Raw genomic sequence first — 72,089 nt, forward strand, 5'->3', positions numbered from 1 at the left:
TGAAGAAATTCAGAAACTCCAGCGCATGGCACAGGGGTAAACTAAGGGAAAAGCCATAAAACAAAGGAAATAAATGTATTTATTCTGTATAATGAATGGTGTTTTAGTGCAATCATGTGTCAAAGTTCTTTCAGATAATTCGGAAATCAAAATCGTAATGAAGTAATGTGCCATAATCCATTATACCAGTATCAGTAATTTTCCCACGGTTTGCTTATTATTTTAACAGATAGGGTGTGATTGCACTTAGTGATGGTGAAATAACACCGTCCTTTCTTCAACACTGCAAGATAGGGCATTTGGCATTTCTCTGAGTGCCAATCTAGGTTTGTTATGGTTCACTTGATATTTAACCTGATAGGGTATGACTACACTTAACTGTTATCTTCCATAACCTGAATGATTCCATTCTCAGTTGAGTAAAGCTCCTAGCCACGCCATACTTTATTGGTGCTAGCAAAGTTTAATGTCTTTTGCCACATGGGCATATATAACTCTGTACTAGCTAATTAAGTAAGCGCTGGGTACCTCAGTACGTGCTACTTAATATGTTTTAGGCCTGGTTATTTAGGCCTAGATGTGTGTGTGTGTGTTTTTTTTTTTTTTTTTAAATATAGCCAGTCACTAAGAGCATTAGAAACTGCTGGATATTGTCTGAAAAGGCAACTTAACAGGTACAACAGCTGGTGATTTGTTAAACATCAAAAATAAACACAAATTTGGGCAGTCTAATGATATGTACTTAAAAGCATTTTGAATATTTGAATATTTGCAGAGTGTAAATTATTATATTTAGTCATTTAGCAGGCGCTTTTATCCAAAGCGATGTTCAAAGGAGAAAACAATCAAGCTACGAGCAACAGAGACCTAGTGTTACAGTAAATACTACTTTACATAATAAATACTACTTTAAATTATTCTTAATCAGCCTTCACATAATGCAAAATGTTCACCTGACCGACTGACACATATTGTGCCCTTGTCACTATGAAGCCCACTCAGCTGAGGGTTCTTTACTGTGACACTTATTAAAGTAATACCTAGGGCTGAAAAAGGATTTAGCATAAAGGATACAAAGTACATGTCTAGAGGCCAATAATGCAAATCATAATAATTATCAATTGTGTTTAATGGTGCCTTTCACGGAACTCAAGGTCTTAGCTCAGTAATACAATACAGAATAAGAAACAAAGCACCCAGTAAAACATCAGCACAAAACATTGAGACATGCCTTATACAACAGAGAAGAGCTCGCAATGAGTTAAATTAGTGTGAAGTAAAATAAGATGCAGGTGATGCAAACCTAGTTTTAAAAGATGAGTTTTAAGAGCAGCTTTGAAGACTGTGGTGGTTTTAGGCTAGATAACTACGAAAGCCGTCATTTTTTTCTACACTTTTACCAACTTGGGAAAACAGAGATGTTGGTTAAAGTGTACAGGAGCACACTATTTGTGGAGTCTGTGCACAGCTGTCTTTCTCAAGACTGAAGGGCTGGGCTTGATTGATGTCTGTGCCCCTCCTCTGAAATCCCACAGAAATTTCAGAGGAAGGTTATACCCCTCAAGTTCAATGACTTGGCGATCACACCCATGGAGTCAACCCCAACCTCTTCAACAGAGGTGTGTGCCTGGAATCCTAGTTTGAGCCCAAGTACACACAGTGTTGGTTTAATTTCTCTGGGTTGTTTGTGTGCTGAGTTTCCTATTTCACGCAGATAACAGAACATAAGACAGGATTGGTTAAATACTGTACGTACTGTACATCATTTATACGTAATGCTGATGAAGAAGCGCTGATTAAATTGAAAACTCATCATTTTTGAACAAACATATAGGAACAGATTACTCTCACTGACTCATGCTGACTGTGAACAAATCACACTCACCCTTGGACTTCAACTGTCTCTTCACCTGTTTTCTACTGACACCTACTGTTGTAAAAGTGAAATAACAACTAGGTTCTCCAAGGCAACAGCCAAAACTCAATTGTGGTTGAAAGATGTCTGTATACTGGCACATAAGAAAAACAGCAGCTGATTCCAAATGAATGAACAATAAATTAAGTGAGAGGTTTTAATATTTTGAAGCATGTGCTTTCAGAAATGTTGACTTCCCTAAATCGTCAGTGCCCTAACAGTTGTTAGATCACAAATGTTACTCTTCTCCTTTTCAGATATTTTTTTAAGTAACTGAACCAGTGAGTCCACATAAAGCTTTTAGGCCTGGTTTCGTCCCATCCCCTTGTCCCATGCCAAATAAAGTCTACCTTCCTTTACTTTCACAGAAGATTGACTTCCCAAAACATTGGTGAAGTGGATAATAGAATCTAACAATAAACGTGGATCAAGGCAACTACAATACCACACTACACAGAAAGTGCTACACATGTTTCAGGTAAGGATGGATTTCAAGTAATTCTGTTGTAAACGTTTCAAAAGAGTTTATGAATCATGAACATGCATGTCAATGGTACAGCACAGATGGTGAGCAGTGCAGTTACGCTTAGCATGGAAAACAACACTGCATGAGACCATGCAACAAGCGAGAAGTCTCAAAGTCTCCATGACAGCTACTTCATGCTTCTTAGAATGTCCCACATGTTCTGCACATACAGTATATATATTCTTGTCTTAACTAAGCATGCCCTCCAAAAGTCCATATGTCGTAAAAACTATTGGAGTTATAACTAGTGGAGAAGAAAAGTAAAGACTTAATTTCCTGTCGTGCTCAGTTTAATGTTTCAGAGGATAATGTTAATTTTCAGGTAATGCATGACGACCTTTAAGTCTTTAATAGCAAAAGCATAACAGGTTATGGAGCTAAAGGTTTATTTATCCTCCTCCAGCTTCTTAACCCACTCAGTGACGTTCTTAACAGGACGTCTCCAGACCCAGAGGAAAGAACCTGAATCCCTCTCTGGACCTGGTGATGCAGCTCTCTTATATATATGAAAGCAACCGAGGGGAGCAGTATTGGTGAGTACCCTGGCACTGAAAGTAAGTATTTAAGCAACTGCTCAAGTGGTAGGCTAGGTCACAAGTGTCTCCGTCCTGTTTCTGTTTTGATGTTTGTAGATAGGCCAGTTGGACCTCCATTTGACCTCTTCAGCTTATCTTTCAAAGGCCTCTGTGTTAGTAGTGGTTCTTTCTGGAATAAAGCAGGATTTCATGGCATGTACATAAACCCCTCAGGCACCCACCATGCCTGTTTTCATTCTTGAATGTGAACTGAAGGTATTCAATGAACATGCTCTCAGGAAATAATCAATGCTATTAACTGTGAAACAAACAATCATAAATGTAAATGACACACTAGCTATTACTGCAAGCCACAGTTGAACAAAAGTAGAGGAGATCAAAAAAGCTTAGGTAATATGGTTCAATGACAATGAGGATCAGAATATAGCAGGAATCCAGTGGGTTTTAACCAGTGGCCTAGCCTAGGCTTACCTCTGTGACACATAGTCTAATACTTAGTCTTGTATTAAATCCAATACTTATATACAACTTGTCATAAGTTATCATGCTTCAACTTAGTTGTCCCAAGTGTGAGACAAACATATACGGTACGTGGTAGCTAATTTGCTTCACCCTATTCATTGCATATTAAGATAACTACGTGTTTGAAGCGGAGCTACATCAGCACAAAAAGAAGAGAAAAGCTACATGTTTGGGGGTATGCCAAATTTGAACTGAACCCTATAGGAAACATAGGGTTCTTAAAGAATGCATATCTATCTAAGTGGGCTTTATTACCGCCATCGTTGGGCCTGTGAATGTCCACAATAGGTAAGCAGCTGAGATGGCCTGTAAGATCTATGATGTATTGTGGGTCAGTGCAGTTAACTAATGACCACATGGATAAAGTGTGCAAGACTGACATGTACTTTTCTTTGGCTTATTTGAGAAAAGAAATGGGACACATCTCTGTAACTAGGCTTAAGGAACTAGTCAGAGTTATGTGCACTTCAACGGGAATGGGTATTGTGTAATACTGTATAATACACTGTCTGTATGACCCACTTTGTACAACATAAAAATGCACTTGAAAGCATTATATAAATAATCAACTGCTCAAAAGTTTTATTAATGGCACCAATATTAGATAGGAAACAATACAATATAGCAATGTAAATATTGCATATCACAACGCATGAGGGGAGTCTACGAGAACTAAGAGAAGTTAAAGAAAACACATGATCAGGTTTTTCAGTCTTCTCGCATTCTCACTCTAACTGAAATTAAATGAATTTAATGAATGTAGGTGCAGGTGCATTTTATGAATAGAACATTCTTAAGGACACAAAATTGTAAAAAAGAAAAAAATCCACATTTGAGATAATATGTACAAAATGTCAACCATTAATGTATTTCAGACTGTGACAGTTCATTGGTAGTTTCAAATGCTAATGCTGTTGGGGTCTACTCCAGATTACACTCTTACTTTAGTGAAAAAAAAATAGGATTAGAAGGACCACTCGTAAACAAATCAAAACGTCAGTGAAACTCTTTAAGAACAGGTTATAACAGCTTACCATAGTAGACAAATGTGATACTGTACAACGACCCTCTGCATTTTAGTAAAGATATTTTACAGCATTGTTAGTTAGGCATGACACAGAGAAAGTATGCTCCATGACATCATCAATGTAAAAGCTTGTGCACTGCAGGAATCAAATGGCAAAAGAATAAGAGGTCTCAGCAGCGATAAATGTCTCTGCTGTCCGCTCACTGCGTGTGAGCCACCAAGTGTTAACTGGAAGAGCCTTGTGTGTCCGTTCCATACACCAGAAACCAACAAACAAAAACAAAAAAGACAAAGAATGTTGTTATTGTGAAACTTTCTTAAGTCCTTCCCGGAATTTAAGGGATCTTAGCGTGTTATTCTGGGATCAACCAAACAAAGTCCTCAATCACTGGACTACTACATAAAAATAAAATGCTGGTGCAGTCCATTCAAGTTCATATCCAGTGGCTTGAATCATGAAGCACTCAAATCCCATCCTCAGAATGGTGGGGAGGATATCCATCACTCCTTTCCAAACGGAAGCATACGCAAAACCTCACGGACTGGGGTCACATGATCACGCAATATTCCAATTCCAGTAGATTGCTGTTAAATGCATGACACTTCTTGACAGGAAACGCTCTCACGCAACACACATCTGTCGTGTCCATGTCATAAGTCTGACTTAAATAGCCGCGCACAGCCTCCAGTGAGGGGAATTAGTGTTTTAGAAGACAGTGGACAGTATGTGCTAGAGTCTTGAATCTTCCTTGTGAGAAGAATATGGGACAGTGATCACACATTTAGCAGGGAACGCAGAGGAGATGCACCATGTCCATTTCTGGTACACGTTTGGGTTATCAACTGAACCCAATCAACCAATAGACGCAGATCAAAAGTCAAGAGGAAAACTGCCGCAGCAGTTCGCCGGGGTACTTGGCGTGTTTGGGGATTTTACAATTGAACACTAACTGGATGAGTCATTTTTGTGTGTGTGTGCAGTTCAGTGATGCCACACTTTCAAGGGAAAAATAAGAGTTCATTTTTATTTGGTGGTCTCCAACAGTGTCCTTACTATATTAGTGTGTGTTTGTGCATGGGAAGGTGGTTCACTTTAAGAATCCATTCTTCACATGATGCTGCACTTTGTCTTTTTTGTCTTCTTTTTCTTCTTGCCCTCTTTGCTCTGTTTCTCTTTGTGCTTTCGGATTTCTCGCACTAGTGTGTAGAAGGCGTCGTCAACACCCTGGTGAAGAACATACAACAGCAAAACCAACATTAAGAGCAATCCGACATTGAGGTGATAGAACTTAAATGTAAAATAGAACCATAGTTCTCTCGTTGTCTATCATCCTGCTTCATACCTGTCTGGTTTTGGCTGAGGTTTCTATGAAGGGGATCCGGTAGCTCCAGGCTAGGTCCAGAGCCTGTTTGGAGTCAACAGTCCGGGATGGCAGATCACACTTATTACCCACCAGGACCATGGGGACATCCTCCGAGTCCTTTACTCGCTTGATCTGCTCTCTGGGTGCAGAGTATAAAAATATCATCAACAACTGAGGATTACACTGCTTCATGCATTAACTTCCCTGAAACTGTGAACATGACATATCTTAAGCTAACAGATTCAAGGTAACAGATCCAAGCTAACAAATTCAGGCTCACAGATGAACAGATGTTCAGGCTAACAGAAATGTTATGTACTCAGGACCTGATCTACAAAACCCCAGACTACCTGTAGTGGTGGATATCCTCAAATGACTTGCTGTTGTTGATTGCGAAGACACAGAGAAACCCCTCTCCTGTCCTCATGTACTGGTCCCTCATAGCACTGTACTCCTCCTGTCCTGCTGTGTCCAAGATGTCCAGCAGACATGTCTCCCCATCAATCACCACCTGTTTCCTGTAGGAGTCCTGCGAGGGGAGAAGACCAGGAGATGTTTGATTAGGCATACTGCAGTGGTTTAGCGATGGCTAGTAGCTACTAGACACAGCTGCTTTATTACCATTAATGAAATTTGTTGAAAGTGTTTCATTCACCTCAATTGTAGGGTCATATTCATCAACAAAATGGTTCTGGATTAGCTGGATTGTCAAGGCGCTTTTACCCACGCCTCCAGCCCCCACCACCACCAGCTTGTACTCCGTCATTCTTCACCTAGGGAACATAAGTGCACGAGTCATAATTGATACCTGTCCCTCGGACCTCCAGGGGGATTCCCAAACTGATATAAATCATACACATGTTTATTGAGCTTTTTCAAAGTACATTCCAGTTCAATTTAGAGGATTCTCTAAAAGTGACTTGCCATACAGAGAAAGCACACTGTCACAGAAATGGCATTTGGGTGTGTCCTAATTAGAAGAATCTAAAAAAGTTCTCATCCTTTCTGGTCCGATTTTTTTGTAGATTTCATTTGGAACGCTTTTGGCAAAATGCTTTAGTTCTTCAGAGCCCTCTTCAGTCCAGAAGAACCATTTTTGACCAGATAAGGATTGTGATAGAATAACATGTACAAACTTCCTTGAAGAACTGTAACAACTCGTAAAATCATAACATTCCCAGAAGTTTGTATTTCAGAAATACCGGTACTTCCTGGAAATTCTACCCAGTGGTAATCAAGGAGTACTGCTAGCCTATTTCAACCAGTTGAGCGACAGAAGTACATACCAAGACGCATTACTTTGTGATTACTGCTAAGTATTGCCCTATTCTAGACAAGTTGACCATAGAGTACTGTTACAAAGCTGTGAATGAATCAGAACAAGTACTACATGAAACTTTCCTTTTTCCATTGATATATGTGTACACGTGTTGAAAACCCATTATTTCATCATCATCAATGACATCAGGCCTAAGAAAATGACTCTGTAGTTCCACAATACCCTCAGCTTGGAAAGTTTTTTTTCTTTTCTTTTTTAGATGATGAAAGTTTCATAAATGACAACAACTCAAGGCAGATGCTGTGTTGCAACTTGTGACCTCAACAAACTATGCTGAGTCACTCATCATGATCTGACAGGTGAAGAGAGATGTCTCTACCACATTACCGGCCGCCATTGTGCACCTGTGCACCTAAGCATCATCCTGATGTTTAACTTGGACTGTTCCTAGAGGTTATTTCAATTTAAAAATATAGTAGTAACATTGGAACAAGAATGACCTCAGCTGTAACGTGGAGAAGGGACAAAAAAGGAGACATATATGCCAAACCAGACAGCAGTTCAAAAAATCAATAAAGCAATCAATACGATTTTTTCAGGTCCACCAAATTTGCCACTGTGGAACCAAATAAAATGGTGTCCCTCTTAACCGCGAGTACCTACAACTTCCTAAATGAGTTAAAGCTGGTGCTGATGTTGAGTGTAGCTGAGGTAATTTCTGAAGTACAACTTGGATCTTTCCAATTGATTTTAAAATGTAATCTCTCTCTCTCTCCCACTTTCTCTCTGGCCACACATGAAGACTTGGCAAATGGTAATCAATTATTTGTATTGTTGGTAGTTATCAGTAGGCCTACATTTTTCATAGACAGCCCTGCTCTTTCTTTTTTACATTAAGTTATAAATAAAATCAAGTGAGCTTGACAGGCCTTCATCAACTACTGGGAAAATTATTTAGTCGGCAGTTAAAAAACAGCTGAGGTAATTTCTGAAGTACAACTTGGATCTTTCCAATTGATTTTAAAATGTAATCTCTCTCTCTCTCTCCCACTTTCTCTCTGGCCACACATGAAGACTTGGCAAATGGTAATCAATTATTTGTATTGTTGGTAGTTATCAGTAGGCCTACATTTTTCATAGACAGCCCTGCTCTTTCTTTTTTACATTAAGTTATAAATAAAATCAAGTGAGCTTGACAGGCCTTCATCAACTACTGGGAAAATTATTTAGTCGGCAGTTAAAAAAAAAAAAAAAAAAAAAAACATGAAAACCTGTATAATTCGGCCAATTTGGTCTATAGTTGGAGATATATGAGGAATGACACATTCAATATATTATAATATAAAGACTCATTCATTGGACACCTCCTGCGTTCAGCTACATAGTAGCCAATGCCGACCATAGTAGCATTCTGGTAGGTTAAATAAAACAAACATTTTCTTATATGCGCTTTAAAGGCAACAGTTCAATTCGGTTAAAAATGTACCACTAGAACATGTCAAATGCCCAATATCTGAATATTTTCATTAGTAACTCTAAACCTTTCTTACAGTAGGCTAAAGTGAATCGCCATGCATGTCTACATTTGCTGCTCGGCCGCGCAAAATGTTTAATCATTGGGTGTGTTATAGGATTCATTCGTCAGCAAATCTAAACTCCAAAACTCAATAACAGCCATAAACATAGGCGACAAAACACATCACACCGTATTTACTTCCATTGTTGCACAATTCGACATTCATAGTTTCTTACCTTGTGAGTTTTCCTTTTACAGTGTAAAACAGGTTAATTCAAACTCCCCTTAAAAGATATCCTAACATTTTTCAGTTAAAATGTTCATTGTCGGTTGAAGGGAAGAGACCATTTCACTGTTTGCAAGGTTACTACTATAAAAGCAGCGACATAAAAGTGAAACGCTGTCCTGACGGCTGGTTAGTTGGCCGTCAGAGAAAACAGGGCGGAAACTGAGAATCGGAAAGCTGATTTTGAAAGACCACTTACCCAGACAGCGTTGAAAAGGAAGCGGCCGGTTCGGTGGTTCCCCAAATGTTTCCACATATGAACTGAAAATGCTAGGGATTACCCTGACTTCAAGGTGTTGAATCAGACCACGAATCAGTTAACACCCCGACGGTCATGGGCAAAATTGTATAAAATTGAAGTAGGCTAACCAAAATAGGTTATAATGCTCAGACCGCTATACTTCTGCGTAAAGCTGGCGTTTTACTTATCTCAGACTGTGTAGTGATCATGCGCAGCCTTCCTTATGTGGAGCAATTTGTTTATCATACCTTAGGTCAATAACTCTGACTATGGTAAGAGTTCAGTTCAGTTTTATTTCAGTCCTCAAAGCTTCATGATTTCTCATTAGTGTTCTCCTGTACAGCTCAATTGTAACACAAATCTGTGAATAGAACAGAAAAACAAGGCTGCATGCAGAAAAACTGCCACAGTTACACGTACGAGAGACAATAGCAAATTGCCGGCCGTACAGAAGCAGGGAAACGATTGAGGAATTCCGTTTCAGTCCTCGGCGTTTAAATAGGATCTATAAATACACACAGCGTCGTTCACATACTACGTCAGAGCAGAGCTCTACTCTGATTTGTAAATTCCCTGTCAGTTAACTTGGTATGCAGAAAACAAAGGGAGTGTTCAAAATTCTCCGGAACCAGGAAGGCGAGAAGTCATTCAGCGGTTTGTGGGGAGTGTCACAAGAATGTATAAAATTAGTATACAGAGGTCAGTTATTTAATTGTTTTTAAGTCACATTCGCTTTCCCTATAGATTAAGTTGCTACATTGCTTTTCTTCAAATGCAGATGCCTTCAATAGATTTATGTGACCATCCTCCAGACAGAGATGGGCAAAAATACATCAAAATGTATTTTGATACAAAATACAAAATACCCTTCAAATAAATGTATCAAAATAAAATACAAAATACTGTTGCCAGAAAATGTAACAAAATACAATACATGTATTTTGTATTTTTAAAATACAGGAAATACTTTTTCTGAATTTTCAGTTTTCTCTCAATTTGGTATAGCAGAACATTCAGGTTTAGGCTATTCAGTGGCGTAACGTAGTTATCACGGGCCCAGGTGAAGGCTATTATGAAGGGCCCTTGTCAGTGCTGTAAGGCAGTGGTTCCCAAACATTAGAGTCCCGTATCCTTTTTTTCATGTTTGTAACCGCTGCCACCACGCCCCTGCCCCCGTACACATATTCCGCCTATTACACCTGTCAGTGTAATTTTTTCGCTGAATATAGGTATACATCAGTATTTTTGGCAATGTGACTTGGCTATTCAGACTATTCAGATTGACATAAATATGTCTATGGGCCCTGGCTACGGGGCTCTATAATGTAGGGCCTACACAAAGCTCTGGTGAACCCCTTAAAAAAGGAAGAAAAGTCACAGAATGTCAGTGTAACTAAGCAAAGCTATTAAAAGACAACAACTTGATTGATTTTGTATATATATATTTTTGCAGGCAGCAGCTGTGTGACTTTCATGTTTTCACAAAACAGGGCTCTCATTGCAATCTCTATGACTTCCGGGAGGGCTACCCCCACCATGCTTTCGTCATACGTAATTGCATATAAGGACATCATACGGCTTTGATCAAGTCACATTCTGTCAAGATGGCTAACCTTCAGTGCAACAACTCGATTCGCTCTTTGAAAGAACCTCCTTTTAGTCTTGAAGATAAATTGACAAGGATCATGACAGCTATCTAAGTTTTCAACCTGAGCCCTGTTTTGTGAAAAAATGGATTTAACATGAGAGTCAATGAGAGAGATCTGGGGTGATTTCCTTTTCGCCCCAAAAAGGGGCGGGCCATAAGAAGCACCACTTTTGGCAAATTGACTGATGCCTGATTCGACAATGACATTCAGAGGCAGATCAGATGGTCTAGTGGTAGAATCCGACAGAAAGATCTCGTTCTGCCGAAACACTGGAGAAAGTATTTTGAGTATTTTAAATACAAAATTACTCCACTCTAAAGTATTTTGTTACAAATTACATTTGATTTTTTTATCGGCCCTATCAAATACAAATTACAAAATATTCAAAAGTAAATGAACTAGTATTTCAAATACATGTAATTGAAATACTGCCCATCTCTGCCTCCAGACTTAGAGGGACTATTATCTGATCAGATCTAATGACTTAAGAGTCAAAGGTTGAGTAAATGTGTTTGTTATCGTATGTTTTGGAAATGAAAACAAACCAAAATAACATTTACATATAATAACAAACAAGAACCTTTAGAGATTCCTTTAGAAATTGCTTTCCACTTGTAAATAAAGAGCTATTCTCGTATGTTGAAAGAAGAAATACTGCAAAGGAAATGGTTGTGGAAGAATGTAGAGTAATCTTTCCATATTATTTGAGTTATACACTGGAAAATATGCTAAATTCCCTGTTAGTTGGGGACTTCCCACAGCAGCCAATCCTCTCACTGTCACATGCATGCACTCATACCCAACAACCGAATCTTACCAACGTAACAACTGCCAAACCATAGATCCAGAGCAGCAGGATACAACAGTATCACACATCTGGCTTGTGAGAGCCACAAGGCACGCAACCTGCCGCAGGCCCTTCTTCACATTACAACATGCGCCGTCTGTAGCCCAGAACTGCTAAACATGATTGCCCCACCATAGAACCAGGGCAGCAGGATACAACAACAAATACAAAGCTGCCCTTGTGAGCATATCACAGGGGTTTTCAAGCAGGCACCTTCATCAGTGATTCGTTGAGTTAGGCCTACAACACCTCCAGAAGGCTTAACAGTGGTGTCTAGCCCCAGACACACCCCTCTCCATACTCATGATGGGGCAGAACACTTGCAACTACCAAAGACAACAGATACACCTCAAGATACACCTCGACAAGATTTCTCATAGTGTTAGTTCAGGTTAATTCAATCACAACCCCAAGTAGTCTGTGAGTGCTTCAGCCACAACCACTGGCCCACTTTTTCAGCAGCCTCCTTTTAAATTGCCCTTGCTTTGCTTGAGAAGCCGCTGCTGCTTATCTAGTATCCTCTTGTTGTTCGCAAACAAAGCTGGTTACCATCTGCCTCCTCTCCTGCAATGTAGCCTTACCCCATACTTTCCAACTGTCAATAAGCCCAAACCATACTCTTCCAATCTGCACATGTCCAATGATATATCTAAGCTGTAGTGCGCCTTGTGCATGTTGAAATGCTATTCATGGATTCCATTTCTTCCCTGTTTTTATTGTTGGAGTAGTGGTTTTGACTACTGGATCCTTTAGACTGTGACAAAGTCATCTCCAGGCTTAGCACATTTGAACTCTTCCACCAATTGGTCACTGGTAACTCCACAATTCCTTTCCCATGCAAAGCTACAGTATTTAGACAATGTAGTTAGATATTTCCTAATTAACTGGCAGTTAGCCATTTCCTAACTGCCTTATTCATGACTTTCAAATTTCTCCACCACTGAAATAGAAACTTCATACACAGTCAAAGGCCACCTTACAAGTGCCAAATTGCAAGCACCACAATTCCAGACTATTAGGCAAGGTCTTATGTATATCAATAATACAGATAGCCTTAAGAAGTCATTCTCACGCAGTATGGAATTGTACCACCTGCCTACTTTTTACAATAGAAGGAATCACCTCACCATCAATTGTATATAATGGTAGTGAAAGAAGCAGGAACACAACATTCAGTCAGACTGAAAAAAACGATTGTTTAAAAGTCAGGCAATCGACATCTTAGCTCAACAAAAAAGAAAAGGTCCTGGTACACTGTAAACCCAGACAGTTCTACTAACTCATTAACATTATGTATTCAGTACTTAAAACCTGGTATTTAGTTGACCCAACTTAAAATGTATTAGTTGTCTGAGCAAGTGCAGACGTTTTAATTGTATTGGAATGTATTTGTTTGAGTTAACAACTCAAAAAATGTTAGTATCTGACGTCATCAACGTCGTTGAGAACACCATTGCAAAGCTCTTGTGATGAGAGACGGACACAGCAGACTTAAGGTAGAGGAGTCGTTTAGTAATCCAGAGGTTGGAAGGTTGCTGGTTCGATTCCCCACTCCTCCTTACCAAGTGTATAAGTGTGAACCCCTAAACTGCTCATGATCTATAAATGCAAAATTCCTTGTCAATCGCTTTGGATAAAAGCGTCTGCCAAATCACAGATGTAAATGTAAATGCAGTGGCAACACTGGGAAGGCGGCCGACCAATGACAGTTCTCTCTACAGTAAGAGCTTGCGCAAGAAGTTGTTACGTAAGGAAGATACCCTTTCAAAAACTTGTAAGGGTGTAATATGTAATAACTAGTTTGAGAAAGACCCAGAGAAACACAAATATCTGACAAGGCTAAATCCTTTACGATTTTGGAATAATATGAGTTCAGAGAACTCAAAAATTATGAAAATGATAAACACAAAAAATCAGAATAGCCGATGTATTATTTTTGAGTTAAGTTTACTTAATAAAAATAATATATGTACTCAAATTTTCTTATGTAATCGGTTACATCAAAAGTTTTGAGTTCTCTGAACTTGTTCAGGTTTACAGTGGATTAGCCAATCAAAAGCCAAATAGTCAATAAGAGCAGAAATGCTATGTTCTAGTCAGGTGACTGATCTTAACCAACCATCAATTTGGAATTACTTCTGGAAGTGGATCTTAGATTCTTCGACCCATTGTTGACCGACAGAGGCTTCTCTGGAGTAGCCGATATCAATGAGGTGAGCTCCAGACTTGGCAGTCCTTGTATGGCAGGCCCCTGTGCTCTTGGTGATGATGGTGATGCGAAGCTTGGCAGCTGGCCTACCCTGTAGTCTCGGTTCTTCGGTCCTGGGCAGCATTCCAAGGTGGACTACAGAGATGGTGGACCCAGTATCCACCAATGCTCGGTAGCAGGTACCCTTCAAGTAACAGTCAACGTAAAGTCAATGGACTCAGCCAGCTGTGGCTGAGGTGCTGGGTTGCGAGGCACTGGTGCTGGGTAATGGTGTGCAACGTGCTCTGGTTCCCTACATCGGTATCACCCCTCAGTCTGCCCTGCCACTCTCCACCTTGGCCACTTGGGAGATGTAGCCGTGGCCTGACGAGTTGCCTCGTCCTCCTTCTTGCTCTATTCTAGGTTGGCTCGGCACACACAATGTTTCAAGCCTGGGGACCAGCTTGATAATATATAATGACCTGCTCTACTCGCTTGGACTCGTCCAGGGCTGCCACCAGGGACCTGGGAGCACTGAAGCAAATGTGCTCCCACAGCCGCTCTGGCTGCAAGCCCAGACGAAAGCCTGGAGCACAAACTCTTCTCATTGACTGTCGCTGAAGGTGGGGTAGCCCATGTGAGCATACAGGCAGAGATCAGCAGTGAAGGTGCCCAGACTCTTTCTCTCACTCCGGCCACTTGCCATGGGCATCGTCAGCAAACACTTGTCAGCCAAACCAGCGCTGGACTGCCCTCTCAATGATTGGCCAACTTGACTGCTCTGCCGTCTGCAGGTCCACCCCTCCAAGGCGAGCGTTACCTGCACCCCGGTCTCCTTGTCTGACCAGCCATTGAAGCTTGCTGCCAGTTGCGCTTGGTCCTGGTACAGTGCTGGAGAGACTCACTCCCCTGTTGTTGTCAAGGGTTGGAAACGCTGGCGCTATCTGTCGTTCCTGCCTGACGGGTTCGGGGTGGTGACACGGCCAGGTCTAGCCTTGTTAAGACTCTCAGAATAATGCCCGTTGGCCGTGCTTCACCCAGCTGCAGTTTCCTCCATCCAGTCTCCTCCATCTGTATTTTTGTTTCTTTTCTACATCATTTCTCCGCAACAAAAAATAGTTCAAATGTCAACATCTTGGTTTGGAATTTTAAGAATTTTGAATTAACGGTTATCATCAACGCGAATATTTCATTGCGGAGTGATTTATTATTAGCTGTGAAAAGTCCCAAACTGTTGGTATGTTGACGGATAATCCAACTCATGGAACGTCTCTCGTCCAATCAGAAACAGCTAAATAACACGATTGAACCCAATTGTTTTATAATACGTTACAACCTCTGATATTACCCGGCATGACCTCACTCATGGTTAGTAAGTAGTTCATATAAACAATATAACAGTTAGAATAGTTATAACTCCTGACATCAGTGTAACAAAGGAAGCAGGAAGCAGACTGATCTTTGGCGTCTTGCCATTTATTGATGAACCCAACATTCAGTCCGACTTAAACAGAGGGGTGGTCTATTCTTTAATTAATTATTTCAGTCCAAATGCATTTATAAATATCATTACACCCAATTCATTCAATAAATGTGGATCTTTATTGCTAGAAAGTAATCCAACTGAATTCATGTTTACGTGGCTCAAAGGTTCAAAGTTGCACCACTGCTGTAGGCTAGGTGCCCTGTGGGTCCAGCTACCACTTCTCTGCATACCTAAGAGAAAAGAACAGTCTCAGTAGTTTTAGAATGACAAGCCACAAATGATCAACAATAACATAAACTTGTCAGGTTCAGATTCATTATGCAAGGTTCCTGATATGAAATTGAATGATAATTTGTAAGATCCAGATTATTGTGTAAAATATTATAACACAAAAACTTTTGTCACTGTATTGCTGAAGAAGTGAAAGCAAATTACAGTGACCGACAGCTGTGTAATTGAAACTAAGAAGCTAGCTTACATAAGTTGCATTTACTTTCACAACATTACTTGAATTTAGGAATGTTGATGTTAGTTGTGTTGACTGTTATGTGGAAAAAGGTGGTTTTGACTACTAGATCCTTTAGACTGTGACAAAGTCATCTCCAAGCTTAGCACATTTGAACTCTTCCGCCAAGTTTGTCATTGGTAAATCCCCAATTCCTGTCCCATACAAATATACAGCAACATTATGTGAATTTATGGAATGTTGATGTGAGGCGTGTTGATTATATGACTGTTATGTGGAAAAAAGAGGATGAGTACGTAAGTGAAAGAATCCACAGTATATCATACCCCTTCTCCTTCTCTGCCTGTTCCTTATCTGAGTCTCGTTTTGTGGATGTTTCTTTTATACACCATGAAAACAGTTTTTTCTTCACTGACTGCAAACCAGAAAAGGAAAGGAGAACATGCATACCTATTGGACCTCAAACAACAACTAATATTAAAAAATAACTATTGAATAAATCTACATACATCAACATATAAAATATTGCAGTGCTTCGAAAAAAAGTGCCAACTAATACACCAACAATTAATATAGGGTATTGGTGAATTGGTGCAGACTGTGTTTTGGTGAGTGTCTTTGTCCTTACGTTGGTATTTGTTGTGGTATGTGCCTGGGGCCAGTCTGACACAGTTAGGGTGAGAACGGGAGGCGGGGCTTTCTGTCCATGGGCTTTGAGACAATCTTATCACATCTTTTTTCCTATGAAGCACATGTCAAAGCATCACTTGATTGATACGCTTGAATGAAACCAATTATATCCATGATTCAGGCCATTTTCGATGCGATATTGCAATGCCTTATTCACCGTCGCAGAGGAATGAAGGGTGCCGGGGCTGAGTGTCTTGGATGAGGTTCTTGCTTTACTATGTCTTGTGGTGGGACCCTCACACTATCTCCTCTTGATAGAGACCACCCTGCCCTAGACTGGTTTTTTTTCTCAGGCTCCTCCCAAGCTTGGTATGTCCTGGACATGGAGCGCCAAGCTGGGGTGTACCATGCCACTGCCTAGCCACTCAAAAAACATACAAATAGTTTAAGGCGATAATAATAATAATAATAATAATAATAATACATCACATTTGTAAAGTGCTTTTCAAAGTTCACAAAATTGTTAAAACAAAGACATAAAAATAAGATAACATCGAAAACATGGGGTGTGTGTGCGGGGGGGGGGGTGTTGGGCATAATGTTATGAAGAATTTATGCTCACTTGACCATTCGTCATACACAAAACAGTGGTGTATTCAGGGCTTGGTCCAATTAGTCCAGACCACACATAATCCTTAAAAGAATATGCAGGTCTGCAATGTTCTGACCAAACCTTAATGAAGAAATTAAGAAAATTAAATGAAGGAAGAGATGCTTTCATTCAGATGCTTTGGTGAGATAACTATGTTTTTTCACTGTGGTAAAAGTTGCAAAACTGAAAAGAACAATATTCCAACCACTGAAATAATGCCAGAGAACATTTGCACAATCCTGTGGTCTTTATAAGGCTGTTGTATAACTTATCACTTATAAGAAAAGGAAATGCAAAATGACTTGATGTTTCATTGATGCTGCCCATGTTCTTAAATAACTGGGTTTTCAAAGGGTCTTGGGTGTTTCTCTTTATATTTGCTAGACATTTGCTTCACAGATCTGACTGGCCAAACATATGAGAAAAAAACATCTTTACAGCTGGCAGGGAAGACAAACTGTGGGTCATTCACACCAGTGACTCACAGTGATTGAGGCTCCTGGTTGAATGAATGTTCTTGGTGGGAAGAGGAAGCAGCTGACAGGTTGTCCCTTAATGCTCTGCTGCAGGTAATACCCGCTGATGTCCTGCTCTGTCTGGGAGCAGTTCCCAAGCCTCACAAAATGGCCCTGAGCCTGGACCTCCATAATCTTCACATGGCCCGTCATACTGAAGCAAATGTAATACATTATATTATATATATTTTCTTGCAAGGGAGTTCTCTTTAGGCTTGTCCATCATTGCCACTATGCAGAGGGTGCAAACATACAAACGTATACTCATTCAAAATGCATATCTGTGCAGTCTGTGTATAGCATATCGTCGATCAGCATAAATCTAAGATATATCAAATAATTGGCATTGATTAACTATGAAAAACGTATCTAATGATTAACTCTAGTAGTTATCAGAGTTTGGTGGCCTTTCTTCACTGTTTCAGTCATTTTTAAACAATTGCTGCATCACTGAAATATTCTATTAAAATGGATTGAAACTTGTGAAACAATTTGTAAGAAAGTGTGATTATGCCCCTCTTTAGCCAAGGGCGATATGAGTTTACAATGAAGAAATGTCAGGTCATAGATTTTGAATTTGATTGCTTAAAAATCCTTTTGTTGTATGTTTAGAGGACTGTTAACATGAGCCCAACCATAATTGTACATTTACTATGCCCGGAGCCTTGCCTGGAGTATTCGCGGATATGTTGTTTGGCAGTGGCTGGCCTCCTTGTCTTCTCACTCCTGACAGGAGGACTTCTCTCATTGAACTTATTGTAGAAAATGTCCCAGATATCCATGATGGAGGTTTCCCTCACGGGAATGCTAGGGGCTGTTATTGGCTGGCTAGCCTCTGCCAGTATCCTGGAATGACCTGCAAGGAAGAAGGCATGCAAGAGCAATGCAATTCAGGATCATAAACATGAAGTCTGAGTTAAAATATAGTACAACGTAAACTATGATGACTATAATTTGAAGAAAACTCAGATTTCTCAGATTACTCTAACATAATATTATGAAATAAGTGCTTTTAATATACAGACATACAGTACTGTGCAAAAGTTTTAGGCAGGTGTGAAAAAATGCTATGAACTAAGAATGCTTTGAAAAATGTAAACAATAAATGTTTATTTTTGTATCCATTTACATGGTAAGACTGAGCACAGCAACAAGACACAACATAGTTATATTGCATCAGCAGGGTCTCTCTCAGACAAAGATTTCAAAGCAGACAGGGGTTTCAAAATGTGCAGTTCAAGCTCTTTTGAAGAAGACGTTGAGGATCGTAGACGCAGTGGTCAGCCAAGGAAACTTAATGCAGCTGATGAAAAACCCATCAAGCTTATTTACCTTCGAAATCGGAAGATTTCAAGCAGTGGCATCAGCTCAGAACTGGCAGAAACCAGTGGTACCCAGGTACAGACATTTACTGTCCGGGGAAGTCTGGCCAGAAGTGGTCTTCATGGAAGAGTTGCAGCCAAAAAGCTCTACCCCGACAAGGAAACAAGGCCAAGTGACTGAACTAAGCACGAAAACATAGAAACTGGGGTGCAGAAACATGGCAGAAGGTGCTCTGGACTGATGAGTCAAAATTAGAAATATTTGGCTGTAGAAGAAGACAGTTTGTTCGCCGAAGGGCTGGAGAGAGGTACAATAATGAGTGTCTGCAGGCAACAGTGAAGCATGGTAGAGGTTCCTTTCCAGTTTGGGGCTGCATTTCTGCAAGTGGAGTTGGAAATTTGGTCAGGATGAATGGAGTCTTCAATGCTGAGATACAGGCAGATACTAATCCATCATGCAATACCATCAGGGAGGCGTATGATTGGCACCAAATGTATTCTGCAGCAGGAACATAACCCCAAACATACAGCCAATGTCATTAACAACTATCTTCAGCTTAAAGAAGAACAGAAAGTCCTGCAAGTGATGGTATGACCCCCACAGAGCCCTGATCTCTACATCATCGAGTCTGTCTGGGTTTACATGAAGAGACAGAAGAATTTTAGGAAGCCTACATCCACAGAAGATCTGTGGTTAGTTCTCCAAGATGTTTGGAACAATTTACCAGCCGAGTTCCTTCAAAAACTGTGCGCAAGTGTATCTGGAAAATTGATGCTATTTTGAAGGCAAAGGGTGGTCACACCAAATTTTGATTTAATTTAGAATTTTCTTCTGTTCCTTCACTGCATTTTGTTAATTTATGAAGAATTGATGAAAATAAACTGTTAACACTTCCATTTTTGAAAGCATTCTTAGTTTACAGCATTTTTTCACACCTGCCTAAAACTTTTGCACAGTACTGTACTTCTTGCATGGGTGTCTGGGGGTGGTCTCCTCAAATGACCCAAGCTAGAAAGACAGAACCAGGTCAGATGTTTGTCTTTAGTTAGTCTGCTTATCCAGTTTTACAGAATAAATGCTAACTTTCAAGGTAATAGTGTAAGACATAATCAACGCAATTTTTAAATGGCCAACAGTTAATTCTGACCTGGATGTTAGAGGAATAGTCATATCTGTGAAAGATCTTTCTTCCTGCATAGCTCTGCTGCCTCCTCAAACATGCCCTGAACAGTCTGAGAAGACCAGTTAGTGGCTTGCTCTAATGCATTACATTGAAAAGTTGCTTTTCAGTAAAAGTGCAAAAAGGGCTTAGTGGAGAAAAGAAAACGGACTGACTACTATGGATTCAGGTAAAACAAAGAATTATCCCCTTATATGGTGACACAGAAACATAAAAAAAGTAATTCAATGGCATGCATACAGCAGTAGAAAATATACATCAGAGTCTAACCTTAAGTTCAAACCCTGTGGAGCAAGAGTTACTATGGTTACCTCTGAATTCAAAAGTTCCAGTCGAGGTTCAGGGTTCAACTTAATTGGGTAAGTATTTCTTAATCTTTTCAAAATGATGTTGTATTCTGGCCAAGAGGGATGTGTTAGAGGGAGTGATAGTACAGCTACCATGACCTTAAGTATTTAAGATTATGCTAACAAAACAATTGTTGGTGGTGGTGTTACTGCAGCTACATGCCCTGTACTTTTCTACTGTGCCCAACCAATTCATTTTTTACATGTAGTGTCATGTACATAACAACAGAGGGTAGCATTGGCTTCAGAACAGAACTTCCAGCTATGGTCCCAAACATAAAATGTCCTGGGAGTAATTCAACATTTAAACCTCAGACAGAAAAAACCTCTAGAAATGAACTAAAAAATAGCATTGTCTCACTGAGGTGTCTTGTATAAATGTGCGTATGTGTTGGTGTGAATGAGAGATTGAGAGTGAGAAGTGAATTGGCGATCTTTCTATAACTGTCATGTTACCTGAATAATAGTTTGAAAATTCAATCTGTAGGATGAAAGAGCAGTGAGAGGGGTCAAAAATGAAACAAAAAAACACCCTTTTTCTGTCAGAAAACACAATCAGTCAACAGTGTCAACACAATGAAATCTCTTTTTTCCAATGAAATGGAGAAGGGAGATGGACAAAGTAGCTAAGTGATTCAAGTGTTTCAGTAAGAAGCAGATGGTGAAAGCTTATCTGGAATCAATTAGGAATTTTAGCAAAAGGAACACTGAAATGTCAAAAGTTTTAACTTGTATTGTGATGTGACAGTGAGGAGTCATAATGCAGGACAGATAGGGTACACAGAGCCAGGGGCTCTGGGATTATTATTAGTAAAAAACAAAAACACACAAATGCCAGAATGTCAGACCATGTGAGTTAATAGCTGTGCCTGGGTGAGTCTTGCAAGCATATAGTTCAGCAGGTAAAAATTAAATTGCATACAACCATGCAATCTTTATATCAAGGTACAAATATCGGAACACTAAACTACAAAACAAACAAAACAAACAGCATTCGACGGAACACCATGGACGTTGTTGGAAGTGGAACATTTAATTCTCAGATAACAGAGCTACGATATGTGTTTGGCTAGGAAGCTTAGAGCAGTAATGCACATTTTGCACATTCTAGCCTTTATTGAAAAGTATCAGAATATAATAATAATAATAATAATAATAATAGATCACTTTAAAAAAGCACATCTTCCATCCTAAATATTTGCAAAGTTCTGATCAAGTCTGGTTATGTATACAGTAGATTGGACTGATTAAAAACCTTGCTCAACGGCATGGCAGCTGCCAGGTAGTACTACTTGACGAAAAAATGCACATGCTTTGCTATTTGTCAAGATTAATGCCAGTGCTTGACTATTTCTCCACCCTCTTGAGTGCCACTCAACATAATTTATATGTCATTGTTTCAGGTATTTTATCAGCTGTCTTCCAGGCCCAACAGGGCCAGATGTTTTCTGTTAAGTGTCCTGTGTGGGTGGGTGGGGTTGACAGTGTGTGTGAGTGTGTGTGTATTTAAGAGAGAGAGAGAGCCTTATCCAAGAGGCCCACCAAGCCCCAGTGCACTCCTCCCTTCTATACATCATCCTGCTCAAGAAGGTCAGTGGTGAGAGAGTGTCTCTGAGCTCACCCAGCCACAGACATGCTGTCCTTCCTTTCATCACACAATTAATGACGAACAGAATACGACACAAAGTGTCCGATTTTGAATTGGCCTGTTTTAACCACAATGGGAGATCTGCATCTTATCTAACCACACAGGAATGAATGTTCAAGTGCGATACAAAGGTCTTGGATTTCAAAAGACTTTTTTACGTACACTGCAGCCTATCAATTCACAGGGCAAGAGGTTTTACAGAGAATAGGCTTGAAGGTCAAATAATTCCATCTTTTGTTAATTTTCTGAGTTAACCTGTGCCATCATATCATCATTATTTAAAAAAAAGAAAGATTCATCCCAGGAAAGATAAGTTATTCAGAAACACCTCCAAAATAACCAATTGAAATTCAAAACATGTTTTTCCAAAAGCACAAGGGAACCTTGAATAAACCCTTTATGGAATTATGGAATTGTTTGCGTTTGGGGGCCAGAATGATTGTCAATGCAGGAATGTTCTGATTGAGCAGTAGATAATGTCCAGCATGGACTGATAAAACAGGCACTCACCCCAGCACTGCAGTGAGGAACCCCAACAGAGCTGCCGGCTTTTATCAGCTTCACAAGGTTTAAGCCACAGAGGTGCAGAGCATCCCTCTGCCAGCCAAGGAATGTGTGGAATGTCTGCATTTCATTATGATGTCACAATATGAAAGCAGGGATAGTGTGGAAACAAGGTGCATTAAAGGTTTCAATAGTTTCATCCTCTCCCTCCTTCTTCTTCTTTTCTTCTTCTTACTCCCCTCCTGTCTCCTTACTTCTTCTACTCTACTCTTGTTATTTTTGTTCTTCTCTTGTTCTTTTCCGTCTTCTTCTTCTCTTTCTTCTTTTTCTTCTCTTCCTTCTTCGTCTTCCTCTTTTTCTTCTCTCTCTCTTTTTAGAAATAAATAAAATGGGGCTCCAAAGTACATACAGTTTGTCTGAAATTTAAGATAATGTTCCATGATATAGTTTGTTATTTCAGCAGTATACAGCTTTTAGTCTGACACTGTGTATATACAGTATATATATATATATATATATATATATATATATATATATATATATATAAATGTGTGTGTGTGTGTGTGTGTGTGTGTGTGTGTGTGTGTGTGTGTGCGCGCGTGGTCCATGTGACATTCAGGCCTTAAACACATGGAGAGAACACACTGTCTTTCAGACAGCCATCACAGTGATAAAAGGGCTCTAGACCTGAAGAATTCAGGTTAGACCACTCGATAGGCAGTGAGACAACACTGACCAGCTGTGTTGGTTGTCTGAAGCAAGCTGTCTGGTATGTCTGCGTCATCCTTGGCAGATGCTATATCAAGGGTTTCTACGATATAGAATGTTCTACCCTGGTTTGTGTGCACTGACAGTGGAAATGCTGCCAGGTTTTGGCATGCACAGAGCCTTCCTGATTCAGTATATGTCCAAGATGAGAAATGTAATCCCCTTGAGAGCACCTGCAGCTATTGGCACTGGAATGTGAGATGGAATAGATTTGGACACAAAGTATAAATAGTTCTCCAACACATACGCTTTCCATGGAAGTTGCCTCAAAACACTGCATAGTCTAACATATCAATTATGGTGTCCTCAATAATGTGAAAATATCCGAATTGAATAGTGTTGCCAAGTAATCAAGCTCAATCTTACATTAGACATTTTACATAGTATCTTTGAGGAAATTGAAATGAAATGTATATAATGAAAATGGTACGACCTGGCAAATGCTAAATTATTGTTGTTAAAAATGGCTCTAGGAGAAGAACAGCGGAATCTTCTATGTGTTGAACCAGTATTCCAAGTGTTTTGCACATTTGTATGTAAAAGTCTATGAAAGGAGAGCCTGGTAATTCCTTGGAATGAGTAGATGAGATTCAGAAAGTGTAAATAAAGAATATAATAAATCCCTCATCTGACACTATTATTACGCATGTCGTAACATAGTTCTGCCACACCAGTCCCTGACTTCATGTTGTTGTCCTTAGCAGCCACGTAAATAACTGACACCATATCAACTTCATTGTGTTCCACATACTGTGAGCAGATGACTGCGACTGGTGGGGAGTGGTTGCAGTTCTGCAGTGACTGCTTGTTTAAATATGAGTAGATCTTGTTGGGGTCATCACTTTTTCCACTCCCTTTTTATTGGCTCCAATGTGTGTTTTGGAGGAGGTGAAGGGGAGCTGGTATTGATTATCCAGTGAAGGAGAGACCCAGCGCAACACACTCGACTCAGGCCTGCGCAAGAGCCCAATGATTTACTCCCTCTCCTGACTAAGAGTATTTCACTCAACGCCCACACACATACACGCACATATACACACACACACACACACACACACACACACACACACACACACACACACACACACACACACACACACACACACACACACACACACACACAAACACACACATTTCTTCTCTTTTAAATCGAGCAGCAAACATGTGTCTGCTTCTGAAACCCATTTCAGCTTACGCATGAAAGCATTTCTCTCAAGTATGAATTCCTTCGTTCTTCATTCCTTTAGTTTCATAATGTAAGTTCACAATAAACAATTAAAATTCAGCTGAGCACGCTTATGTGTCAAACACCATTGTGGACAATCATATCAAATTCAATGGTGCGTTCAAGGTCAATAGATCAGCATACTATTTGGTTTTGGAATGGATTCCTTTTAACTAGTTCAACTTAATGACTGGTTACACATAATTTGTAAGAACAGAACAACAATCTTGTACCTCAAGGCTGAGAGCTGTTAACACACACACACACACACACACACACACACACACACACACACACACACACACACACACACACACACACACACACACACACACACACACACACACACACACACACACACACACACACACACACACACACACACACACACACACCATTGCATCACCCATCATAAATCCCTTTTTTTAATAAAATAGTAATGCCTCTGTTTTGGTTAAAATAGTAATGCCTCTGAACACTGGTTCAAAACTCTTGCCATGATGATGTAAGAATGTGTCCTGTTGTTTAACAAAACTGGTTAAGAGAAAGAGAAAGACAAAGACGTGGACTGATGAGAAACATCTGATGTCGACACATTAGTGAACTCCAAATCTAGAACATATTGAGCATACATTGCCCTCTGTTTAGAATTAGTCTTTTCTGCCACCAAAGAGTCTGTTGCCAGCCATCACATTAATGGTCTACACATCTTCTTACATTGTTCAGAAGGAACAACTGTCACCGTTCCTTCTCCAGATGCTTTTGATGAGAAATGGAAACTATAAACATACTGTATATACCATCAGACTACAATGAAACACATATCTTGTCAGTCGTTTTTTTTTCCAGTAGGGGTTTTTTAACTGGTTTTCACTGTTGTTTTTTTTTTTTTCCAACTAAAATTACGCTTTCATAATCTAATTGCTCCAAAAAGCTGGTGCTCAGTAATACAATTTGGTTGCCTAATAGTTTGATTGAATTACCATAAAGTCTGTCTTTTTTGTTTATTATTTTCTTGAGAATATTATCATATTCAAGGACATCCTTTGACGTCCAGTTTCGTATTGATGTGACCTCTCTGTGTTTTTCAAATATAGTCCCTGTGGCTCTCCCTTGTGGTTTCTCATTGGAGGCTTTACAGTAAGAAAGGAGCCTGGAAACATTACATCATGAGAAACAGATGGGTCCTTTGAGATGAACCACATGCTAACATGCTAAAAGGTTTAATTCCCCAAGTAGTGCTGCATCTCTCCACAACATTGCACATTGCAGGATTACATTGGCCTAATCCCATCATACGGAGGCCTGATGTAATCTGAGGGAAAAGGGGACATGAGAAGGGATTTGACTGAAATCACACAGCTATTTAGGCCTCAGCTGTAATCCAGTATTTTGTAACTGTAATGCGTAACACCAGAAGTCCAACCAGCAGAAGAAATCAGTTTATCCTCAATTCTGTTGGGGCTCATTCTAGTTGTTTTGCTTAGGCTAACACATAAAATCATCATCAAATATGCCTCAGGCATTTTCATATATTTCATTAAGTGATAAAATCATTCATTATCCAAAATTGTCCATTATTGATCAATATTATTGATCAATAGTATTAAGGTTGTTTAGGAAAGTATTTTTGCAAATGTGTAATCTGACACATCATTATAGTCACTAATATATTTATAACCTTTGTGACAGGTATGTGTTTACCAGTCCCTCATTCCATCTTAGCCTGCAAACAGTCAATCAAGGACAAAGTCAGTCATTTTGCCCCATCAACAGACAGACAGACACATCATCCTTAAATAGTAATGAGTTCCTCATCCTTTGAATAACTTAAGGCCCTCACGACGCATCCTGGGGACATGCAAACTGCAGCAAGGCAAAATTCTGACGGACAGCAGCATGATACAGCAAAGAAAGAACTCACTTAAGTTTCTCCCGACAGACTCAGAGAGGCTGCATCTGCAGCTCCATCACAGTGGGTGTAAATACGCGGTGCAGCCGTGAAGGCTTCCTTTAGATCTGCATAGCCTGGCTCTCATACACTATCGTCTCGCTAGTACCTCAGCATTTACCCACTCCTTCTTCTTACATCTACACTGCTGAGGTCTACTCTTTATAAAAGATATGCAGATTTTTTTTTTCTCCTTTGAAAAGTGTAGAATGATTCTTTGGTTGGGTGCGCATGTGCTTCACTGACACTGACGGTGTGATAAAATTAAACTGAGGGTGCCGCAGATCAATTTTAATTAAGCAATGACTCAAAACAGCATGAAATTGTCTGGCAGCAGGAATCTAAACTTCTATAAAAAGAATGCCATTTCATGGCTTGATAACTTCATGATTAAGTCTTGGAAAATATCTGCTTTGTGTGAGTGAGAGAGAAAGAGGAAAATTTCGTGGCAGGCATGCATTGCAAATTCTGGTTTAATTTATATTTGACAGTCACTGGCGCTGAAGAGCAGCCTATGCCCTGGGAAGGAGGGGCATCGTAATTTCTTGTGTCTGCCTGTCTAAAAGCTATGCATGGTTTTTGAAGGCCTAAATAAAATATTTCAAACCATCTGACATGCACCTGCAGATCCTTGAGGCTCCTTCTAACAGCCCTGTTGAGTTGAAAGAAACTTCACTTAGGTCACGTTGCCATGGATTTCTTGGTCTGTGGCTTGTTAGATGTTGCCAAGTGACAGCCTGTACTTTGCCACAACGGTACACAAAGAACTATGTTGTCCTTCTGTGGGCCTATATCTCAATGACAGTAGAAGCATTCATCAATGATCTTTCCGATTATTGTAATGGTTGGCATATTAAATAAAAAATAATGAATTAATATATAAAAATGTTTTTGTTGCATTGTGTACTCAATTCATTTGACCATTCCCTTTCTTTCGGAGCCCAGTGTAAAGTTAGTATAGTATTACAGTGATTTACATTACTATGTAAAGTTATAAGTCATACATATGTTTACAATTTAAAAAATATTTTAACAACACAACAAAATATTGATTAAATCTTGGTTATCAGGGTTGTGGAGGTGGGCTATCCTACTGTTAGAAGTCAAAAGGTTTTTCTCCTCATAGTTGATCTGGCACTTTTCTGTAGAGAAGATGGGACAGTCTTTGGCAAGGAGATGGAGCCATTTCACAGTATAATGAAAGACCGTTTACTCTTGCGCTTTTCAGATTCTCCCAAACATTCTTTGAAAATAAGTTTATTTCTAAAAGTTGGCTGTTTATGCGTGATTTTGTAAGGTATTTTTTTTACTTGGCATGCTAAGTGAAAAACACTGTCGAGAGTCGGCGCAACTTTTAACCAACTGCTGTCCTGAGCCGAGCATGGAGGCGGGCTAGTTATCTGCATTTGCAATTGGTGAGAGCAATGCAGCTTTAAACCGGTCCATAATGCCTTGCGGTGTCCCAGTTCCGTTACAATGTATGTACCAACCTGACCATTAACAGAGCTGGAGGTCTCAGTGGCAAGTGTAGCTATCCTCTGCCTGGATCGGAATCCGAGACTATATACAAAGAAAATAACTTTATAGCGGCTGCGTTTAAATAACATCGCTGACAGAGGGGACGAGGGGAACTCTGGAACTATTATTGTACAGATTTTAGGCTGTTGTAGTAAAGACGGTGAAGAAGAAATATGTAGTGTTGCTTATTTCATGCTGAAGAAGACCTCGGACACAAGCGAAGTGGAGTGGAACACTGTAGTGGGCTGACGGAAGTGTATGGTGCACCTCGACACTGCATCTGGAGGCAGGTATGGAGATTTCATGAACGTCACAACCGATGTTCTCTTGCATGTTGTTAAGCGCAAGGCGCAAGAGGACACAAAATAACTTTACGACTACAGCATTATAATTGTTGGGATGAGAAGGGTTGTTCGGTATGTAATGATTATTGCCTGTCAGTGCTGAGAAAACGTAGGTCACGGGACGCTGTCCTGACCAGCTCAGCTCGAAATCAACTGTTTTAGCTGAAAATACCCACACCGCGACAAATGGGCGATGTCGGGACATTTTTAAATTTTTGTGGGAATGCTATTTTTGTTGGCATTCGTTGATGTCGCAGCCAGGTGGAAAAATAACTAGGCTAGGCTATGGTCCTGCCTGAAAATGTTGTAGTGCTGCCTGATGCTGAAATACAGAGATCCCGTCATTCAGGCTATGTCAAAATCAGGATGGTAGACCACGCACTTTGGCACAATATATCCTTATGGTTGGGTAGAAAGGATTTGATTTTTTTCAGTTGGCCATTCCCATTGCGGATAGAAACCTATACCTCTCTAATCCCCTATTTTATATTAAAAGCAAGAGCAAAATGTTATGTTATATGTGGATTTCCAAGGTGCCCTGTCCGAATCAAACAGGTTGCTGTCAGTGTTGGATGCAATGTGATTTAGTATCCTAGGCTACATAGTGAATAGATATCTTAAATTAGGAAAATTCCTCTGACATATTTCGCACATTCATGTTCTCTACCTGGGAGTCTGAAAGTTTGAAAAGTCAGATGATGTCACATCACTTAAATCTGTCTTGAAATGAGAACATAATTACCCTCCAAAGAGGAAACAGAACTGTGGCCACCATTTGTGCCCTGCTCATTGACATCACAGATGGTTGGCTGTGTACTAAAATGGTGTAGATTATGTCCTAATTAATCCATTGTATAAACTGTGGAACACTTGAGTGAGAGGGTGCTGTTTTTGGAGAATTCTATGCGGCCATGTTAATAACTGACAGCTAATCCCATCCACAAACAGTCTGGGTGCGTGCAACAAGAGACAATGCCCACGAGGAAGAGGGAGGCGTCAGTCACTGCTGATGACATGCTTCACTATCTTGATGCAGCCGACTGTGTCGCAAGGCAGACTTAGCCAGAAAAAAAGTCTCAAGCTTACACTGGAGGTTTCACTTGGACGTGAGGACCTCTACAGACATGCAGTCAAGATAAAATGAAATAAAAACACAACAGCAGACAGCATCAACAATGCAGCAATTGCACAGAGTTTAGTCACCTGCAGGTAAACTACGGTAAATCATGAAGATATGACACAGGATTGTCTTGGTATCATCATTTTGTGATTTTGACTGATGACCCTTACAAACCATATCACAGCTCATCCACAGTACAGATTAAGAAACTGTCTCCGTGCGCCAAGTCAACATGCAGAGTCTATTATGAGGTCTACTGTTTATGTCTAGTCATGGATGTTTACTGTTGTTTTGCTACACTTCACTACAGCTGTACAAAGAATGTAATAACAAGTACAACCACTTTATGTGCAACCACACTCATTGGCGTAAGAGTGTGAAACCAGCACAAGCCAGTTTTTGTATTCTCCTTAGCTGTTTGTGGTTAAGGCTGTGGAACAGTTAGCTCTAAGTAGTGTGGTTTGATTATTTATCACTTATAATTGCCTGTAACTTTCAAAAGTGGTGTGGATTGTGAACACAAAGAGTCTAATCTCAGTGGAGACAGATGGCTATAAATGCCGGAATCACAAATGGATTGTGACTTCCTAGGACAGAAATATATACATGACCGTGACAGCTTGCTTGACTTCTCATTTTTCCTAACATATGCATGGAAAATTCATTATTCATACGAACTTCACTAAAACACAGGATTGGGAGCTCCCCTTCTTTCTCCCTTTCTTTCTCATCCCCCCTCATTAATATGATTCACAGGAAATTGAACTCACAAACTGGCCCCATAGATTTGCTCCCTTGACAAAGTGATTCCATCATTAGGAATTCTAGTCGGTTGCATTTGCATCCTGGTGCCACCCTGCGTGCTCCTCCCTGGAATAGGCTCTCAGTCATCGCCTGGAATTGAGAAATGATGTCTCCCAGAGCAGCAAACTTACATTCTACGGGAGCGCTGTCAGCGCCGCTGACGCATAGTGGGACTGCATACCACACTGACTGATAACTGACGTCAGTTCTGAGGGTTTATCGCTAGTCAGTAGGATGCTGATAAAAACATAATGTGAGTCATACTCCGGTAATCGAGCGCAGGAAGGGGAGGGTTTTATTTACTGTGTAAATGAAGTGTGTGTATGTGTGTGTGTGCGGGTGTCTCTCTGTGTGTTTTTGTGTGTGTGTGTGTGTGTGTGTTGGAGTGGGGGTCTAGGCGAAAGTGACCATCTCCAGATAGAATTTTATTTAAGTTCTTAATAGGTCCTGAGGTGGAGAGCTGGCATGTGCTGGAGGTTAAGTCAGTATGATTAACAAGTATTTCCCAGCTGTGGAGAGTAAAATAGGGAGAGAGGGAGGGTGGCTTGATAGAGATTACATCATTACACAGCCTCACTAGATCTTATTACACTCAAGTGCATAAACAAGTTTCTGTAATTTTAGATGGCCTGTAGCTGAAAGCAGCTCGATCTAAGTTTAGCCTTAAAATAAATCAGAATGCTTTGCAGCATTTGTGTTCAGTCATGTTGTTGCCGCATACGTTCTGACTGAATCATGGGAAGCGACTTCCTTCCTAACCAGTGTTGAGTGGTAGTTCAGAGACAGACAAGTGATGTCCATGGCATTTAGTGATGCACAGGGGAAAAAGGTATTGGGAAGCACCAGGGCCCCGTCACAAGTAGCCTGTTTCTTTTCTGGTACAAAACAGCAGGGGCTTCTTGGTAACAGTTAAAGTTGGTCGACTCCGTGAAGAGCTGTTTAGAGTGGTATTTTGGCAAAGTTAGAGTAGCCGATGGGCATCGCCCTGCTGTAACAGGTTTGACCTATGACCTATGCTCAAGAAAGGATGACAGCAAGGGTCTCCCTTTTGGCTCTGCTTTCCACAGTGTCCTTTTGAAAAAAACTGTGCACACAGATAAACCTCTCAAAAACCAACAGCCGTTTCCTCTCCCGGCCATCAATGGGGCTGTCATCTCTTATCCATGTGTAATGACACCATTGTCTGATCTTGCACCAAACAATGGTTCATGTTAATGACACGATGGTCGACTGTGATAAGGGCCCCTGAGAGTGGACCCTGCAGATCGTCATGAGCAAAAGATAAGGAAAAAGGGGTAAACGATCTGTCCATGTTCCTGCACTAAAAACTGTCTGACCTTCTTTGAAGATAACATCTGTCATGGCACTGGGTGTATCAGTTGGGCTATAAACTCTTGAGTATCACCCAGTTGAAATTCATCTCACGGGCAGGCTAAGTCTTTTGCACCACAGAGAGGCATGTGTGAGGTTTATATTTTGACTGTGATAGCCCAGCAAGGCTCTGTGTTGATGGCAGAGCCCTTCTAAGAAACAGCAGGCTTTAAATAGAGATTAGATTGCTGCAGAGTGATATAAAGTCTCTGTTCAGTGTTATATCTCTCATTGAAGTGATTTGAATCCCCTGGATTCACACTGAAAAGCTCTCTATTCTTTTGTTTTCTTTGTTTTTCTTCCTTCGGCTGACAGTTTTTTTTTAATGTTTTGATTTGTCAGGACACTCTCATGTATGGCAGACATAAAATTGGAAAGCTGGTAATCAGACCTATACTTGGCATACTCGACAGGTTTGAGGTGTGGCATCAGAAAGTAAACCGAAATGAAAGAGATTACCTTCCTGTCACTTGTTCCGCTCAAAAGGCCAGAGGCCTTTATTTGTTGTGCTCTTTTCTGCCTGTTTCCGAGTCAAGACATGTTTATTTGCTCTTTTTATAAAAGTGTACATGAGAACCAAACTGATTTGGGAATAGCAGCCAAAGGGTGTGAGATGGGTATTTACTATGAGGGACCCCTGTGTGTGTGTGTGTGTGTGTGTGTGTGTGTGTGTGTGTGTGTGTGTGTGTGTGTGTGTGTGTGTGTCTGTGTGTCTGGGTGTTTGTGTGTGTGTGTGTGTGTGTGTGTGTGAGATGGGTATTTACTATGAAGGATCCCTGCCAGAGTGTAGATCACATTCTGCCAATGCCTGTGAAGGGACACACACACACCCTGTCAGGTTTTACTCTGTACTCCATACGCCCACACCGAGGCTTCCCTGCCTGCTCAACTGACTATGCACAGAATCCCAGCAAACAAATTCACAACTCTGGTCGATGATACTGGATGGTTTGTGAGACATCACAGTTGTCAGCTAAGATCTTTAACTTCTCAAATCGCAGATGTCATTTGAGCGTGACTTCGACGTGCCGGCATGAAGATGCAAAAAGATGACATAACGCAGCGTGCTTCTCTAAGGGGCGCTGTAACCTACAAGTGGATATGCAAGTCTCTCTGCCCTCTTTTACTCATACACATTTTACAGAGTCTTTGTGTTCCCCTTAACGACCGCAAAAACACGTATTTAAAGGCTCCCTGTGCAGCGCTCTTTGTGAAAGTGGGGAACAGACTGAGACCCAGTGCCACAAACACCTTTTAAAGCCCTGTGGGAGAGCGTGCAGCTCTGTGCGTGAGATAAGCCCCACTCTTACAGATTACATGTCTGCGCAGAGAAGTCACTTCCAATCTTACTGGGCTTCTTGAGGGCTGCCTGCAGGAACAGCACATTCGTGGCGCACTGAGACAGACTCTCTCACCAGGCCATTACAGTGGTCTTCTGAAGGAGGTGACGAAGGTCGGAAATCGCGCACCACTTCACAATTTTGAGTGCTTCATTCGCCCGCAAAGATACTGAAGGCTGTGTCAGAAGACATTTGAATGTACTCTGGTGAGTACTGTGATTTGGGTGATTGTGTATTTTCTTGCGGATTGGATAGCACGTTTCCTGATGCGTATATGGTTCTCCCATATGTTAGCACCAGAGGGTTTCAGTCCTCACCAGGCGAACAGCTTGCTGCCATGTGAAAGCTGCTTAGATTGGACTTTAAAAGTGCCCCCCTCCCCCCTTCCACCCTGCATTCATCAAATACAAGGCAGTGGGGAGTACATTATTTGGTACAACACCCCTATTAAGGGGAATCAAGCATGTGACTACCAGAGGGGATTTAAACTCTCAAGGCTTCTAACCATAACGGCTTGTGCCAAGACTGGATCCATGTCGCACAGATTGGCTGTGCAGAAACTTGAGAAGTTTTGACGAAGGATTGTTGAGTGCAGGTAAGACAAAGTTTTGAATACAAAAATTAAGAATTAGGTTGAGAATTATTTGAAGGAGCTGCTGTTTGGTCTCCCTGCTCAGAGATACAGTTACCTCTCATTTCTCCTACTGTGAACGATCAGGCACTGCAGGGAGGCAGCTAAGCAACTTATTGTGCAACACCATTCAAACGCTGGCTTGGCCCTCTACTACATATTAACTTAAGCAATAGAAGCAGCAGAATTGCTGCTGCAGTCTCAGAAGAACCACTACGCTAGCTGTGAACCCGTCTACCTTTTTATCCCATAGCAAGTGGCCAGATTCATTGTTGGTGCACTGCAGATATGTGGAGCAAATAAAATAACAGAATTCTGTGGAAGTAGTCTGCTTGACTCAGAAACAAACAGTCTATTTGGTACGCTGGCAGACATTTTGTGGCATTATCTCATGAAATAAATAGCCAAGTTATCACTACGCTTTTAAGATCAAGCAGGGACGCACAATGTGGTCTTAAAATGTTGCCTCCCAAGTCTAGCGACGCTGTGTCATGGGCCCTGTTTTCCAGTTTCACGCTGCATTCAGTCATTTAACACTAGATTTACTACCATATTATCCAGAGGTCCTCTACGATCAATTTTTTACCGACATGCTATTTATTATCCAGCTGTACCCACAAGGCGGTGAGTTGAGTGCAATTTAAAAGTCCACATCTGAGAAGTACAACTCCGCCACCCCCTGACCCTCCCTCTTCCCCACATAGTTCCAGTGCTTGTTTCCTCGGCACGAGGAGTCGTCCCCCAGATGTGGGTCAGAGACAGTTCATTGCCTGCTCATTCCACAAACCTGTGTCACCAGGAAATGAAGGGATTTGGTCCTGTGCTCCCATGGCGAGTCCGTGGAGGGCGGTGAGGTGAAGTGAAGTGAAATGAAATGTCGTATCTGAAGCCACGCTTATGGGAAGGGGGCTGACTTTGCACTTCCGTACACCCCCATACACCCCACCCCCCCACACACACACTAACTTTTGTCCTCAGGGGATAGTGCATTGAAAAGTGCACTGCAGGATTTCCAGATTGCTTAAGGAAAAACAGAAAAAGACAGTGAGACTGGCTCGGTAGTTGAGTAACATTTCTTTGACACAATGTAGTCTTTTCTTTGTGGCCGAAGGGGAGGCATTTTTGCGATCTTAGGAATGTATATTGCCAATAAAAAATAATCAGGAGTTTGCACTAAGCAAATATTTTAGGGAGGATTGTGGTTCGTCTTGTCACTGTTGTGGCATGACATAATTTGTTGTTGATAATGCAACTGGGGTGTGCATGAGCACTAAGCTTTGCTAGCATCACCTTTATGTTCCTGTACTGTTCCATCACCTTATGTACTGTACTGACACTTTTAAAGCTAGGCTACAGTCTGTTTGAAAGTATGGTAGCGCTCGGAATTATTGGAAACAATTCAATGCTTGACATTTCCTTGTTTCACTGTCAAATGATCCACCACTCATGCAACCTTTTCATCAGCTGTTCGAAAGGACAGCCTGTTCCTTGGGGCTCTATTAAGAAACATAAAGGCTGTGTTTCAGACCTTAAGACATTAGCTACAAAGAGCCCTCATTCCTGTTATTAACTCTGAAATGCCACAGCCTGTCTATTTATAGTGAAATGTTGAATTTCAAATTATTTAAAAACGTAATGCTCCCCTTCTTTTCTGACACAACCACAGTTGAAGAACAAGAAATAGATGATGCTGGCAGACGTATAAACAAGCTGCATTTTTACTGTTGGCATGAACACTGAAAGATATATTAAGCAAAATAAACATTTCAATTTGTGCCATACAGTTAGATGTTACATAGCAGATGGTCTGATCACACCTGGCACCTATCCGTGAGCAGAACTGCCACTGCAGTGGCACTCATGAAATGAGGCAGATGCGACATTGCTGTTAGTTCCCTCTGTTATTTAATTTCAAGCACCCCGGGGACTGAGGAAAACTTGGCAACATTGTTTGGGATCCCATCACAAAGCAGTCACCACCATCTTGCAGGCAGTTCAAGGATACTGAAGGAGTTCCCCTGGGGAGACGCCTTACCCTGCAGCACCAAAAATAGATGAGAGATGATCAGCTGGAACTCCCGATCCCGTCCCCTTAATCATGAATGTGTAATGATCTCATGCAGTACATGGGCACTTGACAAGTGTCCTCTCTGCGTGAGTTGCAATATGGCCTCTGCCAGTTTGTTGGGAAGCTGGCCTAATTTGAATCACGATGGTCGCAAATTGTCATGGGAGATGTCATGACTTTCTCATCACAAAGCCCAGCTTACCGAATAGCACAAGTGCAGAATAAGGTTTTCAAGTATTCTAACAATCCAGGGAGACTGACATTTGTTTCTCAATCCAACAAAAAAAAGAGAACCAGACCCTCTGGTACAGATCTCCTTCATGCATCCTCCAAGCTCTGAGTCTCTGAGATATTCATAGATCTATTCAGATTCTGGGGTCTCAGAAGCCTTCAGTTGGACATGTGCCATCACCAACCACTGTGACAAGAATGTTGCTCAGCCTGGGTGTGAAAAGGGTGCTAGTTGCTGTGATCTATTAGATTTCACAGGTCATTACTTGGATCATTTTTTGGCTGTGACTGTTTAACTCGAGGCGTTTCCTGGGGATGATTCAAGTTTTATGTCACATATCGAGTTTGGCTTGAGCCCTTTGCCTTCAAATCCACCTACCAATACACAGACCTAAAAACACAGTCACAAAAGATACCAGCAGCTGCTTGGATGCTAAGTTACCCCCTCAGAATTGCAACCTGCAATGAATGCTCTTTCTCTCAAACTTCTTTGGTTCTCTTAATTTTGTACAGAGGGAGATGGAGAGGAAGAAGATTAGGATTAGGCCTGAGCACTTTCAGCCCTCACCCCACCCCCACCCCCACCTCTCCAGTCTTTACCATTGGAATGTGATGCAAGTCTCCCTCTGTTTGGTCTCAGGGACACCCCCCCCCCCCCCTTTCTGTTGATGTCTTTATCTCCCTCTCACCCCTAGCAATCCCACCCTGAGATGGTACAGTGCAGGCCCCCTGAAAACGAGGCTCTGCTGGTTTCTGGTAGCCAGCTGGCTGAGGCCCAGCAGGGGTTTTCCACCAGTGGCTCGTCATGGCTTTGTCCACTTGTGATCAACACCCCACCCACCCCCAACTACAGGCCACATTGTCCAGTCAAACCTGGGCAAAAGCTGGAGCGAGAAAAACATGGATTGTTCCCTAATTGCCAGTGGATGTTTGTTCGTTCCCAGGCTGTCGGCCAATCCAGCAAGCTGTGCTGGGCTCAGACAAAGCCTGTGAGCCATCGCCATGGAGAGGGATTGTTTGCATCCAGTCATGCCAGTATGTGCAGTCCCCCTTGTCAGCAGGCCTCTTTGTTTTGGTGGTCACTTGTTGGATCGGCTGCCCCCACCACAGCTGATATCACAGAGGAAATCACGGGAAAACAAACAGAGAAACCTTTGGCCAATTTGTTATCGCATTCACCTACTGCCTTAATAAGATTCCTTCAACTACAGTACTAACACACCTACTGCCTTAATAAGATTCCTTCAACTACAGTACTAACACACCTACTGCCTTAATAAGATTCCTTCAACTACAGCACTAACTCACCTACTGCCTTAATAAGATTCCTTCAACTACAGCACTAACTCACCTACTGCCTTAATAAGATTCCTTCAACTACAGTACTAACACACTTCAGGCTGTTGACAGCATTCATTAAGTAATTCGTTTTTACATGTGTTTTTAATGTTACATTCAGCTAGTGTACCTTTTTTATACAACAGTTGAGCTTGATTGTGGGAAACTACTCTTCATATCAACTGTAGCATACAGTGCTGCAGGGGAGAGAGGCCTCTGTGGTCTGCCTTAGGGCTGCAGGATATACCCACTTCCTAGTCATCCATCTCTGGACGGCTTCCATGAACCATTTGTTTAAGAGGGCTCTTTGAGGTCAGTCACATCAAAGCAATTCTGCACGCTCAACATCGGTGGATCCAATTAATTTCCTTTTGATCCGGATCAATTCCTGCAAGTCTTGAGTCAACTGAATGTATGCGGCTTTGAGATTCCCACTCTTCATTATGGTCAAATTGAAATTGAGTTTTTGTTTAGTTCAGGATTGACCCTGGACCTTTTTGCCAACTGGCGGCAAACTGTACCTCACCTTGAACCAATAAGAATCAAGTTGGTTTCCATTAAGCCACCCTTACATGCAAAACCTCTTAATGTATCAGGTAAAAAACATGGGATAGATAACACATTTTCATACCGAGTTTACTATATCAGTCACAGGTGTTGTGTATTCCCACCTGTCTGTATTAAGCGGGATGCTGCTGAGTGTGAACCTCTGAAAGACTTGTTAAACATGAAGTCTGATGCCAGTTAACCTGGCTATGAACTATCCGAACTATCTTTAGTTAAGGGAACAATGGTAACAGTTGGCAGTTACTAGTTTTTTTTTTTTTACATGAATTAATGTTATGTATTTAGGAGCCAAGCAGCAAAGTTGCACAGGCCCCTTGACATTTTCTAACTTTTTTCTATTATATTTATATAAGATACATTTCGGAGACTGTAATATCATCCAGATAACTAACTACCATTTCATTATTTCATAATAATGGTAAATGAAGGGCTTTCTGTGTGAGTCGGAATGTGGCCAAACCTCACTTGACCACAGGTAGTATTCTTCTCAGCCACCCACCTCCCCACTCTCCCACTCCCACACTCATCTAATATCTTGACTTCCCATGTAAGAAAACACATTCCTGGGATGCCTCTGGCCTCATGCCTGTCCATGCGTTCTGAACCCAGTGTAGATTGGGGGGTGCTGCAAGGTCAGGGGTTATGCTTTAAGTCCACCACTCAAGAATGACATGCTGACCTTGGTTTACAAAAGGCAATGGTGGGCAAATAATAGCTGGGTGTATTTTTAAGGGTACTAAAAAAAAACTGTGTTGCCTTTCTGATGTTATTTAGTCAGAAGACAAGATTACACACATTTTAGACAAACATTTTGGAAAAATGCAGCATGTAAATGGTTGGGCAAACCGGTGCTCATTAATACACCACTGTTGTCATCCAGGGAGCTTTGTGACATGTTCCACAGTCAGCCAGTTAACAGGAGACTTTTATATCTCTATATTCATGAACGTATCTGTGATCTTTATTAGATCATTCGTAGCTTATCACAAGTAGATGGTAGTTGATGTGTTTAGTTCCACAACAAAATGTCTTTAGACCAAACCAGCCGTCACATATCAAGCATAAGCAGTGTATTCACCAGTATTCTGGTGTATCCTCAGAATAAACAACAATATTCATAGCATCTTGAACAAGGTTAATGTGGATTCAATGTATATGCTGTCCACTCTGCTCTGCCTTGGTTTAAGGGTTTCATGGTAGCCCCTCACCTGTTGCTGTGTAAGGGGGTGAATTCCTGACAGAGTTAACTGAGGAGGCCTTATGATCTCCCTGTGATCCGGTGCCATAAATAAGCGAAGGTCCCGACAGCTGCCTCTGGTGAATATACTGCCATCGCCTGTGAATATATTTGAGAAGGTGCTTCAGCAACTGGACTCAGTGTAGTGAATCTCTCCCCAGGATTTTATTATCACATCTAGACATCTAGAGGACTCATCAAGCTGTAACTCTGTGAGGAGAGCAGTACTGAAAGAGGTTAAGTGTAAACTTGTCATGAATTTATTTGGTCATGCTTATTTGGCATGAATAACACTGACGGAAAATAACCACTTCAGTGTTTAAACCAAGGGGACCTTTGGTGACGTTCTTAATTTGGAGTCTCCGACCATAAAGGGCTGTATTCTTTTGTGGTGCATTAACTGTCTTTTAACAGTTAATTTATAGCCATTGTCAAGCTCATTGATGCTATTCTAAAATGGATTCTTAATTTATTGGACCACATTTAGCATTTAGGAAACAGAATTTATACTTGTATGTTTTTGACCATAGTGCTGATTTAGCACATGCCAGCCTTCATTCCCATTACAATTCAGCCCGCACAATAAAATGTCATATCAGTTAACTAAAAGGAGTGCTAGAAGAGTAATGGATTTACAACATCATGACATTCTGACCATTTACACACCAGGAATGGAATGCAGACATGGTACATAATTCTTACAATGTGAAGGCAAGTACACATAGTTGACATTCTTAACGGCTAACAAATTTAAATCTGACAAAGTTGGCTGGCGTAAATGTTCTTCACACATGTGAACCTATTACCTAGCTGGCAAAGGGCAGTAATAATAAGCTCAGCGGCACTGAAATGCTTGCTCTGCTGGAGGAGCACATAGCGCCTATCTGCTGTAGTGTGAGGTGTTCCAGAGGAAGGCATCTGCTATTCACCTGTTCATCCATACCACTGCTGTCTGCCCTGCTGCACACGGTCAGCAAAGCTCCTCAGTTAGACCTGAATAATACATCTGATTCATGCCTGCAGCCATAGTTAGGTTTGTCTGTGTCTGTGTCTGTGTCTGTGTCTGTGTCGTTGTGTGTGTCTGTGTCTTTGTGTGATTCTGTGTCTGTCAGAGCAAAGGAACTCGAAGCTCATGAACATATTTTCAGTTGTTCTTTAACAAGCAACTTTTCCATGTTGCCCACCTGGTGGACCATGTTTTAATCAATTTGACCAGTATCCATGTGATGTGTAATGTAAAGTCAGTGGAATAACATTTTTAAAGATTTTTCTACAGATGGGTCATATCTGATTAAAATGGAAAAGTAGTTGAATCATGCACCCGTCAAAAACTGTTTCACATCCGTTTTTCATCAGTTTCACAAACTAAGCATTTCACTGTCCCTTTTCCCAGGCAAAAAGCAGTTACACATAAATGATTGCGACACATCCAAATACCTAAATTTTCAAACCACATAGTATAGCTCCCTAACAACTGTCAACGGTTTTGTGATGAATGCTGGCAAGCATATTGAGAACACTGAGGTCAGGTTTATGAAACATGCCTACAACGGTTCCAAGAAATCAGTATATTTCAAGTCGGTTGCAAAACACTGACAATTCATTACTGGTTTTCATTTCACTTAAACCTAACCACTGGAAAATGATTTGAAGTAGCCTAAATGGTAAGTGCCCTTTTTAAATGCACATGAGCGATGTCAAGTCAGAGCCAACAGATCAATTCAATTATATTGTTTTAATAAGATTGTGCAGATTTTCTTAGGAGGGGTCAAAATACGTCACTGTGGTCAGTGTGTCTCATTGCATGTCATGGCCCATCTGGTTTGGCAGACAGGATTCCCATTCGTTTTTAATTAGAGATTGGGTTAGAGTTTTGTGTAGTGGCAACTAGTGCTGCACGATTTATTTGATCAGTTACGATGTCAGCCTGTGCGATTACATAACTGTGTGTGAATGCGTCAACCTATTCTCTGTTTGTGGGCAGTCTGCTCATTATCTATGCCCATAATAAAGGGATGACCAATCAGGCTCTGTTAGACAGGGAAGCGTGCGCAGTGCACATGACTATCCAATGTACAGGCGGGGGTAGGGGTGGGGTGGTGTTCCAAGTACATGGTTTAGTGACAAACCTGGGTAAATTAACCAGTAAGTGGTAAACCCTTTAATAGAAGATCCCTAAGGTTTGTCACTAAACCACATACTTGGAATAATCCCCAGAGGGTTGTACAATGAGTTTAACCTACTCAGATTTAACTCGGGCTTAAAATGTCGGTTGACTCTGTCTTACTCAAGGGGGCATTCGCCAACACAGGAGTTTATGACCAATTGCTCGCTCACCTCTTTTTTTCACCGGAGGGATGCACGAATCATCATTTGTGACTATGAAGAGGCGACAAAAAAGGCCATGGAGGCTTGTTGGCAGTGCATTGCGTCAGTGTGAATTCGTAATTTGATGTTGTCATAAATTCCCATGTCGTCTATTTGGTCTGTTCCATTTAATATAGATAAGATAAGCTAAATATGCAAAAGCAATTAGGATAACTTAAATTTAGCCTCCACATGGGCTAGAGGTCTGAAATTGACTCGTTACTCACTGTTAATGAAGTAAGATCTACTCCCTAGGCTAAATGTATGAATATATTGCTACTGTGTTAAGAGTAACTGCATTCAATTGTCTCATCTGCAACCCCAATTGAAAGCTCACCTGCAACAAGTCAGGCTTAAACAGAATATTTATTTAATATCAAATGGTAGGCTATGCCTGAATAGGTGTCATTAATGCTGAGTATAGATGAGGTGTGTTGCCTACACTTATAATAGCCTATTCATGCTCTCACAGCAAGCAAAAAAAAAAGGCTGACCTCGTGAAAACTGATGGGCTGATAGAGAATTGACAGCAACACATCCTGCTACGTTTTCCCAGGCAAATGCGTGAGCCGCTGCAAACAGCACAGGAAGGCTAATAATGGACAGGGCCGTCAGCCCTGGCCCTGGTGGCAGCTCGGGGTCCCCCCATTTATGATTGCCCAGTTAAAAAACATATGTAGTTCACATGCCTGTCCCGTACAGTTTAATGGGATACTGTTGAGATGCTCAAGCATTATACCGCAATCACGAATCGCAGTTTTGTCCACAATAATCTTAATATGACTATTGCACTATTTCATGCAGCTCTAGTGCCAACAGATTAAATACAACAATAATTTAAAATAAGGTAACAGTTTTGATTAATGTATTAAACCTGTAGTGTAGTTGTGGACTAATGAAAGAGTTGGTTGTAGTCTTCAAGGCTTATTTGAGAAGCATACTTATTGTTTCAGCTTAAACACCACCATCTCTTCCTGTTGAAAAATCTTTGACATTCACACGATGGTGAGGTAGAGAAGGGCAATGCGCAGAAGAGTAAATATCTCCTCTGACAAGACTCTTATTAAAGCATTTATTCTCAGGCCTTCATCCCAGCCTGCCGCTGGCATGCCTGGGCGATAAGGTAGCGCTCCTGAGGACAGGATGCCTTGTTTGGTTGATTAAACGCAAATACAGATGTTTCACAAGAAGCCAAAAAGGTCAACTGTAGCAGATAATTAAATGTTATCACTGGATTGGAAATTTGGGTATGATTAATATATCCCAGCAAGAATACACCCCAGCAAGAAAAGGCTGGAAAAAAATTGTAGTGGACGCCACTGCCATTTTTAAATTACATTTTGAGTGAGAAGGTGGATGATGAATGATACGTTGTTGATGTCATGCAAACTTTGTTTCAGTTAGCTGTTAATAGAGCCATGCGATGTCATCTCATCCGTCTTCACAGTCTAAGGCTGTGTATTGGCAATAATCTGGCGATACAATACTTATCATGACACTGGGATTACGATTCCATACATTGCAATCTACTGTGATACTATAAGCAACATGGTATAGCTTTTTTTAAATCAAAATCTAGGAAAACTGTCATAGCATAAACAACATCCTGTTTCAGAGGCACACACACAAAATTAGCCATTTTCTGCCTCGAGTCTTTGCATGTAAGCTATTCATTTTTGAGAGTCGATACAGCATTATAAAACATAATATTTTATCAGTATTTTCTTACACCCCTACCAGAGACTATGGATAGCTCTAGTTACCCTCAATTCATAACTGCTGTTCTAAAAGCCAAGATGACTGGAGGGAATGGCAGATCTTTCTAGTATTTCTGTCTTTTCAGATTGGATGTCATATAATGTTTATTTATTACTGCTGTCGCAAGTATCCCGGAGTTTCAAATCTGGGTAATTCAGTTCCACTCCATCTTGACAACAGACAGCTCATTTCTGTGCATTTAATTCTAGCCGGGAACCTTTTTTTTTTTGCAGTGTCAGTGTCATAAAGCAGAGCACTTGTTTATCACAAGTTTTAAGACAGCCCCTTGTGTTGCTGTGCTCAACTTCTTTCACTTCCCCCCCTGGAATTATCACTTAAAAATGAGTTATGTTTCATTCTGATGGAGGATTTGAGGCCCCTGTATAATGCAAGTGCATGAAGCTGTTACATTGTACATGAGCAATGTTTTCAGACCGTGTTTAAACAAGTACTTGTGGGCCCTCCGGCCCAGTCTCTGTGATTGATAACTGGGTTAGATGATTATTGAGTAATTTGGTCATTTGATACAGCCATCAACGATTTTCATTGTGTTATATGAGTTTGTTGCCGTGGTGTTATTTCAATTATATACTGCGCGTTGGGGGCCTGTTTGTCCCGTTGGGACTATAAGTTATCCCTTACACAGTAACTGGATAAGCATGTGGAAACCCCAAACCGGAAGGCAAGGCCAGGCAAATGTATGAACGGAGGCAATTCAATATACTTTACATAAATAACAGCAAAAAGAACCTCCAAAGGAAAGGACAAGTGAAGAGATAAATACATAACTAAAAGAACGTAGATAAAATGGAATAAAAACATTGTGGAAGTAGCCCGGACTGTGTGTTTATCTCTTTCGGGCTTCAGCGACTAGAGAACCAAAGCTTAATAGCCCGAGTAGAATCATTAATAGCATTCATAATACAAGCCAATGGAGCCTAACAGCCTTTTTTAGATAAAAGTCCAAAACAGAGCTTAACCCGAGACTAGAGCTTTTCATTAGGCTCGCCTATCTCTTTCGGACCACTGAATAGAGACCATGGCCCAACTGGGATCTGCAATAGAGCCTGATAGAGCTGTTTTCAGAGAAAGGTCCGAAATAGCCAGAATAGAGAATTATCCTCAATATAATCTGCAATAGAGCCTGATAGAGCTGTTTTCAGAGAAAGTCCAGAATAGAGCTTAGCCCATGAATAGAGACTAAATAGAGGCCCGCCACTTGGGCATAACCGTATCTGTAAGACATCCCTTCCCTGTCAGAAATGAATAGAGGTCTAGTTCCAGAATTAAAGTGCATTATAACCGTTCTGAAGAACATTGAAATACTGAATAGAAAAAATAAAGTAAGTAAATAAAAGGTAGAATGCTTTTTTATCAGTTAACAAAACGTGTTGGGTCTTAAGTTTAGATTTGAGACTGGCTACAGTTGGAGCACCTTTGATGTGATCAGAAAATTGGTTCCAGACCTAAGCATCATAGCAGCTAAAGGCTGCTTCACCATTTTTAGTTCTGACAGTAGGTGTTACCAACAGATTTGTCTCCAGTGATCAGAGGTCTAGCAGGTGTTCATAGCTGAAAGGTCATTTATCTGAGAGGTAATTTGGTCCTGTCTCATTAAGTGATGTATGAACAAGCGGTGGTGCTTTAGTAAGTACACTCTGAGACTGACTGGAAGCCAGTGCAAGGATTAAGTATTGGTGGAAGCAATCTGGTCGCTACGTTTTGTACAAGCTGAAGCTGTTTGATGGTCTTTTTAGGAAGGTCTGCGAAAAGATCATTGTTGTAGTCAACACTGCTGGAAATAAAAGCATACATGAATTTTTTAAAATCATGCTTTGACATAAGGCCCCTAATTTTGGCTGTGTTTTTGAGATGGTTAAAAGAAAATTAGGCATTGCCTTCACATGGATGTTAAAACGTAGATCACAATCAATTAAGAACCAAGATTTTTTACAGTGGCCTTTGCTTTAAGTCCTTTTGTGTCTATGAGTAGCAGTCCTAGTAAGTCTCTCTTCACTTTTACCAAATAGGATTATTTCAGTTTCAGTTTTTCATCTGAAGGGAAATTTAAGACATCCAGCAGTTAATTTAGTTAGTGTACTGACAAAGAGATTCTATGTGACCATAGTCTTTAGGTGAGAGGGCTACATTGGGTGTCATCAGCATAGCTATGATAAGAAACCTTGTTGTCTTTTATGACAATACAGGAGCATATAAAGGTTGAATAATAAAGGTCCCAAGATCAACCCCTTGGGGACACCACAGGCCAAGGATCTTGGTATTCAGGTATACTTTCCAGTGGCAACAAAGAAGTTTCTGTCTTGTAAGTTTGAGCCTCCTGATAACTACACCCGAATATCCAACCCAATGTTCTGGTCTGTGTAGTTATATAATATGGTAAACAGTGTCAAATGCTCCACTAAGTCCAATAACCCTAGGATTGATGTTTTCCCTGTAACCTCAATGAAAGCTGTTTCAGTGCTGTGGTTGGCACTAAAATAGTTAAGAAGGCAGATACTTGATTAAAAATGTTTTCAATGATTTTGAACTGGTATACAGTATGGGATATGGGCTGGTAATTCTTTAGTATGGAAGTGTCTATATTATTCTTTTTGAGTCAGGCATTATAACAGCTGATTTCTGGGATGAGGAAATGTGCCAGACCACAATGATACATTTACAGGTTTAAGCACATCGGCTGCAAAGAGGTGAAAAACAGATTTTAAAAAGTTGAAAGGCAGCATATTTGAGCAGCATGTGGAGGAGTTGAAATTATATTTCTAAATTCTAAATTTTATATATATTTTTCAGTGCATGATTATTGTTTATATGTCTACTGATGATGTTGGACATGAAGGACTGTCTTGTTTTGCAGCAATATATGGGTGGATTTGATATAGTGCCTTCTGTTTGCCAGTTACTATCTCAACCTTTACAGGAGCAATGTCATCCACAATATCAACCATTTTTGAATGAAAATGATTCAAAAAAACCCTCTAAAGAGCCTGAGGAAAAGCATCAGTAAGACTTTTAAAGATAGGTACCTTGTGTCCTTTACGCTGCCCACTCCAAGGACATCCTCCTTCTAAAGTAAGACCAAGTAAACACTATGACATGAGGGGTAAGAAAGTCAATAACAGGAAGACCAAAATCAAGGCACCTAAGAATTAGAAAAACTTTAATATATGCTCTCAGTTCCATGATGGAAAAGCTGACAGATACTATGAGCTCTAGGGGAGTCATTTGCATAGTCAAAAACTGGTTTCTGCGTTATGTGAGAATGAAGCCGTTTGGTTTGACAAAGTGTTGAGTGACAATGATGCTGTTTGGTTTGACAAAGTGTTGAGTGAGAATTACGCCGTTTTTTCCGGCTGAAGCAGTCTGACGACTTGTGGTCTGAGACCTGATGCCTTTTCGTTTGAGTCTGACATTTGAGTCTGAGATCTGAGGATATCCTAAATGAACACCGTACTTCTGATTGGACCTCTGGATTGGACACGGAATATAGAAACCACATCGAGTAGGAAAAAATAAATATAGCGCAAAATCAGGCACCAATGAAAACTTGCTTGGATCATTATTAAATTAGAATGTTCATTTTGGCTTCAGTCCAAATTTTATTGCGTCTGGGTCCGGATCCGGACCGCGGTCCGCCTATTGAGTACCCCTGCTTTAGTTAATGCGTAACGTACTTTGCTTGTTGCTTTGATCATTGCCCACCAATGAAATTAGGGCCCAAGTTCCTTAATATACAAGAGGTTGTCCTTGTGGCACACATTATGGAGCCAAGCATGAGGGTACTGTAGAACAGACAGATGAAGAAATACTACACAAGGATAGTGGCTGTATCAGGTAAACAAACAAGAGATGTCACCACTCCTGTAAATAAGACAGCGTGGTTGACTGTTTCTGAGGCTTCTGGACTTGCTGCTAACCACAAATTGCAAGCGGAGGAGAAGCATTTAAATGTGCATGGTGCACAGTTCTAAATGGGAAACAAAGTGGCTCGTAACGGACCATACACTATTCCAATCAATTAACATGTTGATTCAGAAGCACAGGAGGGTGTGATTTGGAAGCCAAAATATAACATTGAATTATGACCCAGGATTACTTGAGTGTCCTCAGTGTGCTTACTTCCTCAACCTCATCTCATGTCTGATGATAAAACTGTTTGTAGCTACATTCGGGTGGATGCTCACATAAGTAAAGAAGCCCTGATTTAGTGAGATTCTGACTCTAACGGGCAATTCTTGCATTTACGCCTAGTGGAAGTCATGACTTAGCTAAGCATAGAGAGGAAAACAGATGGAGAAACCTCAGTAACCCCCCACTGTATCACCCACCCACCCTTCCACCCACCCACACACACCCACACACCCACACACAATATACTACCCAACTCCCCCTCAATCTTCCCCTCTTTGCCACCCCCAGCCCCCCATGCAGCTCCTCCTCCCTCCTCAACAATGCCTCCCCCTCGCTGTTTCCATCAGAAGACTTATGGCCTGACTTGGCGCTCAGGCTCTCGCTCACATTCACAGGATGCATTGCGTCGCATGGGAACGGGCCCATTTACGGGGCTTTTACAGGCCTGTTTTGGCTGGGGATGCTGCTGTAACCGTGGACAGTTGTATATATCACTCTGGTGGGACTGAAGCCTGGCTTTCAGCAGATTGCCATCTCTGGAAGCTCAAAGAATGGATGCCAGTCCACAGTCATAAAGAGAGGTGGGAGGGTGGGGATGCTGGAACTGGAGCGATTAGAAATTACACTGGTGTTAAAGATCGTGGGTCAGGTTGAAATAAATAACATTTAAAGCCTAAGGGAGCATTTTCTGGGGGCATTGTTCGGGTCTTTGAAGCTGCAAAAAAATGCAAAAAGTGTTCAGACACGAGAGGGAGATGCTCTTATGCCCAGTGGCGTTGCTGTATTGTAGTAATTATTAAGTAACTATTTATGCAACAGTCGTAGTTACTGAGAGAGAATATATTTTGGTAACATTTTATTTGGATAGTTCAGCTACAGAGACTTTACAGATGTTTTTTTAATGCTAATAATTCACTGAACATCACCTCAACCAAACCCTAACCCTCACCATAACCATGAATTGTAGTTACCAATTTCAGTTTCAATAGATAATTGTTTAAAATCTGAGTTTCTGTAGATAGTCCTTAGGGGACCATCAAAATAAAGTGTGATCGATATTTTACATACTTCTGTTGTTGGCTGTTCCACATTTCACAATCACAGCTAGGTCTCTTGTTGCTGTTGGTGTTTGTTGTTGTTGTTGTTGTTGTTGTCCAGCTACTTCAATAGCTGTTATTTTACCGGCTTAGCTCAGGGAGGAGCTACAAATTACAGGATAGGAGATTTTCATGGAGGAAAATCACAGGTTACACATCAAATGTGTACGCGTTGGTGCTCATCCAACCAAAGGGGTCGACTCCTCGCTGCCAAAATGATGGCTCATGCTGCAGCCTTGCCAGCGCCCTAATGAGATCTCTGCCTCTGCGCTGCTTGTGTCAGCACTTTGAGAAAAGGGTAACTTACACAGAGCGCGTGGCACCAAAGACACCCCCTCCCCTTCCCTCCATCCCTCTCTCCACTACCCCCCACAGCTGCATGTGGAAGCAGGCAGGCCATTTGAAAAAGACAGTGGATGCTGGGGACACACACAGAGCTCCAGCAAAACAAATGAGACAATTGGCAACCAGCAGCGCCAGGCTTGACGCGAGCCACTCGTCTGATGTCTTGTTTTTTTTTGTATTTATGCATGACTTATTAGCATTGTTAGCTTGTTAGAGATACCACGCAGGCTCTAATTAGGGCTACAGCCTGGGCGCTCGGTTGGGGCTTCATCTCAGAAATGTTTTATACGACACCCCAGTTAACTGAAAATGAGCTCTTGTTAGATAATAAATGTGAGCAGTGATTGATTAAGTGCTGGGGCAGGCTGTGAATTGCATTAGCAGAGTCATTATGACAGATGAATTATTCAAAGATTCAGTCATAAATGCAGATCGTTTTTGTGATTTACTTGAATAATAAAGAATTAGTCATGATCATTGTAGAGGTAAAACGTACAATTAGGAATCTAAATCTAACTAGAGCTTAGCAATAGGCCCCAACACTTAATAGACTTCGTAGGCATTGCATTGAGATTAAAAGTAGACTATTGTCCAGGGATGAGTCATCTTGCAGTAAAGAGCTCCTCTGCTGGTTGTGTGCTCTTTTAGATGCATATTTTTCATTACCAATTTCCTTCCATTTCACTCCAAGCTCAGGCCCATGCCGAACGTCTTCTCTGCAAAACATATTGTGCAATAAGAAAGCTGTCAACAACCACAACATAATGATACCTGCTCTCGTAAACACTGATGGCCTGCTCGGAGAATAGGAGAGGGAAGAATAATAGCAATACAAACATGCTGCAGGAAGTTGCATATTGACCTTTCTTCAAATTGGCCTTAATTTCCTTTGCCGCATTTCTACTCATAGGGGGCTATTGTTGGTGATTTTATAAATAAAGGAAGTTATCAGAGATAAACTGTAGTCTTTTCTCTCTGTACAGAATGAAGTTATCAGAGATAAACTGCAGTCTTTTCTCTCTGTACAGAATGAAGTTATCAGAGATAAAATGTAGTCTTTTCTCTCTGTACAGAATGAAGTTATCAGAGATAAACTGTAGTCTTTTCTCTCTGTACAGAATGCGAGAGAGAGCCCACTCAGAAGCCCTGACCATCACAGAGGTATGACATCACCCAGATGAGAGCCATGGAGCTGAAAGTGTGGGTGGATGGAGTCCAGCGCATTGTCTGCGGGGTCACTGAGGTCACCACATGTCAGGAGGTGGTGATCGCGTTGGCCCAGGCCATAGGTGAGTGATAACACCGCCTTGGGGAGACACGCTAGTTGATATTAGTCTAACGGTTTCCTAATTTAGACTGGTTTTTGTTGGTTCTATTAAAACAAAAAGATCCGCAGTTAAATAGTGGGTGAGAGTTAGATCAAGTAATTCCCTCCGTGGAGCTCTGCACAGAACCTACTGGTACGGTGCCGCCCCTGGGCCACTTTGGAAAAGTCATCAGCCGAGAAACAAGCGGAGCTCTCTCCGGAGTGCTCAGCCGAGCGAACAACGGGGGCCGTTCCACAGCGCTGCACCCAGCGCCTTGTGTTTCTAAGAGTTAACAGCCCCGGGCCATTCAGAGGCACTGCAGCATGGGCCGCACGGCCCTGGGCCTCTTTCTGCAGGTCTCCAGGCTTTTGTCCTGGCCGGCGCAGCGCTTTGATTCCAGAGAGACCTTTTCACTTGTCTTGCTGGAGCGAAGTAACAAATGTGTTCCTTTTCATGTGGGACCCCGCTGTGCTCAGGCCCACAGATTATCGCTGGGGTTCTTATCTGCCATACACATACATGTATGCACACAAACATACACATTTATTTACATTTTTTTATGCACACACACTCACAGACATATGCATGCACACGTACACACATAGGGGCGTCCTTGGCCAAATGGATTTCCTTCTATCTGTAAGCCCTCTCCCACCCCCCACCCTGGATTCCCAACTTCCCTTGCCATGGGGCTCTAGCTATAGTTCTCTCTCCTCTAGGCAGTTATTTCCTGCATCAGAAACATGTACAAGGTTTCAGCTCGGCTGTACTTAGTCATCTCTTATATCCACCCGTCCACTGGCCTCCAGAGGAATTCGTCTGTTACAGCTCAAAAAGCCGTACAATATATTTAATGTGTGCCATGTTTTGCCATTGAGCATTTTGTGAGGAGGGCACAACATTCGCAGGGAATTCATGGCTGATTTGCCAATATATCATTCCTCTTACTGCTTGGCACTCTGACCGAAGGCTATGATTCTTCAGGCTTCTAAGGCAATTTTGAGCCCCCCAAACCCCTCCCTCCTCCTCATCCTCCCCCCTCTCCTTTCTTCACTGGAGAACAGAAATGCTTGTGCATGCCTAACACAGCAGTCTTGTTCCCCATCTGATCCCTCTCTGATCCCTCTCTGTTAGGAGACACCCCTTTGCTCTTTTGCTCCCGTAACTTTTATGCATGTTACGTCTCCCTTAGCAACAAGTGGGCTTTGTGTGGGCGTTCTCTTCTTGTGGCAGGCTTCTTACAGTGTGCTGTGAAATACAGTATTGTCCCTTTTCTGAGAATCATGGAAATGTGACTGAAAGTGGTTGACCCCCTTATAGCCTCTTGGCAGAGTTCCCTCTCATTTGAGATGCAGGATTTATGTTGTTTGTCTGAAGCTGTGGTCAGTGACACAGCACCCCAGTCTCACAATGGGAGATCGACTACAAAAGCTACGGTTTTCATAGAAATAATTACTGTAATGTTATTTGATCTGTAAATTATGGTTGTGTTGTTTCACATCAAAGGAGTCAAAACTGAGTGAATATCTTATCTTGAGAATGTCTTTTTCTCTTTATGTCCAGGACGCACAGGGAGGTACACTCTGATTGAGAAATGGCGGGAGACCGAGCGCCACCTGGCGCCGCACGAGAACCCGGTGGTGTCGCTCAACAAGTGGGGGCAGTATGCCAGCGACGTGCAGCTGGTCCTCCAGCGCACCGGCCCGTCCCTGAGCGAGCGGCCCACCTCCGACAGCACGGCGCGCGTGCCCGAGCGGGGACTCTACCGCCAGAGCCTGCCGCCGCTGGCCAAGCTGCGGCCCTCGGCCTCCGACCGCTCCCTCAAGCGCCGGGAGCCCAAGCGTAAGTCACTCACCTTCACCGGCGGCACCAAGGGCCTACGCGACATATTTGGCAAGAGCCGCGACTCCGAGGCCAAGCACCACCGCGCCGCTACTCCCATTGCCCATGCCCACCCATCGGCCGCTGCCGTTCACCTGGCCAGGAATGGGGCGCTGACCCCTATCCCCGGAGCTCACAGCCCCTCACAGGAGCTGAGCCGGCTGGTGCAGCTGCAGAAGGAGAAGCTGCGCTCGCTTGAGAGCCGCTTGCAGAGCTGTGAGGTGGAGATGCAGGCGTGGATGGACGGCACCGAGGGCAGCGGAGGAGGAGGCCGGCTGAAAGAGGTGGATGAGGATGGGGAGGGGCGGGAGGAAGAGGAGGAAGAGCTCCTCCGTCTGGAGCAGCAGCTGCGGCGGAACGAGGCGGAGATGCAGGAGGAGGAGTTCTGGGAGAACGAGCTGCAGATCGAGCGCGAGAGCGAGCGCCAGCTCCGCGAGCAGCTACAGGAGCTACGCGCCCGTGTGCAGGATTGCGAGGCCCGTCTGGCCGAGTACCTGGCTCGCATCCAGGGCATGGAGGCCGGCCTGGAGGCCGAACGGCTGCAGCAGGAGATGCAGGAGACGCGACAGGCCAACGAGGAGGAGCTGCGTGCCCGCCTGGAGAAGGTCCACACCGAGCTGGAGCTGCAGGCCCAGCATGCCGCACGGCTGGATAACAGCTGCCGTGCTGTGGACCGTTCAATTGGACAGTCCAGCAAGAGGCTGCAGGTCAGTCACACACACACACACACTTGCTGGTCTAATGTCGAAGTTTCTGGTCCAAGTAATGTTTCAATAACAGTCAGTGTTACAAACACAAATATAATGTACAAAAATGACAACAACCTCAAATCATTTAGACTATTTAATGAACATCAATGATTAAGCTAAACGAACAGTAACAATTGAGTAAAACCTCAACATTAGCCGCTAAACTGTAAGCTATTATGAAACATCTGTAACCTGTAAAATCTGTAGCCTTTTTAAAAACTGCCACTGCATCCCATCGTGCACGCCTGGCATCAAAGGTGTGGCTGCTGATTCAGTCGTCACTTCAGGGGAAGTCCCGCCCGTTTGCTGTCAAAACACAAATGCCCTGTTTGTGGTGCATGAACATTATTAGACATTTTGCAGTTTTGAATTGATAATTTTTGTATACATTTTACCAGGCAAAACCCAGTTTTAACCGGCTAACAGAAACCCTGACACACACACACACACACACACACACACACACACACACACACACACACACACACACAACACACACACACACACACACACACACACACACACACACACACACACACACACACACACACACACATACACACACACATACAGTGTCTTTCACCAAATCAGAAATCAACCTCAGAAAGCAATCCTTATCTTCATGTCTACAACCGGAATTTATCAAGCACTTACTAAAATAATGTATTAAATCTTGACATCGGTAGTGATATTGTGAGACACACAGAAGGCTGTGAATGAATCATCTAAGACCTGTGAACTCTCTTATCCAGAGGTCTACAGCTGTCTTCATTTAGTTGCCGCCATTATGATCTTGTTACAAAATGATGGTGTGATTAGCTTCTGAGTTGCATCTGAGCCTCAGAGGCATTATTAGAAGTGGAGTCAGGGTGGTAAGTCTTTGTAAAGTTCCTTCCATGCCCCCATGTCTACCCTCGCAAATTCCAGAGGTTTCTTGAGGGGGAAATTAACTGGGTTACCATGACGGTTCAGCCTTTTTTTTTCATAATCTGAACTGCTTAGAGGGCTGTATGCATATTTATATCAGTGCCCCACCTAAGAAGTGCTTGCTCATGGTCTACGTGCCTTTTTCTCATCAAGGCATTTCCCTTTTCATACAGAGCTGATCCATCCGTGGACATCACGAATGTGACGTGAATGACACTGCGTAATATTGTTTACCCTTCATAGGGAAAGTCCTTGGGAGTTCACCTCTACACAAATCAAATTAGGCAGAGCAAACAGCGCGGACCCAGCGTCGACGTTGCACCACGGGCAGACAACAGTTAAGAGCTTGGTGTTAGCGCTGTAAATAGGATTTGCTAAGTGAATTTAATGCCTAATTGAGTGGAGAGAATGTACCCGGGGCTCTTTAAAAAAAGAGCAGAGTAATTCTGCCAACGCGTCTTTATCATTCGACTGAAGCCGTATGGAAAAAGTGAGCAGCAGGCCTTGGCCACCGTGGTGCTGAGGCAGAGCTGGGTCCTCCTCGAGCCATGGTGGAGGTGCTGCAGTTATGACTCGGGCGGAGAGGAGAGGAGAGGCGAGGAGAGAGGCCTGAATTATGTAACGCTCTGCTGGTAGCCAACGGTGAAAGATTAAGTGCTGGAGCTGGATTAAGTGTACCTTCAATGCGTCAGCTCTCTTTGGGGCTTGCAAGCAACGTACACACTTGCATTGCGCACTTTCGAAAAAGAAGGGAGCCAAACCTATCATGTATTAATATTAATAGGGAGTTGTATGATCGCATTGTCTGTACTTGAGACCAATGCAGTGAGCAGAATTATTAGAATGCATTTTGGCAAGTTCTCATGTGAAAGATGGATGGTTGTCCTAATAGAGATGTGACCTCGAGGTTGTGCAGAAGAATGTTTGATACTGGAGTCGAATGGATAAAAGAAGTTGCAGAACTGGAAAGTCAGTGTCAGTGGAGCACTCAGAAAGACAATAGCTTTTATTGTAGTTGCAAATAAGATAGAAGATATGAAAAACTGTCATTGATCCGACGCCTTTGTAGAACAGCCCAAATGAATTTGGGCTCCCCACTAACTGATGAACTGATTGATTTCTTGCCACAGGAGAAGGAGCAGGAGCTGGAGCAGTTGACTAAGGAGCTGCGGCAAGTCAACCTCCAGCAGTTCATCCAGCAAACAGGTACCAAAGTCACCGTCCTGCCGGCCGAGCCCAGTGAAGAGGAGACAGGCACAGGTGAGCAGATGGCACACTTCACAGCCCTCAAAACACACAATCGGGTTCCTATCGAGTAGCACTTTAGGTGGAATGAACTCCCTAGTACTACCAGAGCAGGGGCGTCCCTCTCTTCCTTCAAAAAGCTTTTGAAGACCCAACTCTTCAAAGAGCACCTCCCTTCCTAACTGGCACCTTGTGCTTAACTTGCACTAACAGCAGTTACTGCACTTCTTTTCTATGGTGTTTTTCTATTTCTTATATAAAGTAAGATTTATTGTAACACCAGGTTTTTATTGCTCTTGACTGTTCTCTCCCTTGTACGTCGCTTTGGACAAAAGTGTCCGCTAAAAGACTAAATGTAAATATAAATGTCTTTAAACATTGCGTTCATCCACTCAATGGCAACACAGCTCACGCTGTAGCTCACAGGTGACCTCTTGTGGTAGGGAGTGGGTAGAACCATGACTGCTCGACATACTGGTGCCTTTTGGGATGGTGCAGTGAGATTATTGAAATGTTCTCTCTAAAATTCCACTGCGGTTTGAATGGCACAATTGATAACTCATTTTAAAAGGTGTGCACATTACCATCTTCTGAAGCGTAGAGCAAAGCTGCTCATATGGATGTGTTCTTGATGCGTTGAGTTCAGTTTGAAAGTTACATATGCAGTCCTTGTAAGTGATATGTGCCGTCATTTTGCTTGACCTCATTGCTGCCTACGCAGAAAGGAGGTAACAGATGTTCATAATCAACTGTTTCCACTCGTTTGAAATATGAAATTAGTACGTCATCACAAATAACAAATAGGGCTTAGAAGTATGATAGGTCAGCGGCCTGGAACACTGCTGTCAATTTTTTGACCGATGTGGTGATCAGTTAATCTGCCTATTGTGGAGTGCCCCAGTGACATGCTGTACTTCAGCTGGAGTGGTGAAACTTCAATTAACTGCAATCACCTTTTATCTCTCCTCAGATGTCACTGACCCGAGCACCCTGAAGCGCCTGGGCTCCGGCCGCCAGCTCCCCAACGACCTCCGTGCCCTGCAGAGCCCGCATTCCTCCAGCTTCAACCCCGAGGGGATCTACGTCTGACTTCTTCTCCCCCAACCCCCCCTCCCCCAACCCCTGGACGTGGGACTCTGCATGTGGGACATCACATGAGGGGATCAACAGTAGTGTGTGGGCGGGCCGGGGGTGAGGGTGGGGTTACTCGGGGAAAGTCATATGTGATCCCTCTTTGATACCATCTGGTCCCAATTGAACATGCTGAACTTTGGAATGCATGCGTGTGTGATCTGTGCCGTAGAGGCCACAAGTGAACCGGGCTCGAGCAGGTACTACCCATTCGGGTCAAGGTTCAGCGTGATCCAGCCTTTGCTTCTCCAGTCCTCATGAGATCCATCTCTGGATTAGCATCTGTAGCATTGCTGGCCCGCTGATGGCAATCTTTGGATCAGTGGCTTTGGACAACATCCCAACCTCCGGCTGGGATTCTATGGATGGTCCCTGCTCAACAGCATGTGATCCAGAGCAAAGATATCTTCAGGACTTATTGTGGTGACGGTCTGACGATCCAGTGAGATGCTCTCTGATCCTTGGTGTCGACCAGCCACACTTGCAGGCCCTGGACCTTATTAACCTTCACACAGTGTTGGGGTTAGCAAACCCTAATCTTGTATTAGCACTCCTGACAGCATACACTATTGAAAAAAGAAAAGCTTATTAACTGGCTTTAATGGTTGATCTGATGAAACCTTTAAGCATATCTTGTTTTTACACTTTTAGTCATTATTCATCACCATATACTCATTATAATCTGTGCATGTACAGTATACATGTCGCCTTATATTTTTCATGAATCATGACTTTGCTGGATGGTTGGAGTGGTGAGGGGTGTCCTCAGACATAGAGGGAGACCAGGACAGTGTTACATTTTTCTTTATCATGTTGAACTCGTGGCAGCTAAGTCCCAAAGACCTCCGATGAAGATGTCATTCTCACTAAAATGGCTTAACCTCTCTCTCTTCTTTCGTTATCTTTTTATCTTTTCACACATACACACACACACACACACACACACACACACACTCACACAGACACACACACACACATCTACAGTTTTTAGCAACACAGACCACTCTTTGCTGAATGTTGTGGAAATTCACGTCACCTCCACAGAACAAATTCCATCTTCTCCACACATTTCTGTGGTTCTGCAAAAACAGAACTGTTTAAATGAACACACAATCAATATTTATTCCAAGTATTATTGCAGTTTAATCATTATATTAATATGTTGAGCTAAGCACCCAGCATTTGGAATATTTCCTGTCATGGGTTGCGTTATACTCTTGCAAGTTGCTTTTGTTCATGATTGATATCAGACGTCAGACATTCATATTCAAATTCTGGGATCATAAATGACATTAACCAAAGCGTCAGAGTCAGAGTGGGGATTGTAAGTGACTGAATGTAGCAGAGCTGAAAGTGTACAGTACGTGTAGGTGAGCAACCACACAAGGTCCATTTATTGAAATTGCATTTAATTGTTGCCAATGACTGGATGGGGAAACCCTAGTTGTGTCCTAGATGTATTTGATTGGATTTTTACACACATTCATACACACACGTTTACAATTCAGTTCCTAATGTTGGAGGACTGGAAAGGCTAACTAATTCAGTTGCAGTGGAACCACGTTGTAATTGCTGTGTTGTCCTCCGACCGAACGAGACAGTTGAACACGACATTGGAGACCTCATTCAACTCCAGCAGTGGAGTTTTTGTAACTGTTTATTTCTCGATCAGCTATCCGGGCCAGCTCAGCTACACTAGCTTGTGGTCCTTAGTGTACTTGTGCCACCTGCCCTAGGTTGGATGGTGCCGTGCCTCATCAAGGCTGAGCTCAGCAGGCCATTGATGTGAGGCAATGGAGTCTGGTCCCTCTCCTCTCCCCATCCCTTGCACGAACAAACAAACTATCTCTCACTTGATGCAACAGGAGACTGACAGCATGCCTTACTGACAATAATATGTAAATAACCAATACATATCACTACTTAGTAAAGAAAAAAAATACATATTTTTAATGTTAAATAATGCACAATGCTTTTGTTGTAAAATATGTTCAAGAATAGCTAAGATGAACTAACTTTTTTTTTATTTTGTTTTGTTTCAGAAGCTCTCTTGGGCAGTTAGCTCTGCATGCACTGATGATGATTTTGATTGAAGTCTTGAGTTGGAAGAGATTGCTAAACAATGTGTGTGTGTGTGTGTGTGTGTGTGTGTGTGTGTGTGCGCGCGTGTTTATGTGTGTGTATGCGTGTATGTGTGTGTGTGTGTTTCTTTCTAGCCCTTGTTAACATGTAGTATTAAGACTATGCAGTGGCAACACAGTAAGCTCTTTCTCAATGCAGACAAATCATGGCCAAAATTCTATTGAAACCAACTTGTGAGAAACTTCAGAGCAAACCAGAACAAAACTCAAGATCCAGAACCACACTCAAGAACCAGAACCGAGGTTTATTTCTCAACCAGCTGTCATCTGATGTTGAACTTTAAAAGATATGAGTTGGACATGATGTATAACTAAATTACTTTCTGCCTCTCTGTGTTCCTCAGATTAACTATATCGAGTAAATTCAGGAGGTTCAAAACGTCATTGAAATACATATTGTATAAAGTTAAACATGTTTGACTTTAAATCATATTTAACTTTGTCACAAATTACCAAGTTAAAGCTTGAGCTTGTTTTGAAGCTCCTACAACTGAGATAACCGAGTATTGTGCCTTTAAAATATGTTTGGTGGCAGCAGATCCTCTTTCTTTAGCATGTGTAGTTGCCATGTTGTGGCAGATAGCCCATGCATGAGTAGAGTTTGATTCAGTTTTGATATATTTAAAGTGAAGGTGAATAATGATTAGCCCAAATTGAAAGACACAGGGAATACATTTCTGCAAAGCTTTTCCCCCAAATCTGTTTCAAGGAATATGCACTGATTTGTCAACATCAATTCTGAAGGAGTTTCTGTGTACATCTGGTTTCCATGATGTGTGCTGTTGTCTTTTAGTCCCAAAGTAATGACTTTTAAACATTGCAATATTTTTGTGTTAGATGTAGCAGTTCAAATGAAAAGATGAGAAATGGCACAACATGCTAGAAACGCATTGCTTTATGAAGCCAGCTAGCTACTATGTTGTGCTTATTCTTGTCTGGGACTGGGGGGTAGGGAAGCATGTACAGTGACTGATCCAATCATCTGTCTTCTAGCTGCATTTTGAAAAATATATCTGACTATTTTGTGTGGTAAGAGTAAGCAATAAGTTGCATATGGATTGAGAAGGAACCAACAACTGAAGTGAAATTGTAAGTGCCAAATCTAATGCGCAAAATCAGTCTTATTTTGTTGTCTTTACTAACACTCCTCCACAAGTTCACACAGAAATTGATTTTATCCAACTGCCAAACCCTTCAAGGTGGGTTTTGAAAAAAAAAAAATGTTTGGCAAATTATAATTTTTGATTTTCTTGACATTTTCAAACCTGTGACCATATTTGATGTGCTGAGATGTGTCCACATGCAGTGACAGTCAGGACTCAACAAATCACTACCCTCAGTTTGTTCTTTTGTTTGTTTTTTAATTGATGTCAAAGCTTTGGTAAAACACCAAACTTGTGTCTGTAAATGCCTGGAAAAGTAAGATGTGGTGGTCCCACATTGGTAGAGCAGTATAACAAATATTTATGGCAACATTGTTAAAAGCTGCTGTAATACTGTAAAATACGTAATAAATTTAGAACAGTGCTCAATGTTCCTTGTGTGTTATCTCCTCCTTTATTATACAAGATTTCTTGGTTGGTTATGCACTTTTCACTTCATTGTTTAAGTGAAAGTCAATTTTAAATCTTAGTAGCACATTCAGAAGTCCCCTGTTCTGCACACCGCGATGCTTCATGCTTCTGTTATGATCCTGTTGTAGTCAAATTTAATTTAAAAAAAAAAAAAACACACAATTATTAAATATGATGTTAACGAATATGCAGTCCAGTTCATTGGAACAGACCAGGAAAGAAATTGTCTTTTTCATAGGAGAGAAATGTGCAAGACCTCTTAAACCGCCTAAAAACAAGATCACTTTTTTTGTGTTTGGATGATAAGCATGGCCTGTGTTTTGGGTGCTATGGTTTAAAACAACAAACAAGATATGATGTCTGTCCAGTTAAGAAACTTACTGAACATTTGCGTAAGAAAGAAGATCTTCAAACACCTACCCATACAAAAACCTCTGCTACCAATATACGTACAGTATGGATTGGGACCAAGTCTAGTTATTTAAGATTTCATGCTATAAATGATAAACCCCAAAACATTTAGACAAAGAAATGTACTGAAAGACTTATTCATATTAGTCATATTTACTTTGACCCTATTTACAGATTTCCTTCAGTCAGGCAGTACCAAAGGAAATAACTAAAGGGTTTGAAGTTTTAGGACTGTACTGTTCGTTTGCATAAGTGAATTATGCCACACAGATTTTCAAAAGGGAAACTGACTTCAATGGCCATTGGGGACAACTTAGACTTAACCACTCTAAATTAGCCAGTCAGATTTCAGTTTAGGATGGATCCAGACAAGAGCACATGGCAACAACACTAAATTAAGAGATCTGGGTGTGGAAAGAGATGGCACACTGCTAACTATACTTTGCAAGGGACATATTTCACAAGATATTCAATACAAAAAATCAACACATTTGACCATTATGAGTCAAACAAAGTGCTTTCCGGTATTAGTACGAATTGTTCAATTAATTTGTTCAGTTACCTTTTTAATCTTTTAATCTCTATTTATGGGTTAATTTAATTCACGGTTAGTAGGAAAGTCGTTTTTTTTTCAATCGCACCAGTTCCTATATACTGTGACAGGTAATTTCCATGAAATCTAATCACTGTACTCATTATTCATTTTTATCAGAATGCTGCCCTCTTGTGGTAAGACCTGGGTAGGACTGTAAAAGGAATTCTAGGTTAACTCCATTCATTTGCCGTGCAGGAAAGTAATGTCAGGGCACAGGTTATTTCTAATTCAGTCACTATGACTACACTTAACTTTCATTTGGATAATTCATGTATACATTACAGTACTAGCAGTGAAAAGGTCTACATTTTAGAAGAATTAAATAAAGTTTCAAGTTTTTAAGAACACTTACGTAGATACTTTCACAAAGCTGCTTTAGCTACTCTATACCATTATGTACAGACTAACTAATACAAAGAATATATTGAAATACACTTTTCCTTTTTCAGTGATAGCCAACCTTTAGATGCTGTTGAAGTGTGCAGATTGTAAAAACTATACTAATTTATAAGGACAAGCTATATCCTTCACACCAAGGGATCTAAAATGTGTTCAGTTAAAAAAAAATATATATATATTGCCATTATAATGTTAGCCTGTCTGTCAAACACAATGCTAACTACTTTTTCTAACGCATTCAGTGACTAAGAGACATCGAAGACAAAAATACAGTTAATCAAGTATTTCCCTTTTTAATGAAAGTTCACTTAAAATACGATACAGCCTTTTTGAGGGACTGATCGACATGTCTGATTTGACAACTGTACATATTAGCATTCGACTAGACAGAAACAGAGAGAAAGAGGAGATTCATCCACTTTGCATTGAAAGACAGGACAGTGCAACCACACTCACTCCCACACAGTCTTCTGCTATGACATCAGTGCTGTACGACATTCACATCAGCAACAGGGCTCCTGATTCTCCCATCTACCCGCCCGTCTCCATGGCAACCAGGACCATCGCACAGACACACACGCACACACACACAAGACACAGATACACACACAAACATACAGACACACACACACACACACACACACATTCTCATCTCCAGGTATAAGCTTTAACTGAAGGTGCTGATCTACTGCAGTAGAAATTATTATATTTACAAGAATCAGCAATGTAGGTAATATATTGTGGACCATACTTCCTGGCCCACAGAAGACATTCTGAGAAGGCAATGCTTTAGAGAGGGGAGGTGGTGTATTGCAGATTATGTTATTCCATCACGTTTCTGATAACTTGGCACGGTTTCTCTCTCCTTTAATACCCACACCCAAACAGAATGGACTGATAAAACCAAAATCTTTTTAGCGTCTGTGATGAAATGGCATGACTTTGTGTTTTCCAATTAGAAAGGACGGGGTGAAAGGAGATCATATTAATACAATTCTTATTTACTCGCAGGGTCCAAACCTTGCCATGGAGCACAAATACAAATAGTTGTATAATTTTATAATATTATAATTTTCATAATACTAATTCTATTCAATAGAGGTCATTAGGGCAATCATTAATGTCAGATAAAAACTAAGTTACACATACAAATAAATTACATATACATATATATATAAAAATGTGATCATTTGTAGCTCTAACTCACAATGATTTCCTTGAGAAGAATTATGTTTGACTTAAAGGTAACAAAACCTGCTTACAGGATCCAGCTAATTTGTACTATTTTCCTTACATAAACAGTGGCTGTTATCTTAGAAAGGAGCGTAGTGTAACAGTTTGACTGGCCTCTAGGAGTCAAACATAAGGCCCAGTGTGGAGCCTCACAGCTAGTACTTGAAATAGTTAGTCCTGGAGAAATGAACCACTTCTGCCACCTACTGGACTTTCATTCCCTTTGGAGGAACCTGAACTAATACAGCCTCCAACACAATATACAGAATATTAGCCGATACATTCTCATCCATTTAAGGCCTCCTGCACTGTGGCCAGACAATGACAAGCACCTCCCCTTTAAGAGCACTCTGAGGGAGTATTAAGTTGTGTGTTTGTGATGGTGGTGGGGTCGTTGCTTAGATACCCTCTGACGAAGGTATGACACTTAACCTTTGTGAAAATACACACATATACAATAGAGTTCATCACAGTCTTCTCCTGTCAGGTCTTTTTTTTTTTTTTTTTTACATCATTAGAAAAAAAGAATAGAAAAGTTATTCATCAGAGTAAGATTAATACACTTTTGCATTTCCAAAAAAAAGAACACACTCACGTTATCTCCATCTTTCCTTTAGAATATTTACATGACATTTGTTGAGTCTGTCCTTCAGTTTCATTTCTTTTTAGGCAAGGGAGTCTGCTATTTTCCTATTCAGCAATTCAAATTCAAATTCTAAGAACTGAATGACTGAAATGGGAGTAGCGTTGACTTGTTAAGTGTTGGTAACCCGACAAGAGTTACTTTTGTTTGTGTGATGTGATAGCTAAAAAAAACAAAGCTTATTAATTCATATTTTGTCCAGGGTCAGTCAATGTAAGTGCACAAAGGCTAAAAGCTAAGTGGCTCTAAAGGGCTAGTTATTTATTTATTTATTTCACACTGGGCACAGTGGGGAACGTGCTGTGACACGGGTGAAAGGGAGTGTTTAGGGACAGTGTGCTTGCTGCCAAATGTTAAGTGAACGGTTCTGGATGGAATGGAAGGACTGGTAAGCCAAAAAAAGCTGCAGGCCCTCCTGTGCCTTTCTCAGGCTATTGGGTTTAAATATGCAAATAGAACAGTATCTAAAAGCAGCACTGATAGCTATGCGCGAATAGTTGGCCAATGAACAGTGGACAGAGGAGGATGGAGTTTCTAAGAACCAAAACAAAATATCTCAGTTTAGGTTGGAATAAGTCTGTGACTTTCATTGCCAGAGTGTATTAACATGTGCTTAGCTTCTAGTGATTTTAAGTGACACCAGACGCTGTTTTGTTCCCCAAATGTGGGCTATGTATGACCTTCATTACTGTTGTGGTTTGTGATTACGAGGCATTCCATGATACAAACATTCTGTCCATAGCTGTTGACGTTAAGGTCAACAAGTATCTGTGACAGTTGTTGAATCATATCTTGTCTATTTCAGTACTGGATTAAAACCTTGTTTTAAAGGTAGTATTTAAGTATTTAAGAACTTAGGAGGACTAGGACTGAGTTACTGGTGAAAGCCTCTATCTAAAGTAGGCACAAGCCTGAGATTGGACTGGATAGTTAAAAAAAAACATTGTAGAACACCATAAATCTCAACAAGCTGCATTCTCACTTGTATCCTCAGTTATTTTCAGCTCAGCAACAGGGTCCAAAAGGGAGAAGGCTGATGAAACCAGCCTTCCCAGAATCCATCGCACAGAGGTAGATCTTTCATCACTCCCAAGGCAATGACCTAAGCCACTTGGGAAAGATCCAAGGGGTCAAAACCTCATCCACAAGCCGCGTCTTCACTATGCTGTGGTCCTTGTGCAACCAGAGGGGTCTCATCACATGCCCCCCCCCCTTGACGATCCAATCACACACAGCCTCTCAGCCATTTGGGATAGACCTTTGCGAGTGGAAACTTCCAATTCTGCACACATGGTCACAGTCACAGTCACATACTCTACGCCTATATTCCCAGCAAAAAAAAAAACACTGTCCCCACAAATTCTCTATCCCAGTCTCATAAATGTCATAAATTCAACATTCCCACGTTGCAGCCAAATATTTTCTTCCTAACAATCACCAAGAACCCTTTGGACTGACCCAAAGGACCAACCACAAAGGGGGAACTCACTTAAGGCATTTTCCACTCCCTGACCTTGAGCACAGTACCACAGCTATGGCTTTGGTTTCAAATCCAGTTCATACATTGTGAGATGACTTAGTTGAGGTGAGGTGAGGCGGCACGTTGCCGTGACGAGTGTCGGTTTCATGCAATCATCAGCGGTGTCAGGTGGTGGGTTTCTGCATAAGCCCCCAAACTGTTCAGATATGTTTCAGAGAAGATGGTCCAAACAGGATTGGCACCATGGCTTCATGGCACCCTGCCTGCCAGGGGAGGGGAGAGGGGGGGGTGCTGCCGTCCTATCTGCAGGAAGTGCCTAGCACAGAATTGGGTTGGGGGTTGTTGTAGCGGCTTGCAATATCGTTGGAGGAGGTTGGGGTCAGGAGCGAGTTGCCGTTGGAGCTGGAGGAGCAGTTGAGGCGTAACCGCCGGAGGTATTCAGCGTGGAACGGCTTGTGGCTCTGCAGCACCTTGATGGCCTCCTCTATAGTAAACCATTCCCTTTTACGGCCTGCAGAGGGAGACAGAGAGTATGACACTGAGGTGTAAAGCTGCATGTCAACCTACAGGGGGTAGGATACATACAACATTTATAAGGACATAAGAACTACATAAACACATGAAATGAAAGTTGAAAGCAGGAGATTAAAATTAATGCACCTTGAAACATTGATATCTACTGTTTCAGTCACATGCCTTGCAAACGATATGACAGAATGTGTGAGTGTGGATCTGCCAGTGGAAATATAAAATTCAAAATGATTAGTAGGAAGCCATGGAAGTGTGCAGATGGATAGATCTATGCTGGAAAAGAAAACTATCCCAGCATTCAGTGGGGGACGCTGGTAAGTCAGGTGCCTTTGCAACACTGACACCACACTGCAAGATGACAGGGGGCCCCCACAAGGCACCATCTACAAATAGTGCTTGGTTTTGATTACTGGTACACTTGTTGGTAAACAGAGAGGACAGGGTTCTTGTGTTTCAGCAAATGTTCTCCCTCGCCACAGCTGTGCCGAGAACAGGCCAAACCATTAAAATAACATGTGAGAACAAGGTGTGAGCTTGAATCCCTCTTGAAAGAATTTAGATATTACAGATATATAAAACTTATGTGGCACATATCTGCAAGGCTGTGGGGATCCAAAGATGGAAGTGTGGAGAAGTGTGGCCAGTCAGAGGCAGCCGGTCACTATCCCTCTACTGTTAAGTACTGTTAACACAGCGAAGCCCTTAAAACACACAGGCAGCCCGATGGGCAACCATGTGGGCCATAGACAGTTAAAGACTGCCCACTGCTCTCTGGGTCAGGGCAGGTGAGCAGAGGGGAAAACAGGGAACTTTTGTGCTCTCTGAGCTGGGTGGACCACTTGGCACCCGAGTCAATTGTTGCCATTTGAGGAGTGGAACATTCTATCCTGGATGGACTGCAGTTTGCTAAGTGAGGAGATATACAGGAACAGAGAGGTCTGCACACTTGATATGTAACAGTGCCCTTTGGGGAGCTGTTTTTGGTAATGCAGTCTACTGAGACATTGCAATGGCAATGACAACATGTGTATTGGGTGTGCAAATATGTTAGGCATAAACATAAAGGAAGTTAAAGGCACAGTAGTAGTTTGGATGGTCAACATTTGTTCCAGTAACAATAATTACTCAAATTATAAATCAAATAGGATATTTAACCACTCACTTATACTGTGCTTATTCCACAAGAACTTGAGCCTGTTCTGACAACCCCCACAACAATCACCACACTCTATATTCAACTAAAAAGGCCATGCTTGCCCTCTTAGCTAAGCATACAAACAGTGACTTGTGCCACATACATATCAGTGAGCTGTGATATTTAAAATATAGAAGGCAAAACTTCCATAGATACCCCCTGGCTTTCTGTGTTAATACACATGGGGTAAAAGCAAACCCCAATAAAACCCAAGATTTATGTGGGGAACGAGACTGGAGATGCCCACGTGAGATGACTGGTCAAGGCCGAAGATGCATTTCAAGTGTTGTGAAAAGACTGGGATAGACTGAGCTTAGCAGCTCTCCAAGAGCAATCTGACCTTTGTGTCCCATCTGTGTCCCCCTCGGCTAAAAATAAAGCAGTAAAACACCATCTCATGAATGTGGGACCTGATGTCTTATCTCTGGGTTTTATATCTCTATAAAACAGAATACAATATAGAATATATTTTAAATGTACCAATGTTTACTGAGTCTTCCCAGGCTTCCAGTGTCTCAGTCACAGTCAAGACATACACGTAGGTCCGGTTCTTTCGGTCTTGGTTCTGCTTTAAGATTCAGATAAAAACAGTGTTAAAACTGTGCTCAATATTTGTAAATAAGGAATTCCATGTTAAGGTATATAAGGGGTACGAGAGTGTTGCCACAAATATTCAGAAGCTCAGAATGAACATTTGACATGAGAGTTAAGCCTTACCTCAAAGACACCCAGCAAACGACCCAGCTTGCCTTTAACTCCAGCCTGAGGAGAAGAGAAGCAGTTTCAAATGAGCTTAAAAGTCACACAAGCTAAGGAAAGGAATGGTGATGGTAAAACATATAAGCATAGTAAAACACCATCAAAACAACCCAAGCATTACAATCCCACCCATAAAACTCCCTAAACCTTAAGATCTTATGCTGAAAAACAACTCCTCCAAGGCCTTTCATTTTGTGTCATGGTCCAAACCTTTTCAAGATGTCCATAATATAATTAAAAATCAATGGTAGTTTTCACAAGTGTTAGGGAGTGGTCAAACCACTATTTTGTGGTCAGTGTTTGTTGAACACAATCTCCTTGTAATAAAAAAACAGGCCTCAAAAGCTCAGCCGTTTCCGCCCTGAGCCACCATACTGGCTGAAACACAAATATGGGGCTGTTTAAGGTTGAAGCAAATTGAGGAAATGGCCCAGTTTTCAGTTAAAGTTGCATGGTCAGCATTACCATAGCTAGCTATGTAGCATTCCCACCAACAAGTCAACACACACTTAAATAAAGGCTTTTTCTCATATCAGTGTTACATTTTGTACTCTCTACGTTAACACTTTTTTTTTTTTATCATTATTTGTTTGTCAAAATGCACTCTAGTCATGGCTGTTAGCCAAGAAGCTGCTAACTGATTAGCAGTTCTTAACTTGAACCCAGGTTTCCAGGGTTCTGTCTTATCTTAATAAAACATGTTTCATGATGTGTTAAATATTACACTAATCATCTGGATCTGATTTATATATACACCATATGTTCAACACACTCTACCCTAATGAAAACTGCTCCTGTCCTGCTATCAAGTCACACTTGAGTGGCAGTGTGGAGACCAGGATCTGAGTACCAAAACTAAACAAGGGGTCATATCACCCACATCGACAGGTGAGGATGGGGATGTTGTCTCCAATCACATTCCTGCCATAACCTGACCTCAGACACCTCGGGCTGTACCCAGGTTGAGTTACAGAACCTCTGAAGGCAGCAGTCTGGAGCTAAAGAGAGGATAGCAGGGACGGGCCAGACATCTCAGCCTGAAAATGTGCTGGAATCTAGCACAAGGGCCAATATTAGCGTGGTGACGTTGGCCGGGTGACAAGGTCATTCAGGGGCTGGAGTTATGATACACCCCTAGACAACTTCACATTAACCACTATCCCATCGAGGAGAGCCTCAGGATAGTTAGTGGTCTGGACTTTACTATCATTCCGTGATATTTCACCCGATGTTCATAATTGATATCTGACCATGATCACATGAAACATGAAGCTTTCTGCCATTGTCAAGGGAAACTGGTCAAATTATTGAGGCACTTTTACTTGTAATCTATGCTATGAATGTAATATGGACTTATAACATTGATCATGCATTAAATGACATAGAGCAGCTAGCAAGCTACGAGAGTAGTCACTGCCAGGGACGGACTGGCCATCGGGCATACCGGGCGTTTGCCCGCTGGGCCGACGTGCAATATGGGCCGATAGTCCCGAATTTTTTTTTTCCCCCATATAATGGTCTGACCAGCTGGCCCACGAAAGTAGTTCATGAGCGGCCCTATTGACACTGGGCTGGCCCAATCACATCCCCTGGGCTGACCCAACACCAACCCCTTTCGATTTGGACCTGCCTACATAATGCATTAGGACGGTAAACAAACTCAGCGTGGCCCATGGCCTTGACATGCTTGACACGCGCACGCTAGTCTGCGGCCCATTGGCTGTCTTCTTTAGTGACTTGGGGCTCGTCCAATCATATCACCAAACACCTTCTACCTTTAGCTTGGTCGATGCACAGAAACGCACGTTTCGTTAGAATACTCCAGTCCAAAATGGAGAAAAAGCGAAGTGGGGGTGCGGAGAAACTGCGAGATAAGAAGAGGCTTGCTCTTCAAGCCAACGCTGCCAAATGTGCCAAAATATCGGAAATGTTCGCCACGGCAGGGCCATCATCAGCTCCCGTGGATGACATTGATGCTGGTGGCGACAGCCAGGGAGATACGATACAACGACCTACGGTAGGCTTACTGATCATGAATTAAAACGTCTCTAAAATATGTTTGACTTAGGACCTATGTTCTATGGCCAAGTTCGTTTGCATTGTAAATACAAGACAAGTCTGTAGCTGTTGCTAGCCCTTAGCCTACTCTACTCTGAAACAGCCAGCCGTTAGCCTACACTCTATGTTGTGTATTTGAGTGGTGGGCTAGCCCGTTAGCCTATTGGTGCGCGGTGCCATGTCAATGTTCCGAAAGCCCAGTATTCCCAAACCCTGGTATTCCGAAAATATGCCAATTTTGACCAGATACCGAATTATGATAGCCCGTTATACGCTCCACCCGTTATACGCTAGTGCCACCTCATCAAGCGCGTTTCCTACAAGAGGAAATAGACTCCCTTCTAGGAAAGGGAGCAATACGGTCTGTAGGCTACCTCTCGGAGACGAGAACAGGGGGTTCTTCAGTCGCTATTTTCTGGTTTCCAAAAAAGGATGGAAAATATCGACCGATCTTAGACCTCCGTATTCTAAACAAAGCTTTAAAGTATATGATGTATATTGTATTGTATTGTATTGAATTTAGATTAATTAAGACCACCACCTTAACACACAAACTCTTGTTGAACTCATAAAGTAGTAGGTTCAGTGACGTGCGGTGAGACAGCTGTCTTCTGTAGCTTCTGCGAGCCCGTGAATCAATGTTTCGTTGGAATCATGATGTAACGTTGTTGTAGCGGGAATACAGCAATGCTATTTTTCTAATTGGCAGGGCATATGTATGATTCTAGACTTCGCTAAGCACTGAAGCGACTGAAACGGTGAATTTTGATCACATTCAGCGAAGTTAACAGGTAAAACGGGAGAAAAATAGGGCGTCTTTAGGCCGTCCTGCCTAAAAGTAGGGCGTCCCATTTCTTCTTATTTTTTAGTAGACTATAGGGCAGACGCCCTGCTAGCTAAAAGCCTGGTTGGTGTAGACATTCGAGAGACCAAAAAGACTGAAAAGGTGTGTTATCGAATTTAGTGGGCCGGTCTGGTTCAAAATGCCCGGGCCGATTTTTTGTCCCAGTCCGCCCCTGGTCACTGCAATGCTAAGTTAGAAGGTGCCGCTGCGCCAATGGAGTGTTAAGAAGTTCGTGTGCTATGCCCACACATATCTGCTCTATGACAGATAGATGACGTTACAGTGAATTACAGTATCAAGTAGACAGGTGTGATGGGAACCATTTGAGCTTGGCTTGAATGTGGTCAGCACTCCAAGAAAAACTTGCAGTTAGGAGGTCAAGTTAAAGTGACCTTGTCCAGGCTAAAGAAGGTCAAAAATTGCATGCCCTGCTCCCTGCTTCTGTATGTGTATAAACAGTTTTACATCACCATGATCAACAACAGCAATAAAAATAACACAATAGTGCCCGGAGGCCATTAGAGAGACACTGTGTGAGTGTGGATGTTGGGCCAGAGGACAGCACTTTGCAAGGGACAGACCACCAAGCGGAGAATTGTATCCAATTATAGCCAACATTTTTGGCACTGTAATACAGATGCATTTTATGGGAGTGTTGTGACTCAATTGAGTATGCAGGAATTACACCCGCCGGTCACTATTCTAAAGCATTCTGAGGAGTTATAACAATAATTTTAAAAATGTGTTGAAAGTTCTTCAACTCTTAAGATGATTTGAGCAACACTTTTGGTGTCATATTGGAGGTGATGTACAGAACAGACACAGACCTCTTCAAACACTTCACGCACAGCAGCACCGCAGGGTTCCTCCTCAGGCTCCATCCCGCCCCCAGGGACGATCCACTGGTCGGGGTGTCGACTGCTGCTCACCAGCAACACCTGACAGGGAGTAACAGCAGCATTAGTCAAGCCTTGGGTGGCCGATAATAGAAGATGATGATATTTCTTGCGCTATGTGGCCTGGTATTTGCTCCAGTACCGTTCCCCATCGGAGGCTATACTTAACATTATACTCTAAATTAAAGCATTTCAGGGGTGAACAGTGAGTCTTGTGGATTTTAACTGCAACCCTCATGTTACAAACCTATGGTCAGCTAGGTAAAACTTTAACCCTAACCATGATTCTTATCTAAACGGCTTTGTTAGCTGAAACGGGTATGTTACAACTGAGAGCTCCCAGGTAGTCAGTAGATGCTAGCATGTGAGTCGGCTAATAAAGTGTTTTGTTACTCACATGATAGCATCTATTGACTGACTACCCAGAAAAAGTTGTATCCTGACCAGTCGTGAAGATCACACATTGTAATCATATGTTTGTAAATGGTTCCTACACATGGTTTGTGGCATGGTGGGAATATCTGCCTATGTTGCCTGGGGATCAGGGGGAGGTGGTAAGCACTAACCCTGATCAAATCCTGCATATGCTGTTGGAACAGGCACCTGATCTTAAATTCTGCTCTCAACTGACATGAGGCAAGACGCATATATTTAACCCAAAGCCTTTGCAGAGAGTGCCTGAGATGACCTCGCTCACTGAGAAATCTGACCTTTATGTTGAATAGATGAGATGCACGACCATAAAAAATGTTTTAATAAAATTAAAACACATTCCATGACCCAGTCAAAGCGATAAGCAAAACACTGAGGTATAGTACAAGTGCAACGTTACTTGATGCTTCCTTACATTAAATAGGGTTTCGTCAAAGGCAGCTAAAAAAGACAATGCGTCCACTTTAGCGCTACTGTAACCTATCATGGCTTATACATTTGCTCCGTAGGCCAAAGACGTCAGCATACTCATCAGGCACCTGACCCTTCCCTGTTGCCTTTCACCCAAACCCTGCTGAGCTCTGAGATCCAGCGTCATCTGTGAAAGGGCAGATGGAGCACGAGACACAGGCAGGGGAGTGAGACGGTACTTAGGTGCGGCACACTACATATGAAGGCTAATCCTTCGGCCAGCGGGGCAGCCTTGAGGCGGTGCTGATGTAGCCTTCTTAAGGGAAGTTCTAATGGGATTGTGGAGATTGATGGAGGAGGGTCGTCTGCTG

At 41.8% G+C, this 72,089-nt stretch overlaps 3 protein-coding genes across 6 annotated transcripts in view; 1 reads left to right on the forward strand and 2 right to left on the reverse strand.

Annotated features, from left to right (window-relative positions):
* Positions 1-4,160: 4,160 nt before the first annotated feature.
* On the reverse strand, positions 4,161-9,647 carry LOC308374977 (GTPase KRas-like). Of its 2 annotated transcripts, none has more exons than XM_080850983.1 (5): positions 9,633-9,647; positions 6,546-6,663; positions 6,241-6,419; positions 5,870-6,029; positions 4,161-5,751 (listed from the first exon to the last, which is right to left on the reverse strand). In XM_080850983.1, exons 2-5 carry the CDS (start codon positions 6,654-6,656, stop codon positions 5,635-5,637), a joined length of 567 nt encoding a protein of 188 aa, XP_080707109.1. In that variant the 5' UTR covers positions 6,657-6,663; positions 9,633-9,647; the 3' UTR covers positions 4,161-5,634. The 2 variants fall into 2 exon arrangements, with proteins under 2 accessions (XP_080707109.1, XP_080707108.1); XM_080850982.1 differs by lacking the exon at positions 9,633-9,647 and adding an exon at positions 9,171-9,587.
* An 18,429-nt stretch (positions 9,648-28,076) lies between these two features.
* Positions 28,077-59,791, forward strand: rassf8b (Ras association domain family member 8b). Of its 2 annotated transcripts, none has more exons than XM_080851073.1 (5): positions 28,077-28,399; positions 49,995-50,165; positions 51,747-52,771; positions 54,871-55,000; positions 55,956-59,791. In XM_080851073.1, the coding sequence occupies exons 2-5, from the start codon at positions 50,054-50,056 to the stop codon at positions 56,072-56,074; spliced, it is 1,386 nt and encodes a 461-aa protein (XP_080707199.1). In that variant the 5' UTR covers positions 28,077-28,399; positions 49,995-50,053; the 3' UTR covers positions 56,075-59,791. The 2 variants fall into 2 exon arrangements, with proteins under 2 accessions (XP_080707199.1, XP_080707200.1); XM_080851074.1 differs by having other exon boundaries at positions 28,077-28,395.
* A 1,718-nt stretch (positions 59,792-61,509) lies between these two features.
* nudt4b (nudix (nucleoside diphosphate linked moiety X)-type motif 4b) overlaps positions 61,510-72,089 on the reverse strand; it is a 16,197-nt gene continuing 5,617 nt past the window's right edge. The window contains exons 2-5 of one of the 2 annotated variants that reach the window (XM_080851448.1): positions 70,807-70,917; positions 67,036-67,080; positions 66,799-66,883; positions 61,510-65,103 (exon numbers count right to left, since the gene is read on the reverse strand). In XM_080851448.1, the coding sequence (XP_080707574.1) occupies positions 64,892-65,103; positions 66,799-66,883; positions 67,036-67,080; positions 70,807-70,917 (453 nt within the window). In that variant the 3' untranslated portion in view covers positions 61,510-64,891. Of the gene's footprint in view, positions 65,104-66,798; positions 66,887-67,035; positions 67,081-70,806; positions 70,918-72,089 lie in introns of both variants that reach the window. The other variant, XM_080851447.1, reaches the window with a different exon arrangement.

Source organism: Sprattus sprattus (assembly GCF_963457725.1).
Source record: "Sprattus sprattus genome assembly, chromosome: 14".
NCBI lineage: Eukaryota > Metazoa > Chordata > Actinopteri > Clupeiformes > Clupeidae > Sprattus > Sprattus sprattus.

What these genes read in the sequence shown, in the direction of transcription:
- rassf8b (XM_080851073.1), top strand. Translation starts at nt 50,054, where the DNA reads ATGAGAGCCATGGAGCTGAAAGTGTGGGTGGATGGAGTCCAGCGCATT. An exon ending in CGCGTTGGCCCAGGCCATAG is followed by an intron (nt 50,166 to 51,746) that starts GTGAGTGATAAC and finishes CTTTATGTCCAG; the next exon opens with GACGCACAGGGAGGTACACT. An exon ending in TGAAGAGGAGACAGGCACAG is followed by an intron (nt 55,001 to 55,955) that starts GTGAGCAGATGG and finishes ATCTCTCCTCAG; the next exon opens with ATGTCACTGACCCGAGCACC.
- LOC308374977 (XM_080850983.1), bottom strand. Translation starts at nt 6,656, where the DNA reads ATGACGGAGTACAAGCTGGTGGTGGTGGGGGCTGGAGGCGTGGGTAAA. An exon ending in AATATGACCCTACAATTGAG is followed by an intron (nt 6,420 to 6,545) that starts GTGAATGAAACA and finishes CTCCCCTCGCAG; the next exon opens with GACTCCTACAGGAAACAGGT. An exon ending in CCTCAGCCAAAACCAGACAG is followed by an intron (nt 5,752 to 5,869) that starts GTATGAAGCAGG and finishes GTTCTTCACCAG; the next exon opens with GGTGTTGACGACGCCTTCTA.